The sequence below is a fragment of the Diuraphis noxia genome, unplaced genomic scaffold (genome assembly GCF_037042655.1).
Source record: "Diuraphis noxia isolate RWA-SAM2 unplaced genomic scaffold, SU_Dnox_SAM2 contig0002, whole genome shotgun sequence".
NCBI lineage: Eukaryota > Metazoa > Arthropoda > Insecta > Hemiptera > Aphididae > Diuraphis > Diuraphis noxia.
This window is the reverse complement of record NW_028301712.1, coordinates 49,594,859-49,666,947: the sequence shown is the minus strand read 5'-3', so window position 1 is coordinate 49,666,947 and position 72,089 is coordinate 49,594,859. Positions and strand designations below refer to the sequence as shown.

The window sequence follows — 72,089 nt, the reverse complement described above, 5'->3', positions numbered from 1 at the left end:
AATTCGCTAATACGAACGATTTAAGTACTTAAATTTCGGGAAACAGTTTTTTTAATTTCAAAAATATTTTTGAAATTACAATGTACAAGGAAAATATATGTAAATATCAAACCTAGCTCAACTATTCATGTTTTCAGTGTACAAAATACCGATAAAAAATTAATTAAAAATTTATAATATTTTTTTTTATACTACAATCTCAGGCAGACATTCATCGACACTTGTTGATGGTCATATCCACACAAATTTTGAATGTTTCACAATTTTCAGGTAGAATTTTATCAGAACGGGCTTCAAAACTACTCTAGATAGTTTAAGTGAGTGTTAATCTACATTTTTGGCTCATAAAGTTCGCTAATATGAACGATTTAAGTACTTAAATTTCGGAAAACAGTTTTTTTAATTTCAAAAATATTAACGAAATTACAATGTACAAAGGAAATACATAGACCCGTCAATGCATGATGATCCTTACATGTTTTCAATTTACATCATACCAACGAATAATTTACATAAAATATATAATATTTTTTTTTATACTACAATCTCAGGCAGACATACATCGACACTTGTTGATGGTCATTTCCACACAAATTTTGAATGTTTCACAATTCTCAGGTAGAATTTTATCAGAACGGTCTTCAAAACTACTCTAGATAGTTTAAGTGAGTATTAATCTACATTTTTGGCTCATAAAGTTCGCTAATATGAACGATTTAAGTACTTAAATTTCGGGAAACAGTTTTTTTAATTTCAAAAATATTTACGAAATTACAATGTACAAAGGAAATATATAGACCCGTCAATGCACGATGATCCTTACATGTTTTCAATTTACATCATACCAACGAATAATTTACATAAAATATATAATATTTTTTTTTAACTACAATCTCAGGCGGACATACATCGACACTTGTTGATGGTCATTTCCACTCAAATTTTGAATGTTTCACAATTTTCAGGTAGAATTTTATCAGAATGGTCTTCAAAACTACTCTAGATAGTTTAAGTGAGTGTTAATCTACATTTTTGGCACATAAAATTCGCTAATATGAACGATTTAAGTACTTATATTTCGGGAAACAGTTTTTTTAATTTCAAAAATATTTTTGAATTTACAATGTACAAGAAAAATATATGGAAATATCAAACCTAACTCAACTTTTTATGTTTTCAGTGTACAAAATACCGATAAAAAAGTTAATTAAAAATATATAATATTTTTTTTTATATTACAATCTCAGGCAGACATACATCGACACTTGTTGATGGTGATTTCCACACAAATTTTGAATGTTTTAAAATTTTCAGGTAGAATTTTATCAGAACGGTCTTCATGACTACTCTAGATAGTTTAAGTGAGTGTTAATCTACATTTTTGGCACATAAAATTCGCTAATATGAACTATTTAAGTACTTAAATTTCAGGAAACAGTTTTTTTAATTTCAAAAATATTTTTGAAATTACAATGTACAAGGAAAATATATGTCAATATCAAACCTAGCTCAACTATTCATGTTTTCAGTGTACAAAATACCGATAAAAATTTAATTAAAAATTTATTATATTTTTATTTATACTACAATCTCAGGCAGACATACATCGACACTTGTTGATGGACATATCCACACAAATTTTGAATGTTTCACAATTTTCAGGTAGAATTTTATCACAACGGTCTTCAAAACTACTGTAGATAGTTTAAGTGAGTGATAATCTACATTCTTGGCACATAAAATTCGCTAATATGAACGATTTAAGTACTTAAATTTCGGGAAACAGTTTTTTTTAATTTCAAAAATATTTTTTAAATTACAATGTACAAAGAAAATATATAGACCCGTCAATACACGATGAACATTACATGTTTTCAATTTACATCATACGATTGAATAATTTACTTAAAATATATAATATTTTTTTTTATACTACAATCTCAGGCAGTCATACATCGACACTTGTTGATGGTCATATCCACACAAACTTTGAATGTTTCACAATTTTCAGGTAGAATTTTATAAGAACGGTCTTCAAAACTACTCTAGATAGTTTAAGTGAGTGTTAATCTACATTTTTAGCACATAAAATTCGCTAATATGAACGATTGAAGTACTTAAATTTCGGGAAACAGTTTTTTTAATTTTAAAAATATTTTTGAATTTACAATGTACAAGGAAAATATATGTCAATATCAAACCTAACTCAACTATTTATGTTTTCAGTGTACAAAATACCGATAAAAAAGTTAATTAAAAATATATAATATTTTTTTTTATATTACAATCTCAGGCAGACATACATCGACACTTGTTGGTGGTCATATCCACACAAATTTTGAATGTTTCAAAATTTTCAGGTAGAATTTTATCAGAACGGTCTTCATAACTACTCTAGATAGTTTAAGTGAGTGTTAATCTACATTTTTGGCACATAAAATTCGCTAATATGAACTATTTAAGTACTTAAATTTCAGGAAACAGTTTTTTTAATTTCAAAAATATTTTTGAAATTACAATGTACAAGGAAAATATATGTCAATATCAAACCTAGCTCAACTATTCATGTTTTCAGTGTACAAAATACTGATAAAAATTTAATTAAAAATTTATAATATTTTTATTTATACTACAATCTCAGGCAGACATTCATCGACACTTGTTGATGGACATATCCACACAAATTTTGAATGTTTCACAATTTTCAGGTAGAATTTTATCACAACGGTCTTCAAAACTACTGTAGATAGTTTAAGTGAGTGTTAATCTACATTCTTGGCACATAAAATTCGCTAATATGAACGATTTAAGTACTTAAATTTCGGGAAACAGTTTTTTAATTTCAAAAATATTTTCGAAATTACAATGTACAAAGGAAATATATAGACCCGTCAATGCACGATGATCCTTACATGTTTTCAATTTACATCATACCAACGAATAATTTACATAAAATATATAATATTATTTTTTATACTACAATCTCAGGCAGACATACATCGACACTTGTTGATGGTCATTTCCACACAAATTTTGAATGTTTCACAATTCTCAGGTAGAATTTTATCAGAACGGTCTTCAAAACTACTCTAGATAGTTTAAGTGAGTATTAATCTACATTTTTGGCTCATAAAGTTCGCTAATATGAACGATTTAAGTACTTAAATTTCGGGAAACAGTTTTTTTAATTTCAAAAATATTTACGAAATTACAATGTACAAAGGAAATATATAGACCCGTCAATGCACGATGATCCTTACATGTTTTCAATTTACATCATACCAACGAATAATTTACATAAAATATATAATATTTTTTTTTATACTTCATTCTCAGGCAGACATACATCGACACTTGTTGATGGTCATATCAACTCAAATTTTGTATGTTTCACAATTTTCAGGTAGAATTTTATCACAACGGTCTTCAAAACTACTGTAGATAGTTTAAGTGAGTGTTAATCTACATTCTTGGCACATAAAATTCGCTAATATGAACGATTTAAGTACTTAAATTTCGGGAAACAGTTTTTTTAATTTCAAAAATATTTTTTAAATTACAATGTACAAAGAAAATATATAGACCCGTCAATACCCGATGAACCTTACATGTTTTCAATGTACATCATACGATTGAATAATTTACTTAAAATATATAATATTTTTTTGTATACTACAATCTCAGGCAGACATAAATTGACACTTGTCGATGGTGATTTCCACACAAATTTTGATTGTTTCATAATTTTCATGTAGAACATTATCAGAACGGTCTTCAAAACTACTCTAGATAGTTTAAGTGAGTTTTAATCTACTTTTTCGGAACATGAAATTCGCTAATATGAACGATTGAAGTACTTAAATTTCGGGAAACAATTTTTTTTAATTTCAAAAATACTTTCGAAATTACAATGTACAAAGGAAATATATAGACCCGTCAATGCACGATGATCCTTACATGTTTTCAATTTACATCATACCAACTAATAATTTACATAAAATATATAATATTTTTTTTTATACTACAATCTCAGGCAGACATACATCGACACTTATTGATGGTCATATCCACACAAATTTTGAATGTTTCACAATTTTCAGGTAGAATTTTATCAGAACGGTCTTCAAAACTACTGTAGATAGTTTAAGTGAGTGTTAATCTACATTTTTGGCACATAAAATTCGCTAATATGAACGATTTAAGTACTTAAATTTCGGGAAACAGTTTTTTTAATTTCAAAAATATTTTCGAAATTACTACAATGTACAAAGAAAATATATAGACCCGTCAATACACGATGAACCTTAAATGTTTTCAATGTACAACATACCAATGAATAATTTATTTAAAATATTTAATATTTTTTTTTATACTACAATCTCAGGCAGACATAAATCGACATTTTCTACACTATAATGTACAAATATAATATATGTATAAATCAAACATAGCTTAACCTTTCATAATTTTGATGTACAACATACCAATTATTATAGCATAAAATATCCTAGGTTGTCAAACCATCTCCAATGAAGAAACAAGTTAAAATCTTCATATTCCCAATTTACACTATTCATCTTGAGAGACGTTAAATCTTGATTCAAGTTATTCAACTTGTCAGACTTTTCTTATTTTATTGTTGAGTTTTTCTTAATTTTTGAAATCAATAGTATTTCTATTGGGAATTATTGAAACTAAAATTTATTTGATATGAATTCAAAATACTTTTTATTTACAGATTGATCGTATCTAATATTCTATAATATTATTAAGTTATTATTATGCTCATATTTATAGATTTTTCACCATAAAAATATTATATATCATATATTTTTTAAATATTATATATATATATTTTTTAAATATTATATATATATATTTATAGGTTTTATAATAAAATGAATACAAAGTGTTCGTTTGTATGGTTTAATATTAGGAACTATTGAACTGATTTTAAAATTTATTTTTACAATCAGAAAACTACACAAACCAATGAATCTATAGGCTATATTTTTTCTTGATAAGTGGCTCTCAATTTTTTCATTGCAACTTTGAGATTTTTTATAAAAATAATAAATATAACAATAATAAAAATAATAAAATTAAATACATTTTTGTTTATTTTATGGTAGCTATTGGTAATAATTTATGGAGGATAAATAAGAAATTAGCAATTTGTTATTGGGCACCAATTGTATCACCTTTATGAGATACCTGCCGTTTTCCCGAATAACATTTTACCCCAACTTTTTTTCCCGAACACGTTTTTCTATACGGTTATTGTTCCCGAAATAAAAATTTTAAAATGTAGTTATTACCAAAGTATATTAGTATTTACGAAAAAATATTGGTATTCTGCTTTTATCACACTTTACCATCATTACAAGGACATATTATGTATAATTCATATTTTTGTTTGTTAATATAGATTGTTGGTTAATTTATATGTATTACACTACAGTATTAATTTAATTAATTTAATTTTTAATTGTATACGTATTATAATTTATCTTCAACTTGCCGCCGCTTTTATTGTGACTTTAGCGACTCGTGGACGCCGGACTCCGGCCGAGTCGCCGCCGGCGACCTACTTTAGGCAGTCGTCTTTTGCCACCATCTAACGACCTAATTGTATTTGTTATATGTATTATAATTATAATTATAAACTTTAATATCTATTCGAGTAAAAGGTATTAGGGAAAAATACCATTTGGGTAAAACATCATTCGGGAATTTTGATTCGAGAAAAATACCGGTAGTCAATTAATTGAATAGATATTAACTTCCTTAAATAAACGAATAAACAAAAATGCTAATACAATCAAGAAATTGTATGATCACCATCTGCCTTATACGTGTACCTCTATCATAGTTATAATCACAGAATATCATAAATAATCTGCCGTGCTATTAAATGATTACCACCGTTACCGGTATTTTTCCCAAATCAAAATTTACGAATGAATTTTTTCGTTTATTTAAACAAGTTAATATCTATTCAATTAATTATTTATTAAATTTAAATAAGTGAATATAACACAATCAACTTGTTCTAAAGTAACGTATTTTATCTATTATATGATAAAGGTCAAATACAACACAGCTTAAAATAAAATAAATTAATAAGAATAAAAATTTAAAAACAATTTTAAATATCTCTTTAATAAATCTTTTCATTGTTTTACTTTTAGGCGAGTATTATTACTACTTATTACAAACAAATAGTACCATGCTATGAATCTTTAACCTTGCTGCATAACTCAATATAATAAGTAATTATAACTGCTTTGCGAATTAATTATGATGTTAAAACAGCACTCCTAAGCTCTAACACCGAATCATCAATTCATCGTTGAAATTTTGGATTAAAATTTAACTATATAGAATGTAGATATTTATTTTGTAAAACTATCCAAAACGTTCATAATTCGTAAATTTCCGTATTACCATCATGAAGTTTCCAAATTGCGGGAGTGCACATGCAAATTCTTGCAAATTATAACGAGTGTTTTGACACTAGTTTCGAAATTTTCTGACAACAAGTAAGGGCTGCGTGAAGTTGGCACTTACTTGATTCCATCCCTTATAACTTCTTTGTTTTTGACTTGCACATTTCGGGATTGGACTTGCAAATTCTTGCTAATTACTTGCAAAATAATGGCACTTTGAAAAACATGCTTTGAAAAAGTGTAAGGGCCAACTTCACAGACATATAAATTGGTGGTATGAAATTAGTGTTCGTGGCAAATATTGGTAGTATATTTCAGGTAGATAAGTCGCAGAACTTTTTGTCGCGATAACTGTTGTAAGAACGAAATGTACAAAATATGTAGAATAATCATTATAATAAAATATAAATTACCTATATAGTGTATATTTATAATGCGATGTGTTATTGAATACAGCAACATCAATGGTGGTAAAATGGTTTAGTATAAAACACAATATTTGATTGTTAAAAATATAACTTATGGTTATCAGATAAGAAACATTAAAAAAAGGTCATTGGAGGTTTATAACCCTACACGCCTCCCCCGTTTGATCACCCTTGGCTGAAATTAATTGATGAAACATTTTTGTTTGTTAAAACTTTTTAAAAATGAAGACAAATTACCAACTGATATTAAAATATGTTCACACATATTTTTTCTTATTTATAATTTATAATGATTTTAAAACATAATATATAATTGATTATTACTGAAACGAAAAGATATAAATACATTTTATTACTTTTTTTTTTTTTACTACCAACGACTGATAATCACCAATTTATGAATAAAAAGTTCTCCAAAAGACCAATTTCAATTTCAAACAACCAATAATCGACTATAACTCGCCATGGACACATTGCATACACGCAGTAGCGTACTCAAGAGTCAATAAGGGAAAGGAAAGTTTCCTAATTCCACTGCATTAAATCGTTAAATGAATTTATAAGATACTATAGCTAACCGAACTTACCCAGGAAGAAATAAATAAACATAAAATACGGCACTAAATCGATGTATCTAAACTTTAGAACGCATACCTCAGTTCACCGGAAAATTGGAATCGGTGTACTGACGATACTTTCCTAACTAATTTGACCCAGATGGGCGAGATAGTACTTGGTTTATTTTCGACCAAACTACTCTTTTATAACTTTTATAATATCTCTATAATAAGAAGCTTTCTTCGAAATGAGTCGAGTGCTTTTTGGGTCTATTAGCTACAAACCACACATATTATGTACGGACATTACTTTTTTTTTTGTACATTCGAATAACAATTACACATTATATTATTATTTTATTTAAAATAATTTAGTCTCATAGAATGGCTGGTCTGCTAGTCTAATTGATCTTTTCCCTTAGAAATTCCTTCGTACGTCACTGACTGCATAATTGAGGTATTCAATGCGGGCCCTCCCTAAATCAGCTACCGATCGTCTCCGTCTTACTTATATACATATAACATACTAAAATGTAATTTTGGTGTTCCAACTTTGAGTGGTTAGCTGAAATATTTTAGTGCATTGACTGATTATCAAAGTAAAAGTATACCTATGATAAGAGTTTTTACTTGTGTTCTCTCATCATCATTAATTCATAACTCGGTCAAAATTAAAATAACGAGCGAGACAAGCGGGTGTGCCTGACCGCCACCCGACAAAAACCGGTCGCTGCCAAAGACTGTTTTTATTTGGAATAGAATATAGTTATGATTATGATGAGGAGAAAACCCGGTTGACGACACGTGATTCTTCGGTTATATTGCCGTTGGGGGTTGCGCGTACGACGTTTGCGTTTAGGACGAAGTTAAGTCGTCTGCCGAATCGTCGTCGCTCGTACAACAACTCCGGCTGTTGGTTGAGTCCGAAGACAGGTTGTGCCGGTTGAGCGGGTGATAGTGATGATGGTGCTGGTGCTTTTGCTGTGGCCGATGGCCATGGTGCTGATGCACAGACGATGAGGTGCGCCGCCGACGTCTGTGCGGCGGTGGCCGTTGGTTTTGGCGGCCCACGACGTCCGCGCTACCACCACTACCACCACTGCTCAACGTAGGTGTTGCTGGTGGCTGATTTCCGAGGCCGCTAATGACGGACGTGGTCGACGGACCGGCGGCGACACTGACTTGATGGTAGCCCGACTGAATGTCATCCTCGTCACCACCCGCGCCACCGCTCTGCACCGACATGGACCGTGTCCGGCGCCGACCACATCGCAACTGATCACGATCACCGGCTCCGGAGATGGAGTCCAATCGCACACTGTTCGGGTCAGCCTGTTCAAACACGTGATCAGCAAACATAATATCGTAACTAAATTGCCAATGTTATATTATTACTATGCTTATAGTACCTAATGAATTTGTAGGATCGTGCATTCTTTTTAGCTTATTTTTGTAAATTATAGATTTCAACGCTTTCAACGAATTCAATTTTAAACATTTAATTTCACCGTTTTTTCCTTGCACTGTATAAGTTATCGAATTTGTAGATAGATTTTTCATTTTCATTACTTTTTTCGATATTTATTTATAATCCACATTAATTAAAACTTTTATCCAATTTGTGTTCTACGCAGCTCGCCGTACAACACGCGTATGTTCTACCAGTGATACTCGTTTGCACACAGTACACAATTTTTTACCTGCAAACTGACAACTCGTTTGCGTACATTGAAAAACGTGAAAACCCAGAAAATACAAATTTTTACCCGAAAAATGACGACTCGTTTGCGTATAATTATTAAATTAGACTTATATTGTTACTCGCAGTGAACATTTCGATAAAATTCACGTAATCACAAAAGTTTTTGTTACAAATGTTTCAGACATTTATGTAACAAATTCAATTAAATTAACAAAAATAAAAAACATTTTTAACCATGCCTGTTGTGTACAGATAGTCCTAAGCTCCCATAAACGCGAGAAATACAATCTTAAACATTATATTTGTTAATCTCAAACATTATGATAACCGTTAATTGTTTGAACATCATTGGTAATGCTTTTGGTAATCGTTTACCGGTTGCCAGTTTTAACCGAATTTTTAATTTTTCAATCAAATTTTTAAAAATAGTTTACTTCAGTGATTCGTAGTTTGATAGCATAACTATCAGGGGCGCATCCAATATTTTTTTTTTGGGGAGGTGGGCTAAATTAAATCATTTTTAAATATTAATAGTTTAATTTATTTAATATTTATTTTAAGACATGTACAGGAATCTTAAAGCTTATGCACGATCTTTTACTGAGTATTTTTGTTTTTTTATTCCGGTTCTAAGTTACGCCGTTGCGGTGATGTTATACCTGTTTAATGTGAATGATTACGCTTCATTGTATTGAAATCCACTTATTTGAATCAACAAAAAATAATAAGCAATTAACAAAAAATAAATACATAATCTTGCGAAAAACCAAGGAGGACTACTTTAACAGTTGTACAACAATACTAGTTACTAAATTAAATAAGTAATACAATTTAAGTTAAATTTGTTAACGCAACGGTACCTGTGGTAAAACGATAGACCAAATTGTGTCGATAACAATGTAATCTAAGACGTTTCTGGTATCCTACACAGTTTGACAGTTTCGATTAGCGACGTCGCGGCAATAATAATAAACAACAGAGGTCTCTCCTGGGACCTGGAATGACAGGTATAAATATATAATATGTTATACCTAATGCTTCAATTTCGATAGTTGATAATTTTTTTCGGCAATGAAATGGCTGACAAGGCAGCCGACGTTACAACTAGAATTATCCCTCACCCAACTATATCCGATCTACCAACGAAAGACATCAAAACTTCTATCAAACACAAAATACTTTCAAAGTGACAATATTATTGGGATTCCATCCCTCCCTCTCATAAACTTAAAACAATAAAGAAAAATACAAAGAAATGAATCGCACCTTATTATCTCAACAGACGACAGGAAGTTACAATCACGAGATGCATTGATGCATAATCGGACATTCATTTCTAACTCATTCGTTTCTCATTAGTCATCAACCACCCACTTATGACGAATGCCTCACCAACCTTTCAGTTCAACACATTATCATTGATTGCATCAAGTATTGGGACATATAAGAAACAACTTAACGATATCACCTAATATGAATGAAGCACTCGACGAAAACAACATTTCCAAAATTATTTCATTTCTAACCAAATTTTAGCAATGTACAAACCTTTTTCCATAGCCTTTAAGTTCAAATACTCTTTGTAAATTTACCTTGGTTTTTCTACTATTTCTAATATTGTTATAATTTATACTAGGCTAATAACCTGTGATGTTGAAGTCTTACTTTTAATAAAAAAAAAATAATAATAAAAATTTAAAGTAAATATACTTAATAAAATTATCAAAATGTTAGAGTCAAACAATTTTCGGGGAATAGGGCTTAGCCCGTTAGCCCCCCCCCCCTTGGGTGCGCCCTTGATAACTATTCTTATTTCTTATTATAAAATAAGATATTTAATATGCTTTAATTTGGTCGATTTCCACTCAATTTCAATATTTCTTTTTCAAATTACTTTTAAGTTTAAAACAAATAATTAAAATAATGGCTTCACAAATCAAAATACTAAATTCCATTAATTTTTTTTTAACATTATTTTTGAGTTATAATTTTCTTATATATATTATAACTGTAACAAATGGCAATTAAATTTAACAATTTTCCACGATGACAGATGACTTTAAACACTAATCAAAAAATAAGCAATTATAAAATAATATCATTCACCAAAGTATAAATTGTGGCAGTGTAAAGTGATGTAATAACTAAGTAAATCTCTGAGTATATTCTTTATTAAAAAATTGTAAAAATATTAAGGCACAATGTCACCTAATATTTCATAAATGAGCGTCTAGAAACAAATCATCTCCTACTCCATGGAGTAATATTTATTAGTTATAGAATACATTTAAATATTTATTTTTTTATTTTACCATTTTAATATTTTTTACTTAAAAATAATTTAAAATGGAAAACATTTATTTGGATGAGTATGCCATATCATCTAGTGACGAATTACAAATTATTTCCATTCAACTTAGGTAGTTTACTCCCGCTTTTATGCTAATATTTAGATATTTAACTTGATAAATGATAGCCAATATTCGCTTCCAGCATTCCAAAACTAATAGTGGTTATCGGTTTAAATTCTCAAATTATCGGTTTTTACTGGTTTTGGTTAGAAATCGGTTACCGAGTTTAAGCGTAGCAATATATATTATACATATGTATATATATATATGTATTGTATACCTTGTTTAGAGTTATTCTCTTTAAAATATGATATTAAATTCTTAAGTTTTGCATTATTAAAGATTTTTATTATTTTCAGATGTTTATCGTAAAATGAAGCTTACTAAAGGAATTTACTGAATTAAATTAATTTTGATGTAAAATATTAAGACTGCTTATACATTTATAATAACATACATAGGAATCTACCTTTAATCCTAATTTCCAGAAGAATTTAAGTAGCCTCGAAGTCTAGTGAACTTTTAATGCCTTATTTTTAAAAACTTCATTAAATTTTAACAGCCATTGGTTTGATTATTTTACTTCAAAAAGAAAAGCCATAGGTACGACAAAATTAATCAAAAACTTGTAATATATCAAGTTGCTAGAAATTCAGGGCACGGTTTTATTTTGACTAAAACCTTTCTACAAAAATTCAATAAGCGTTACGCAGGTACAAATCACTAGTATTATCTCTATACGAGTAAGATTAGTAAAAAAAATAATTAATTTTGAGTCTCAGACTTGGATTTTTTTAAATTTAAATTTTCATGTTAAAAATGTATATTTCTAACTAAAAGTTACTTATTTATTTTACGTTTCAATATTTAAATTAAAGTCCAGACGTTGAGAATTAATTCTATAGAAAGCAAATAAAAACATAATTCATCGAAATTTGACGGTTGAATGTATACATTTTTCTGTTCCACTATTTTTGGTAATAATTAGAGATATTTTCTTCTCGACGTGGGTCATTTTATCCTACTTGTTATTGCAAATCCTAAATTCATCTAGTGATTAAGCTCTACTGGTAAATAGTAACATGTTATAACATACTATGTTATTAAATATAACTAATAAGTAATATTTCAAATAAAATTGTTGGCTGACTGCTGAGACTAGAGTATATAAGTGTTAAATATATTGGTGTTGAAGGATTGTATGTTAAAGCAAATTGTGCCATGTGTATTAAATCAATTATTTCTTGTAGTATTATATTTTTAGTTAAAGTTCATAAATGACTAAATAAAAATTGTTGAGATATCGTGTACTTATGTTCATTTTTAGGCATCTACCCTTGTTTTTAAGTGTTAGAAATAATTTAAAATAATGGAATAATATGAGACTACTGCCATAGATACACTTTTCATTTTTAAACTAATTAGATTAATTCAATATTTAAATACAATTTTAAAAAGCTGAATGAATAAATAAATGAATTTATCATATTTTTATTTTAGCTATTGCTTATTTGATGAAACTTGATGAATTATGGATAGTATCATGTACACAAAATAGTTTAGTTGCTTGGGTTTGGGTTTTAAAACGAGATGCTGTTATTTTTTATATTCAATTACCTACTTTATTATACGCGAACATTCAAATATGTTTGCTTCAAATGAGCATAGGTGCCTAAACACCCAACAACTATAGTGTATATTATATATATTTGTATTTAGTATTCTATTCTCGTAGAACAAGAAATATAAAATAATAAATGTATCTATAAATAATATAATTTATAGAAAGTTAGAAACTAATTAGTTTTTAATTATTTATAAATAAGATAAATATATTTATTTTTAATCGTGTGATGTCTTTGCTGGAAATAATTGAATTTAATCAGATTCATAGTGATGCAGAGTACTTACAATGATACACCTACTTATTTAAAGATAAAATATTATGATTTTTTTCAAAAAAACTTAAACAGGTAATAAAAAAAAAAATCGGATTAATAAATACTGAGCACCCCGTGTCTTCCCACGTCACCGAAACCCAATTTGCCGATTCTCAATTCGTCGAATATAAATATTATAAAAAAATAAACATTATATTATACTAGGTATATGATAAAAGTCATCATAAATTAAAGTTTTTGTAAATAAAAAAAATACATTACATTAATATACAAGTTATATAATAAAAGTCAATATAAATAAAAATAAAAAATTATAAACAAAAATTATTGTATGTATATAATATAATATTTTATTATATCTATGTAGACCAATAATAACATTTCTTTTGATTCCAATCTAAAATAAAGTACAAAATAACTTATTAACAATCCTACGTGTAAAAATCAACCATTTTATAATATTTACCTATCCTTTGCATTTGCTAATCTTTCCTCAAGATTCCGAAACTTCATTTTACTTAATGGTTTTGGATTACCGTTTTTCTGGGCTACAATGTCGAGTTCAAAATGTTGTTGTTGATTTTTTATCTCGTTTATCAACAAAAATTTATTTGGCTTTGGTCGACTAATAGATCGATTTAAAGCTGCATGGCCAACCTTCTAAGTGGTTAGTTATCCGTGTCTTATCAGTGTTGAAGTGATTCCATATTTTCCAGTCGAACATGCAAGCATCATTATTTAAATATATATCCACAAAATAATCCATAAGTTTCATTAGGTCTAAAACAAAGTAAATAATATAAGATATACTTATCAAATTATAATTAAATTGATTTCGATTACTTTCATTAACTGGTGCTTCAGCATGAATCATTGACCAACGCTCATCTATTTCTTCAGTAAGTACCAGTTCTAACGCACATATTATTCGAACAGTTTTCTTTACTTCGTCATTGTGTGTAATACTGTATACTCGTGCACTAGTCCAACTTTTTGTACTTGACGGCATATGGATTGCCCAAAATGAAAAAGGCATCCTTTTATTTCTGTATTATATCTAAATGAATCTCTAATGGTAACGATTATTCCTATTTCAAAATCAATTTGAAACGTTTTTGGTTTAAAAGCCAAATCATTTCTCAAGGCAGCTTCTTTAGTAATATTTAACATCCTTGTATAAGTATTAGTGCTTTTATTCGGTAAAAGAGCATAAACCTAAATATAAATAAATATTTCAAATTATAATGTTTGATATGAATGAATTATTTCATAATATACAGGGTGATTCAAAATGTATTTTTTCGATTTTTCGATTTTTTTCTCTTACATTGTCACAAACCTAACACTTATCTAGTATTATATTTTATAAATTGTATGGAATAAATCCGATAAACACGATTAAATTGACATGGGCATATTGATCGACGTATAAGCATATTATTATTATATATAATATTATACTATTTTAAATGATAAAATACCATTGGTATCATAATTCCCATTACAAAGCAGTGTAATGTATATAATATTTGCAAGCATAATTTTGGAGCGGATTTAAATGTACCATCCATGAAAATAATTTCACTGTTACAAAGCCGTTTTAAAAATCCTTCTGTTCCAAATATAATTATTTTATTATCATTTCCTTCTGAACCTAATTAGTTTATAAATATTATAAATATATTACTTTAAATTAACTTTTAATATTTATATGGAATAGATTAAAATTTTAAAATAATTACTTAATAAAAAATCTCTCCCATCATTTGCAGAACGCCAATCACCTTCGATCGTTAAATCAGATAATTTTGACGGTAAAGGTGGAATCATTTTAATTTTTTTTCTGTATCCCGAACTTTTTATACTGGTGAATACGGGAATAGCATCTATAACTTCTGAATTTGCAGTACCTTCTATTCCTGAAGTGATGACAGATCTTCTAATTTCATTAAATGCTTCATTAATCAATGTTTAGAAAAAAAACAAACAAAACTCGGAACATAATGCACTTAATAAGTACTATAATATATTTGATATTATATTTTTATAATTTCTACTTAAACATTACTAAATTTGTACTTACTTTCAATTTATTTCGAAAGCCACGATTAGCCAACTCAACTCCGTGTGTTGGGTGATTGTGAGGCTTCGATAATATTACGTCAGTTTTATTTCTCAAAATAGCATGACCGCCGCAATTTTGTATGCATTTATAATATTCGGTTTAGTCTCGTATTCTATCCACTCGATGAATAAAATTATTGACTAATAATAAATCATGATTTTTTTCTGATTTTATTTTAAACCATTCCATTTTAATTTTTAACTGGCTAACTATTAAATTTTAAACTTTACTGCAGTACACACGGCTGGAACGAACTAAATTCACCAATCTGTACTCTTTCTGGATTTTATATGTGGGAAATTATTTAATCATTGAACTTATCGACAACATACTGTGTTATCGCTGTCATTAAATCCATTTTTGATAAAAATTATTGTCACCTGTCGACGAATCGGGAAAATTGAAACTATATTTATAATTTGTCGGCAAAACAAGATGTCGGCAAACTATAGACTGTCGGCGAAATGGGAATGTTTTTAAAATATTTTAAAATTGGTATATTTGTCGGCAAAGTGGGCATGAACGGTCCACCCATGTTGCCGCTGTTATATGATTTGTGAAATTTACGTATTTATTTCAAATTTATTATTTTTTCATTGGCCACTGACCAATGACATCGAAGGACGAAGAAACACTACCTATAATTCGCATTATTATAAGTTAGGATAAAATAATATGTTACTTTAATATAATTAGCAATATACTATATTTTATATTATTATTAAGAATAACAAAAATAAAAAGCAGGCATATAGGTAAGGCTATGCTGGAAAATAGATGTCTACTGTCTAGAGAAGTCACTGTATTAGATGTGTTAAAATTTAATTCAATGATATAAAATTATCTTGTAAGAAAAACGAATTCGAGTGAAGGCTGCCTGTCAGCCGATACTACTAAGTTCTTTTAAACTACTTTTAAAACTATCTACTGGGAATTCTTAATTTTGATTTACCGATTACACCAAATGGATTCACTTTTCTACGAGAAATTACTGAAGGTGACAATATTAGCATAATTTCTGACTGCTCATAGTGTACACTTTCTTCTTTTCTTTCGCCTTCTATCCCAACTATATGGGGTCAGCCACCCTGGTATTCAATTTCCACTTACTACGATCCTTAGCATTCTCCTCACAAACACCAGTCATTCTCATATCGCACTCTATAACTTCAAACCATCACTTTTTCAGTCTTCCTCTTCTTCTTTTTCCATCCACACTCATGTTCTTTATCACTAAAACTGCATCAGTTTTTTCTCTTCTTAAAACATGTCCTAGCCATCTCAACCTATTCTCACGCAATTTGTCAACTATAATACCATAATAGATTTTCTAATAGTGTAACAAACACATACAAATAAAAATCATCATTAAAAAATCAATAAGTACATTCATAACCTCTACTCTCTATCACTCAAAGATAACCCAATCCACCGCCTCAAACGAAAATGGCAACGAGGCCTACTTAATACTGAAAGACAATTATCATTAGTTAGTCAAAAACTCATTGCTAAACTAAATATACACCAGTCATATCATGTTTGAAGTAGTGTCACTGGGCACTCTCTTCTATCACGACATCAAGCCTTGTACAAATCTAAAACCATCAAAATTACTTATTGTATATATTTATTACAGATTGTATATTTTATCTTTTCTAAAATAAAAAAAGGTACTTTCATCTCTCCGCTCAGAAACTAAAATACATATTATATTATTATATAATCTTAGATTTTGAACTAAACTAAATAGTTAGTTTAATATTAACAATTAATTAACCAACCGTTTGAAATTTAGTTTGCACCGAAAAATATTTTGCTCTTTACTTTTCAAAAATTTTGTTTTTAAATGACATCAAATAAAGTAAAAAAATTATCTTTAATTACTTTAATAGATCACCTTGTATATATTATGAAATTGTTTTCATATACTTGATTGTTAGTTGCTTCAGAGGTACGTATATGAAATTACAAGGAGGAATCAGGGTTGATAAATTATATTTCCTCTCAAAGAAACGCTCAAAATACTCTACTGAGTTAAATACAAATAATAAATAATATATCGCACAATACTGTGATAGAATCTAATTTTTCAATAGTAAAACGTATTGCCCACATAATTATATTTATTATTATGATGATTATTATTATTATTACATTTTTTTTCCTTATTCGATCCCAGTTATTGCAAACAGGTTTTATCTATTGATGGCGAAGAAATATTAAATCCCTTTGGGACCAATCAGAGTTTCAAACACAAAGATATATATAATATAATATAATATAATATAATATAATATATATGTATATTGTATATACATATAAAAGATTCATATTAGTTTTTTAATGGCTAAAGAAGATCCTCCAACATGCGCAACATGCGGCGTCCAAATTACCATTAAACACTTACTCACCGAATGCCGCACATACCACAACATCCGATCAAGCCTCAACCTTTCCGAATCACTCTCCGAAATACTTCAAAATCATCCCAAGGCCATAACAGACATCATCCAATTCATCACAACAGCAAACTTCAATCCAAAATCTAGAATTAAGTTCTCTCGTGTACGTTTCTTACTGTAAATATTTAATTTAAGCTATTCATATTTTGTAAGCCCAATGGCCTATGCTGCCGAGGGCTCTTTCCTAATAAAAAAAAAAAAAAAAAAAAAAAGATTCATATTATATATACACTGCCTGAAAATACATTGACGTAAGATACTTATTATTTAAAAAGCTATATACGTTTTTGAAAATATATTATTTTCATAATTTAATGACGTCAATCACTTGAGTGTCATAAGGGCATGCTTAAAAATAACAACGAAAATCTCATCGACATCTCTAAAAACTATACGTCATCCGAAAGACAATGCTATTTTAATTTTAATTTATATATTTTTTTTTTTTTTGTGTATGTGTTACACGATAAGTTGTAAAATAATGGTTCTTTTCTGGTGTGAAAGTGAATCTAGACACTCCAAACAGTTTTTAAACGCGTCAGGGAAAAAAAATAATAAGAAAAACAGGAATTTTTAGACAAAGCCAATCGATTTGGGTTTTTGATGTACGGTGTACTGCATGAAATAATAATCGTAGATACGTGACATTTTTATCAAATGTAGATATTCGTATTCTCTACACACATTAAATTATTCAAAATATTTTGAATTATTTTAAGCTATTTATAGGCCTATGAAATTTTTAGATTTTTTTCTTATTAATCCCGATAAAAAATTTTCTGTTCTATCAAAAAACTTGAAGATGTATACAATGTTTCTCATAATTTGTTGTTTTGAAATTTAAAAAAAAAAAAAATTGAGCGTGAATCTACGGTAATATTTTATAAGCGTCTATAGTTGGAATTTCGACGAAATATGTAGAAATCATGAAAATTCGCAACTCTTTTAGTTTAAAAATTCATAAAAAATTTTAAAAATCTAAAAAATGCATAGATACGATTTCTTATAAGGTTTAAAGTTCAAATTTTAATAAAAATCATAAAAATTATTTTGAATTTTTGTATTTAAAAATGTATAAAATATTTCATTTTCATAGCTAAATATTGGAACTTAAAACAAGGTTTTTCGTTAATAGTTAATATTGTAACCAAAAAATTTGGTAAAATATATAATAACAAGGTAATTTTTTTATACACATATTAAGTTCAAATTTAAAATAAGAAATTTTGGATTATTTTAGTTTTTTTTATATATAAATATCTATTTGAAAAAATGTCACTAGGTTGAAAAGCTCAAAAATTAAATATCAGAGTCCTTATGAGTTGATATAATAGCAGTTAAGGTTATTAAAGATAAAAATGTATGGTTTTATTTGAAAAGCAATTAAAGTTCAAATATTAATAAAATGTATAAATCTCGAAAATTTTCAAATTATTGTATACCTAATAATGTATGAAATGTTAAATTTTTATAGGTAAAAGCTATAAATTTAAAACAAGGTTTTTAATATGAAGTTGATATAGTGAATCCAAAAAAATATAAAAATACAGTTTTTTCCTGTGAATTTTGTTGTTACGTTGTTAATTTACAATCATTATTAATGGGGATGATTTTCAGTGATGTTCTATATTGAGAGCGACTCCTAGTATTAAATTGCGATTGGCGTTGATACTGTTGATAGGTCATAATTAAAAATTCCCAATATTTTTCAAAATATACGTGAAAAAAAAATAAAACAAAAAAATGAGTTTTTGTGTATTGGTATGCATCATTGGTTCTAAAACAACCTGATTTTAAACATATATAATATTTCTACCATTCTCAATTTTAGGTTAATATGTAAATGCATTAATTTGCAAGTACCCAATATAAATTCAATCTACTGTCTATCATATTTCTAATAACATTGTAAATAAAATATAAAATATCTTTAGCCGACAGACCGTCTCCGCTCAGAATCGTTTTTTGTTTAAAATGATAAAGTATCATTGAATACAAATTTAACACCATCCATTATAACAGAGACCCATTAATTCTAAATCTAATTACTGTAGAGTAGAGCTACATTTATTTACCCGCTTTTTTTATTTCCCGCTATATCTTGCAGTTGTAAGTTGTTTTGTATCAAATATTCCCTGATCACTTTTAACAATAATTGTAAAGCATTGTCACCCTACATATTGGGCGTTCTATACATTTCCCGGTCTTCTGATATGCCCGTGGTAACATAAATTACCTACATAACAATATATATACATAGGTAGTCTAGTGCTTATTGTGCTTGAGTGGTTAAGCCATGCTATCACTCGTGTACTTAGGATATATTATAATATAGTATAAACACACGTACGACACGCGTGGTTAGTGCTTTGATTACGTTTTCTCACGTCTCACAACCAAATAAACATTGGTTTTCCTAACTCCTAAGTCATCTGACAATATATATATATATATATATACCTACTGAAAGTCATACGATACTAGTGGATGCGAATGTTCGCATTTGGATCAAGTGATAATATCGAATTATGGATGCGCATGGTTCAAATATTGTAATTTAATATTTTTTAATTTATAAATAATGAAACGATATAAGTACTCGCGTCATATAATTATGATATAATATCATAAACACAATGGGATGGCAAATAATATAATAATATAATATAAATGGCCAAATGGGACGACGACGACGGGTTAAAAAAAAAAATGAGGTATTATCGAGACTATCAAAACGACCGGACGCATTTATTATTAATAATATGGACTTTGCAAGTAATGTATACCTATATAATATACCAAACACAATTTTGTTCACTGACACTGACACACACCGACGTATAATGTTTATATATCTATATATATATATATATATATATATCGATTGGTCGTGGAGAACTTGCGCGGGCTGATAGCCGATAGGCAGACCACGAGCTTGCAGCTTGCAGCTTGCAGATTTTCGTGCCACGAGCTCGTTTTCCTACACTTACGACTTTATACACACACACACACATACATATATATAAATATACCGGGTGATGCATTTAACGCAAGACACTCATTATTTCAATATCTATATGAACGTTTTTGAAAATTATCTTTTACTAATTTTTCTTATCATTATAATTTTTTAAATCGTAACGTTATTAACTACAATAAATACATTTTTAATTACTTATTTCAAAGCAGATAATAATATTTCTAAATACTCAGATATTTAAATCTCTAATTTTGGACGTATAATTTATGATGAGTTGCAACTTATTACAACTTATAAGTATTTAAAGTTTATACGAGGAAAGTGGAATTCTACAACGCCGCTACCCCACAAAATTTAAATTAAGCAAAAAACTTGGAAATTGATTACGATAAAAAAAAAAAAAATGAAAAATAACGTTTTTTTCCGAAAATGTTGTCATGCAAAGACTTAAAAATATGTAACAGAAATTATGTGAAAATTAGTATTTTTTGAAATAAAGAGTGACTTCTATTAAATGGATCACTCCGTATAAACGCTTATAACAAGCGTTCGCCTTCCGCCTCAGCCGTTAGCGCCCTCTCATACCCGTCGCCTCTGCCCTTCTCAACTCCTTCATTCCATCGTTTCCGACGTTTGCGCCGTTCACCAACAGCCGTTCTCGCACATCCTCCACCACCCACAACGCCACATCACCCATCGCCACCACCACTATCACCCATCACCACCTCCACCACTCACACAACCACACGCCGTCGCTTTCTCTTTTGCGCGGTCCCTGTACGCCACCGCTCATCAAACAATCCTACCCAACGTCAGAATTACTACCAACGTCGCCGTCTTTGCGTCGGCACTATACTCTCGGCGGGTACCACGGGTTTACGGTCTTGCGCGTGTGTGCTCTTTTACTACGATTGCTATTACCATTATTATTTATTCGTACTGTTATATTAATAGCATACCATCATTTGCAAAAGCGCGAACACGACGTTTAATCGGTCTGACGCGCCCCGTAAACGCTCGTCGCGCTACCGCAGCCACCGCCACACATGGACACACATAATTATACGTCATGTGTCGAGGGAAAACTTTAACGGTAAACATTCGCACGCACGTGCAGTACACACACATCAGCCGTGGCAGACGCAACGTTTGACTCCTACGACACGATAACAAAATATTTAGTGAGTTTCAAATTTATATCCTAACCGTCGTTATACTATACTATACAATTACATATAATAATAATAATTATGTCATATTTTATTTTATAAGTATATAAATATCTTATACATATTGTACAGGATGTAACAAAAAGACCTGACAAAAAAAAAAATAATAATACGCTAATTAAACGTATGAAAAAAATTGTTAATGATAAATAAATAATTTAAGAAATATACTCGTCAGCAAAATTTCAAAAATCATATTATACATGTAATAGCGCTAGGGTCACTTAATGAAAAAAAATATATTAATTTGAACAAACGTTATTCCAAATACCAAAAGTCAGTTCTATCTGTTACACCTTCTTATAAATATGTATTATGTTACGCGTCGTTTATATTAAAATTATTTTAGTGTTCTACTGTTTTATAAATTGTATTGATCGAAGATTTGATTGGTTTTTTTAATTAACATGTGTATAATTAATAAACGTGTGACATTATTTTGCTTCATTTATCAAAATTCGAATCCTTTATATAATTATAAACGTTTCTCGTCGTCTATACATAATCTTCATTTTAATGAATATTCAAAACACAACACTGTAAACCTTCGAGTTTAATCCGTTAAATTGTTTAATACAACGTTTAATAATCTTTTCAGAGAGCTTATCGATAAATATTAAATACAGAACATTCTTTTAAACATTCCTCCTCCTTTTTATTCACATTTGCCAATTTGACATAATTATTTGTGTTTAAGTTGGCATTGTTTCATCAATAAATACTTACTTAGATACATATTAATAAAAAAAGGTGACGAAAATCATTCATAAAAAGAAAATAAAAATTTGTGTCTAATTAGTAATTATTGCATGTAACTTAATAAAATGTTTGAAATTAATTTTTTTTTAATAATATTAATATGTAATTTATATTTTATGTACATAATCTACAAAATATATAAAAAATATCATTTATAGTAAAAAAGGTGATTTTTAATTTTTAATTATGTATTTTATGGTTTTATAGAAATCTTAAATTGCTCTATTAAAAGGTTGACTTTTTTAAATATCAGATTTTGGCTCTCAATCCAAGTTAATAAATGGGTAACTCGTGGTTTTTCTTCAGAATTAAATAGTTATAAATATTGGATTTAATTTTGGTCTATTTCTTGAAAAGGAGTGATATTTTTTGGTAGATAAATATCCTAAATTCAATACATATAATATTACATTAATTTTAAGTAATTTATTTATTACATAAAATAATCTCAGTAAGTGTTAATATTTTTAGTATATATAATTTTACATTGTTTGAAGTTATTATTAAACAATAGGTATAAAATAATACAATTTTTCTAATGTCATTATTTTTCATTTTGTTTTTGCTTTTGTGAATGACATCATATATATTTTTATTTTTATATTCAGAAAGATAAATCGAGTTAAAATGAGTAATTATTTAGTCTATAACTTATATACAAATTTAGAGATAAAATGAGTTTAGAAAAAAACTTCAGGAATAACTTGCAAAAATTTGGTAGATTTCTCTAATTATTAAAAATTTTAACACTTTCAAGTTAAAACAATCTACTTAACTTTGTACTTGTAATATTAACCAACTATACAGAATTAACTTTTTAATAAGAAGTAGAGCGCGCCACAAATGTTACTCTATGTAAGTGTTAAAAGTTTTTAGAATGACCTCTTTATGTAATATCTAGCTTAAATTCCTAGTCTATAAAATATGAAACTTTTTGAGCATTCTTCAAAAAAAAAACTTATTTTAAATAATATACTATATACATAATAATTATGATGGGCTTAAGTGTTTTTCTGTGTTAACGTAATTGAAAAATGAGAAAACATAATCAAATGAATATAAAACCAATAAAATATAATGGTGAATTCACTTCGTAGAACCTAAACCTAGACATTAACGTTGAGGTATACGAGTATATCATATTTTGAATTTTTATGATCGAGACAGTCGAAGTAAATTTTCTATGAAATCTAATGATCATTCAATTAATAATTTAAAATTAATATAGTTACTTATAGAGTATCTAAATAATCTATATAATATTAAACTTATTTTCAGGGTGATATAACAATTTTATAAGAATGGAGCCACAATATCCGGTTACTACAACATCTACAGCAATGGACGAAACACTGTTCGAATATAAAGGTGGATTAGCAGATGATTTGAAGTTTCTTGCAGCTATCCCAGAAGTGTGTGACGTCACATTTTTAGTTGGTGAAACACGAGAGCCGGTGTGTGCAGTGAAGGCAATACTCGCGGCTCGAAGCCGGTAAGTATTTTATAACGTATTAATAACTACCTAATGGCTAATTGTTTATTAAGACATAACTCCATTAGTGAATATAAATTGTTTACTTGGCTCAAATATTAATCATTATTATAATAATTTATTACAATATTATAATAATTAGTTCATAGTTAAATCGATAATATAAAAGTGTACAGTAAAATTATTAGATAATATTAAATAGGATGGATAAACTTTTAAATGATAAATTAATGTAGGTACAGTTTTAACTAGTAAGTTATATAGAAAACCCATATTATTTACGGCAATCGATCTGCTATGTTATTTCATAAAATATTTGTAATCATATCTTAATTTATAAAATATTGCATTATTTAATTAATTTAATTAAAAATATGTTAAGAAGGTTCGTATTTAGCACCTTGGAAGGCCTATATTATTTTTAATTTGATTTAAATTTTTAAATTTTTGCTTTTTAATCAACGTAAACAATATTTTTTCTCATAGAATCGTGTAGTCACTATATTACATGCCAAGTGTAACATTTTCCATTTCATGAAATGGACACGTAATAATGCTTAATTCATGAATTGTACCAAAATATGCTCATCTCATAAAATGGAGTATAATAAATACGCTGAATAATTCATGAATTATGAAACTGCTTGTATTTTAGAACTGTAAACAAATGTATAAATTATAAAATCTTAAGTGTATTAATATAGAGATATAAATTAAAAATAGAGTGGTTAGAAATTACTCAGAATAATATTTATTAGTGAATATTTGTTAACAATATAATATTATGTTATTACACCCAAGTTGTAATGCTAAGCTCCAGAATTTGGTGGAATTACATCATATTAATATTACGTTATAATCTATTCTATTATACTTATACATGTTATAGTCATATGCATATAAATTTTATTACATGACGAAATAGCACTGCCACTGCAATGCAATTAATAATATGGTTTTAATATTATACTATACAAAGAGTTCAGAATTAATATTAAAAAAATATTATGCTAAGATGATTTTATAAATCATAATAATAATATTTTTTTAAACTTTTTTTACTTATATTTAGATATACATGCAATTTTTATGTATTCGAACTTAATACTTGTTATAATTATAATTATTAATACTTATTCATTTCTGTATTTGTAATAATCTAAAATATTTGAATAACTTAATACACCTGCAATACAATTATTTTTACCTATATATTAAATTGCATATTGACATATTGTACTATTAATTTATAATTAACTGCTCTTTAAATTCATTTAAAACTGTCGTATATATTTAGAATTTATTTTTCTTTCATTATTTGTGGTGTCATTGGTTCGTTATTCAATAAACAAATTCAATTTAGATAAGGTGATTACAAATAAACTTAAAATTATAACCTGGCGCAACGTATATGCAATTAAGGTACATTACTGTGCAAAACTATCACAGATTTCAAATAACCGTCTATTAAATGTTCAAATTATGCTAATTATTATAATTTGAAATTATCCTAAAAAAAATAATCAAACGACACCGAAATTGGCAGGGCACATATTTAATCCTGCAATAATTTTGGGAACTATTAAACCTATTTATTTTTTAAATGACAAACAATATACTTCGACAAACCACCTTCCTACTCTCCAGAATTAATGGTTCGAATTTAAAAATTATTTTTTTGTTGGATTGCCATTTATCGAGGAAGGCTATATACTTCATATAATATTTTTAGAAAATCCACATCACAGCAAGTCAGTTCATACAACTTTTACCCTTAGACACGGTCAATGCCCAAATGTTTCAATTAATAACATACCTATCCCATCACTCAATGCTGTTAAATATTTAGGATTAATCCTTGACCAAAAATTAACTTGGAACAAGCATATAAGAGCTAAGAGATTAATCCTTAACGCTCGATCTAGATCGCTAAAAACAATTTTATCAAAAAATAAATTTACTAACTTAAAAACAAAACTACTTGTATATTAAACTCTTCTTAAGCCAATATGGACATACGGGTTACAACTCAAGCAATCCATGTTTTTTTAAACTCTTATCGTATACGCTGATTGTGCAAATTGTATAGATTGTGTATGTGCATTTGTAAAATAAAAAGAAAATAAAAAGAAAATCCACAGGTCAAGTCGGAACTTAAGAATTTATAAGAATTCTACGAATTTGCTATTTAAATATAAAAATAGAATATAATAATAAAACATACCATAGTTTTAAAATAACTAGTCAACAAAATATTAATACGACGTATTCGTATTTGTATTACTGTTCTTATTTAATTTGTTGTACACGCTCAATTTGATTTAAACAGTACATTATTTGATTTTATAGTAATTTTAATTTAGGTATTGTTTCGCTAGTTCTTTCAACGTTTGTATTATGCCTAAAAAAAAAGACTCAGTTTTCTCGGCAGTCTGCTACAGCAAAACGTCTGCGACTTTTGCTCACAAATGAAACAGCCGATGAAAACATGCTTAGATTGGCTACTCAACGAGTAATCATTGAACAAAACCAATCTAGGGAATCAAAAGTTGAACATTCCCGTCGACTAGCTAAACAAAATATACGGTCAATAATGAATAGAACTCGCAGGCTATGCAATTTCTTAAATTCTACCTTTGCTTATGACTAGGGCTAGGATTTATATGCATTTGCATTTTTTTTTCCTGAAGTCCAAATTGATTGGTTGTCAGATTTGTGGTCCACGATTTGGCTTATTCTCGTTTAAATAGAACCAATTTTTTTTGCATATTTTTTCATGTTTTGAACATGATGCATTTAATTGCATATTCGTAGATTTTTGAGAATTTGATTTTTTTTAACTTAAATTTTTAAATTTGTATAAGTTATTGTTAATTTTAAATGGTACCTTACGAAACCGATAGTTTTTAGTTTATCCGTTGAATTGTCGTAAATATATAGCATAAATATTACTTATCTTATCTTTGTCGGATAATATCCATTTGTTACCTTATCGTTGGTCGGACGACTGGTAGAATTACTTAAACATTGTTATACGGTGATACAGCAAATTGTATTAGTACGTCGTGTGTTGCTTAAATGTGCGGACGTTTGTACTTAATAATTTGAGTGGTTTTAATAACAGCGTCCGCGTCCAGTATGCCGAAAGTTCAATGTGAAAGTGCCAAGTTACGTCTAGTTAAACTAATATTTAATGTAATAATATGAACTAATAGTAATAAGTAATAATAATAAATTATGAACTATAATACAAATTTGTTTTTGCATATTTTTGCATATTTCGGTAAATAAAATGCATATTTTACAATTTGTTATTGCATATAAATCCTAGCCCTATTTATGACTGTGACCACGACTATTCTGTGCTAAATTATAATATAATATAATTATAACAATATGGCAAGCAAAGAAATGGAAGACTGATTCTCAAGGACTATGTTGTACTAGTGGAAAAACAGTTGTATCAAAAATTCCCGAACCAACATTACTTCGATTATCACCGGAAAGTTTTGAACATGACTAGTCGGGTATTAAACGACGAGTTAAACACAAATTTTGTGTCATATAGAGTTGGTATTTTTATCGGGCAACAAAGTTCACGGGAATCAGCTAGTTTTGAGATATTTTGATAGTTATGAAGATTTTACTAATTATAATGCCTAAATTATATGAGTATAATAACAATAAGGTTGTGTTTTTTTTTTTTTTTAATTATTAAATAAGTTTGTCCAGTCCTGTCTCTTGGAGAAACACGAATATGTCTGGTGATTGCAGAACAGGTCCCAGTATATCGTACAAATCGCTAGATAGATTATTGCGATTTCATGCATCGAGGTATGCAAGACATTCCGTGAGAGGTGAGAATGTGTGTAATTGTAAGTTCAACCCCGCACGGCATACACGAGGGAGGCTCATCTCGGGACATTAGGTAGCCATGTGTTATTCTGGTGTGGCCTATTCTTAGCATATTGATGATGATTTCCTTTTTTCTATCAGGATGATAGTTAGGCCAGTTAAGAACAGTTGATTTAATTTCATTAAGTTTTGTTTTGATTATTAATTATAATCAACAAAATCAATTGTATAATATAAAAAATAATTTAATTTAAATTAAAAAAAGATCGTTCCTATTTTAAAATAAAAGTTATATTTTAAATATACAATAAACACACTAAATAAGAAGTAAATTTAAAATAATAACGTAATAAACATCAATTCATTGGTGTGTTTGTGAAAAAACTGTTGGTTTTGGAACTAAAAAGTTATTAGCCTTATTTTAAATATGAACATTTTTTCTAGTGTTAATTGCATATTTTATTCAATGTCAAAATTAGAACTTCGTCAAATGTGCTATTTAAATATAACATGCAATTTTTTTGATTCCCACTTTTTTAGCGTTAACACATTAACTAAAATATGATTTTGAAAATAGATTTTTTTTATGGTGCGATACTTTTTGGTCCAAGTCCTTCTAAGTCTTCGCTTCTATGGATTGCCTTAGATAATACACATTCAGGATTCATTTCCGGATCATCTTGAATGGATAGGTTTCGCAATTTCCTGGATAACTTTTGAAATATTTCTAAAAGAGTATTTTTATAGTATCATCTGTAGTGAACTTCCAATCTATGAAAATACTAGAATATGACACTTTTGGATAACATATTTTACGCATACGAATATTATTATAAAATAATAAAAAATAATTCGTTATTTATGACCTGGAATCTAAATCATGTTATAATGAAGATCAATAGTTTTTGAATTGGAATTTGATAAACATTAAATATATATTACAGATATTATATTAAAAATAAAATGATTTCTTTCGTGAAAATAAATATACAGGGGACATGTAATAAATTTAAGGTATACTCATGAACATCTAATGAGCAAAAAAGAACAACCTATATGCACCTCATTCAACACCGTGACTACTGTCAAACACCTTCTAACAGAATGCCTCCTCACAAAAGATGCCAGAGAAAAACTCATGCTCCCCAACAACCTATGTGAAATACTAGCACCAAACACGGAAAGAACATCTTCACTCCTAGAACTTCTCAAAGAAACGAACCTTCTACAAAAAATATAACTATATATTTATTGATATCATATTATTTATCTTATATACTTTTCTTCTTTATACTCTAGTATCATTATGTAAATATAATTAAACTGTAACATGTATATCTTAAACGCCAATAACCCTGGTAGTTGAGGCGTATTTCTAAATAAAAAAAAAAATAAAAAAAAAAAAATTAAGGTATTTTAATTATTTAGTGATCACTAAATGTTAGTAGATAACTAAGAAATTGTAAAATAACGAGGGACATATTTTTAAAAACAAATAAATATTAGCCTGATAAAAATTTAAATGTAATTTCAAAAATCTATTGAAGTGTACACTAGCTTATTAACTGGCTGTGCTATTACACGGTTTAGTAACTACAGTTTTGAAGGAATTAAGTGACAAACTGACAAACTATTACATCGAGGATAAATATTATTTCTCGCTTTGTTTATAATGATTAAAGTAACATTTATATATTTTGTACATAAATTTACATATATTGATCATATTATACCACATCTCAAAATAATCTGATATTTTTATTAATATATACCAACATAAAAAAAAGAGTGTAATGTGCAAATAATGAAGTAAACAAATACAAAAAATTGATGATCAGTGATAAACACTATATAGATATATTGGTTATTTACATTTGCTGTATTTTTTATTTGGTATATATTGTAACTTTTTAATGGTTTTTTTTATGTGCATAGAGTGTTTTATAAAATGTTATACGATACCAACGGAAAACAACTACAACACCAACAACACTCAATCGGAGGTAATTCATCAAAACGCAGTGGAGGTTTAATAAAGCAATTATCTAGTGCTGCTAGTGGGAGTCAAAACTCTCATCAACAAAATCGGTTGAGAATGTTATTAAAACGTAGTTCAGAACCATTGATTCAACACAATCATCAACAGCAGTATCAATCACGGGTGAATATACTTGCTATTTTTCATGAAACGTTTTTGTTATGTTTAGTTAATAAACAAGAAAACAAATATTAACCTCATAACATTTTATAGATCTACAGTATTAATCGATCTATAGTTTCATCTTTGGGGAGCTAAAGGAACATAGATGTTTATATTTATAAATATAACCATAACAAATGTTTATAGTTAAAAAACCGATTACTTTATGGTTGATTTAGATTTTACTTTATAAAAATCACAAGGATTAACATAATATGTATAAATAATGAGTTTTTAATTTTTTAAAAAATGATTGATTATGCTAATGGTTGGCATAATAGCCACAATTATCAATTTTTTTATTTTCATTATCAATTTCTAATTTTAGGGTTAGCAATAATAATAATAAAACCTTTAGTACATATTATTTAACAAACTTAACTTCTAAAGGATCATTATATTTTTACACTTGCACATTACTGAAACAGTAAAACATTTAGTATAGTATTTAAATACGTCATAAAACTAATTGAAATATTCTAATGGAAGAATTGAGACTACGTAAGTAAACACTGTAGCAAAAAATATTTTATAATGGTTTGATCTAAGAATATATTATTTTATACTACACTATTCTCATCTTATATACAATATAAGGACCATTCTATCACTGTTTCATAAATATATAAATAGTTCTTGATTTCCCAAATACAATACATTATCACGAGATACTAAAAAATATAAAATGTGAACTACGATATAATTATGTTGAGTAAATATTGTATTGTAGTTATTATAAATTTATCTCCATTAAATATCGTACGTTGACAGTATATAGTATTATATAATAATATTATGATGGGTTGAATGTGTTTTTGATAGCTGTATTATAATAGAGATAAGTGTTCTATATTATATTATTTATTTTATGTCTTATGTGTTGCTGTTGACAAACAAACCTGTGCCAAAATATAGCAACAGCAAAAATCACCACCGAATAGGAATAGCATCAAGAACAATAGCAAAATGGTGGCTGCCGGATCCAACGCATCAACGTCTTGGTCGAAGTATAAACGAGGAAGTGCCGTTGGAACTGCGGCGACATCGATAAGTAATGCTGCAAATGTAATGTCAACGACGGTGATAATAATCGAAGAATTTGACGCCGACGTGTTCCGGCAACTGGTAGAATATGTTCACACTGGTTGTGTGACATTGCAACCACGAACATTACTAGGTAGGTTGATATAAATAATAATAATAATAGACATCTTTGTGCATATCTATTATATAATATTTTATTTTGTTTATAAGTTATATGCAACTCTTAATTCAAAAGAAAAAAAACATAGTCTTCTAAAAAGAGTCAACAATTTATTATATGGGTTTCTGATTGTTAAAGATTTATAAAACGAAAAGGTTTCGAAATGGCCGGAGTTTTTCAGAATTACTTAGTATTAATTTTTAATGCTCCTATAATAAAACTAATAAACGACATTGAAAGTTATAATAATACCTTTAAAAATATATCAGTACAATACTACTTTATTGTTAACGTGTATCAACTATCAACCCCATAAAAAGTCTGTTGAATTTGTGTGTGTTTATTTAATGACAAGTAATAAGTGACAATGAATATTTTTCTGAAGCACTTAAGTTCGTATTATAATTCATATCGATTAACCCGTATTAAGTTAATTATAATTGTAATAAAGTTGAAAGGTACAATAGAGTTCGTTATATCCGCGTGTATGCGCCATCATTGATTTTATAAAATCAATGTCATAACTGGCTTACACACTAACACATTATAGCAGTCTGCTTGTGTGAACTTAAACTTTAATGATATGATTAAAACTATAACATTAATAAAGAGTTTGTTCTTAATGTCATTACTTATAAAATTGACGTAGGAATAAAACGATTTTGGAGACAGTCGGTACATATTCCGTATACAATCATCGTCGACTGTCATAATAATTTCAATTCTACATCAAATACGCTTATTTCGTAATAATATACGTATAAATACTGTTTGAGAGGATTTCAAAATGATTTCATAATGTATAACAAAGGCCCGAGTTCAAATGCTCTAAGAACCTCAGAGATATGCACTAAACAGTATACATTTATGCTCTTATTTTGTAGGAATATACCCTATAAAATAAAAAATATGCAAAAAAAAACTTTGTATTTCGGATCTATTGACTATACTTGTAACTTACTTAATTATTTATTGGACTGTTAAGAAAAAATATGCAAATGTATATAAATCCGGCTCCTAATTATTACTTACATTTTTTTACCGTTTATTTTTTTAAAAAGACAGTTATTTGTGCCTCCTCTTTTCTCGTAGACTATAATTTATGCTCACGCGTTAGGGTCTAAGTGTCGATTGACCATCAACCTAATTGTTCAATAATTTATCGCCGTTTCCACTGCAAAAGTGTTGTTTTATCAGGCGTGTTGAATGCGGCCGACTGTTACGGATTGGACGAGCTGCGAGCCGCCTGTACGGGTTTCGCCGACACGGGCGGCGGCATCACTGTGGATACAGCTTGTGCGCTGTTGGCGTCCGCCGAACGTTACATCCACTACAAGTGCACCAAATCGTTGGTGCAAAAAGTACGAATGGGATGGGTGAAGGGGGTTGAGAGGGTAAACCACTATTGGCAATTTCGTGTGTGCTATGTACCACATAACCGATAACAAATAACATACTGTTATGGGGGTTGTTGTTGATATTATTTCTGAAAACAGTTGAAAACTTTCTTGAAAATCTAACTAGGCCTACGATATTATTGTAGGGTGGGTAAATTTCAAAATTCAAAAAGTGAGAACAAAATTAATGAAAAGTTTCTAAGTTTCTGTATTTTTCATTTTTTGTTGATTCCCACATATACAAACAAACAATTATTATTTGTAAACACTACTAAACAGATAAAGTAAATTAAACATTTATTTGGTACTAATGTTATTATTTCCAAAGGTTATAAATGTAAAATTCAAAATTGCATTAAACGCGTCTTATGCATAAATTAAAATTTTGACTTATTCTAACTTGGTCAGTTTTGTAAATAAAAAAAAACTTTTGATACAAAAAATATTTAAAAAATAGTTATCTATACGAATATGTAGAAAAAAAATAGTGTTTCCATTAAAAAAAAAAATTAAGTTGTATAGCGCATGCGCACACTAATAATAGTGTTAAACATTTGAAATTTATCTGAAAATATGTATTTATGTACTCCCTAGTCCCTATCACCACCCTAAAACCCAATTGCAATACAAGGACATCCACCTGATATATTTAGTGTTACCTTAAATCGTGATCACATTGTGAATTACCATGCCTTAGGGAATTATCATGCTCATTGCTCACTCCTTTTTTTTTACTTTTGTAAGACATCTGGCAACCATATAGCTTTTACAATATCGATACAATACACGATTTCGTCAGATGATGAAAATTGCCAGCCATTGTAACGATAAAAAACATACACGCTAATTGCCGGTGGTGATTTACCTTCAGGATGTGTCTAATAGCTACATTAATATACATATGACATAAATTATACTTATTATGCATTTATATGACGACGACACATATTACCTCCATCCACCCAACCCACCTGTAATACATGTACATAATATGTACCTAAATATCATCCTGTGTGCGCGTGTAAAATGTTCGTTTGATGTTGTGAAACGTAATTATTATCACCATCATCATCATAATCATCATCATAATCATCATCATCATCATCTTTTGTTACCCATGTATATTACACAATATTATATATTGGTTTTAATTGAGCGTTGATTTTTTTGCCGTTATACATTATATTTGTTTTTTGTACTATTCCCTTTAGTTGTATTATTGAGTGTGCTGTGCGTGTATCTATGACCTGTGTGCGTTGAAACTAAAAAATTACCGCGACGTGTGGTACAATATTTTTTTTGGTTTTGTGTTCTTGTTATAAAATACAATAATATACAACATATCATATTATTATTTGTTGACAAAATTTTTTTTCACTCCCTATCTGGTCGCTTAATTTGTACAATGTACGTACGTATGGTATGCGTCATTATTTATCATTGCAAATACAATCATCACTATCATAATTGTTATTAACTAGGTATATGGGAGTGGACGACATCGCTTTCCAGGCAGTTCACGCTGTATCAAAAGAGAGGCCGCTGCCTCCCACCCGCGCATAGCATAAGCCTAAGGATGCCCATTTCAAAATTCTGCCAAAAAAACTCACTTGTTCCCTCCACCACCGTTAAAAAAAACCTACAGTAGCACCACCACAACCAATGACCTATGTTTCCGCGGGTTAACAAATAAAAATAAAATAAAAAATATATTTATATATTTATTAGGTACCGTCAAAGAAGTAGATTAAGGTTAATAAATCACGATATTTCCGATCAAATTATAGACTGATGTATACGATATTGAATAGGGAATAACATTAATAAACAATAACCATTTTTTTTTTCAAGCAATGAAGCATTTTGCAATATTTTCTAGGTAGCGATGACGATAATTCCGTCAATTCTCAGCCATCATTGATAATAATTTTCATTAAATTTACTTGTTAATTTAGAAACCGCAAACAAATCTGCATAGTAAAATCAATATTTTCTAATTTTCTAATCAGTGCCTATACTAACAATAAACATACTTTCGGATTCTGGAATATGTCGACGATCGTACTACAATGTTCAGTCAAAAATAGGTTTCTACAAAATCCCCTATGGCCTAGGTATATTATTGTTTGTTGATGTCTTAGACATTGATTATATCGTAAAATAAAATAATAATAATAAAATAAAATAATACGTAATGTATTTTTACGTTTATTACCTTAATTATATCATTGCAAGTAGCATTATAACGATATTATTTAATTACAAAATTGTTTGTCGGAATATTACAATAATATTATAAAACAGTATAATATACTCCATTATTAAAGGTGGACATAATAATTAAAAAATGTTTTATAAGGTAAAAAGTAAATCTACTTTTTGAATTATCACATGGATCACATAGAGAGTGTCTTTTTGTACCTACCAATATTTTTATGTAATATTATTTTATCAGGAAACATTGTATCTTAATATTATTAACTTAAATTTTATTTAAAACTGTGTATAGTGTTACAGATATGTTTCACATTTAATAAAATAGTAGATCAACTTTCTTCAACTTGAGTTGAGTTAGTATTTTTTTCATGTTAACAACCTTAACCTTACTATTTGAATGTATTATTTGTTAACCATTATTTAATTTAACAATCATAATACTGTGTTTACTTAATTTAAATTGACTTAAGTTAATAACTATTTTCATCAACTAGTCCACATGTGTCCGTTATTCACACACTGTGGTACACTCTTTTTGTGGATGTATAATAATTGAATGTACCTATTATAGTGTTGTTGTGTACTTGTGTGTATAAAAATCTGACTCGTTATTTTCTTAAAGACGTTAATTTTTTTTTTCATTTGTTTATTTAAAACAGTGACGTAAACCAGTGGTGCAAGGTTTCAATCAATTTTCGAGTAAAATTGAATATTTTTTTTACATAAATTCGACGATTTAATCACTATATTATATATTATATATAATACATATTATGTATATTGTATATGTATTATATGTTTATATATAATAAATAGTCCTTTAACTATAAAACGCATTTTTTTTATTTGCATTTACTATCATTGAACACATAATAAATACTCTTATAATTTATGCATGTATAAAAATAAAGCTGATGATATCATATGTAATTACGGTATTGGCTATAGAAAAATAATTTACTAGGTACAATATGTATATTGAATATTATTGACATATCGTATTGTATATTTATATACAAATAGAATTTCTACACAATTCAAAACTAAAAATATACAATATACTTTTTTTTCGGTACAAAATGTTTCTAAACAATAAAAATAAAACGTTTTTATTCCGGAAATAAAATATAAATATAACAATATACTGCTAAAGTGCTTACATAAAATTATTATTTATCTTTTTAACAACGTCTTGTTATTTCTATATAAACTGTTTGGTAATAACCGGTAGGTGTTAAGGTGTATAATAATATTCTCAGTTTATAGGCCATAGTCGAGAACAAAAGAAAACTTTATTTCTTTACTTTACACATTGAAGCGGTGTAAAATGGATAATAGACTTTAATGGTGAAACTTGCGTCCTTATTGGCACCCGCACCACCCGGGTTGAAATAAAAATTTAAAAAAAAATGTTAACTGCCAAGATAATTCAAATTATATATTTTCCTAATATAAAAGCTTATAACTGCGAACGGATGTAAAATTAAAAGTGACTATATGAGTAGAAGTCATTTTCATCATCATTTTGAATTCTAGTAGAACTATACCTACATAATATTTGCGTAATAGTCTTAAATTGTAAAATTAAAACGTCATTAATGGGCTCAGATTTTATATTCATTTAATAAAATATAATGTAATATATTATGTAAAAAAAAAACAACTGTGTAATCAAATAGGTATTAAAAATTTGGTTTAAAATAAATTAAATCGAAGAATTTTTTTAATCCCTACTAAAACATCAAACATGAGAATTAAAACAGAAAATAACATAAAAAAATGTTTAATGGAATATTTAAAAAGCAGACAGGCTATAAGTTAATATTGGACATCCGTCTCTCTTCCCTCACCGTGTGATATGTACCTATCGGCTATTACTAATTTTTATTAATTCTTTTACATTAATTTCATAAATTATTGATTTCAAAAAATTATATTTTGTTATAGCTCATCCCCATCAAAATTGTTTATATGTAGGTTATTAGTTCGTAGAAGTAGGTATCTAACATAGCAATAATATCACAAATACCTAACTTAACAGTTTAATAATAAACCTAAAATCATAGATGTTTTTAAAATATACCTAATTACCTAGTAAATTTAGTGAATAGTTGTAGAATTTTGTAAATAAACAATAAATTCGTTTCAATTTAACCAATTAAGCAATTGAAAAAACTCAAAAAACTATTGGTGTGTCATTTTTTCCTCAAATTTTTGTTACTTTTCAATCATATACTGAAAAATTAAAATTTAATCTGAGCCCTTCTTAACTCTCATTATTCTTGTGACTTAGTTGGTACATTTGAGAAATTATAGAATTTGTTTGGCCAGCATTTAATTTAATTATCCATGTAGATGAGTATTGAGTATAATAAGAATTTTCCATATTTTTAACCTTGCATATTGAAATTTTGTTTTATAACGAATATAATATGAAAAAAAGTAAAGTCAATGCTAATCAGTAAACAATGAATAAAAAATATAGTGTTTTATTTTATATTATTTTATAGAATTGATATACCTACCAATGACTTTATGTTTGGTAATTTGTATATTTATTAGGTGTGTGTATGTGTGTGTATGTATGTATATGTTTCAATGTGTGAATTGTACGTGTATTTTTTTATGACAGTAAAATTACATTATTGTATTAAACTAATATTGTGATGATGGATTTTCGTACTTTTTTTGGACTTATGGCGTTGATTTGTAGGAAATGTATTAGTCGTTTTTATTTTATACCTACTGCAAGTCTGTAAATAAATAATAATTATAATTATACATTAATTACTACACAAGTTACATATCTATATTTATATGAAATAATTTAATTAAAAGAATTTTAACGAAATCATGTGATTACCAAAGGTGCTCGAGTTCGTAGACGAGAATGGTGGACGCGTGCTTACACTTGGATCGTTCACATTATTGCCACAACACGTGGTCCGACTTATACTGTCACGGGACGAGTTACGAGCGGATGAGCTGACAAAATTTCAGGTAAATGTACTCCTATACGTATTAATGTACTTGAACCAGTTGAACGAGACAAAACCTGTACAGTCTGTAATCTGAAGGTTAAAATAATAAACGATGAGAGGTTTTATTTAAAAATATAATACAAAAAAAAAAAAACAATATCCGAGAACACAGATATTTTAAATATTTCATTCAAAATTGTTTAAAATGTAGAATGTAGTTAATTTAATGAGTGATAAGTCTATAGTGATTTACTACACTGTCTATTAGGTATAAAGTATGTTAGATATGCGCTATTAATTATTATAATATTACGTACACAAATTACAATTTCGGGGGTGCTGCAGGCTGCGCTGATGTGGGCAAAGAAATATGCCGCTGATGCTGCAGACAACAACAATGCCAATTCCGAAGATGCAGATTGGCGTTCTCTGTTCCGGGAACACTTCGCGCCCATCATCCAGTATCACAAGATCGCAGCAAGTGTAATTTTAGAAGAAATAATGCCGTTGGGTGTGGTTCCTGACCGAGACTTGTTGTCGGCGCTTGCTTATCAGGTATTTTCTTGATCGATATTTATATATTTTATATTATTATCGAAATTTCGAAAAAAAAACCGACGAAATTGTAGCATAGTGAATATAAAATATTGAAGTAACGCATTTTATTTTTATCCATTAACATTTAAAAGTTTAGAATATAAATATAAGAGAAGTGAAGTAGGTAGTGACAGCAGTGAAATGGAAATCGTGAGAATTTACACTTATCCACTCATTTAAACTTAAAATGTTTATATGTGTATGAAAACAATTTAAACGATGAACAAATATTAATGTAATATAGCCAATGTTGATTCCCAGAACATTCGAAAAAAATTATAATATATATTCCATTTTGGAATATTAAATTAAAACGATACGTTATTATAATAGTATTTAACATTAGTATAAATTATTACATTCTTAAGCGAACGGTAATTTTTTTTACAAAACACTTAAGGTTCTGTCGTTCGGTCAAGCTTGGTTCAAAAATCGACAATTTTATATCACTTGAATCAAGCATAGTTCTTAATAAGTACAGTATTAGCATTGAACCAGTGAAATCAAAATGTATACTGAATTTGATAGAAACAAATTATGAATTACTGTAATTTTTGTTTAATATTCTTCTTCATTACTCTAATATATTATAATCACATAATATTAAGCAATTCCTTTTGATTTTTAAATTGACTATAAGTTTGATTTAAAATTCTCAAAAACCAATTAGATCTTGTAACTTCAACATACAGTACACTTCATAGAGCATATAGTTCTAAAAAAATATATACAAAATAAAATAATAATTCTATGACGAAAAAAAATTATTATGTAATACCTATTGTATAAATTTATTGTTTAAAGCGCAGCTACAGTACTATGGCTATAATTATACATCTTAAAACGTTTAAAAATATAACAATATTATGATTGAGAATTTGATACACTAAAAATCTATAAATTCTAAAAATGCTTTACATTGGTGGTATATGTTATAAGGGCGTGATGTCTTCAACAATAGTGTTGATGTTTCTTCTGAGGGGGAAGAGCAGTTTGTACGTGGTTTGATCTCTTATCGAGGACAATAGTGTTAATAATCTTCAATTACTTTTAACGCTTCCTTCGTGAGGGTGTTTGATCTACTGGATGAGTTCGATCGAGATTGTATTTCCATTTTCTCTATTATTTTTTTTTTCATTTTCAATATTGGGAGTATGAGATATTAAGTTGATTGGAAATCGGGAGGTTTTGAATATGATGAGTCAGATAAAGGTATTTTTGTGTTAGTCGTTTTGTTTTAGATTTGATATTATGTCTGGATATTAAAGATGTAGTAGAAGCAGTTTCTAAGGACCAGTTTATTATTGTATGCTCCTGTTTTTGTCCGGCTATGGGTCGGATGTAGGAGGAGAGGAGCATTATCTGTGGGTGCGGGTTGTATTTCGATGTCATTGTTAGCGTTGATTACATTTGAGCTGATGATAGATTCACTTGAAGAATTGGTTTCGGAGTTTTTTTTTTTACAATTATTGAATGTATAACCAACAGCTTTACATGGGAAAAAATTTAAAATATATTCCGTAAGGAAAATTCTAAATTTATTGTCGTTTAAGTTGATTAGTCTTCCGTGTTAAAGCCAGGCCTCAAGGTGGTTAATTTGCGAGGTAGGGTTAATAATATTGTAAGTTTTAATGCATCTAATATTGCTTGGTTGGGAATAGACGGACATGCATTATATATAACCATACGTTTAGCCGGATTAACTAGTTTACATATACTTTGGTCATAAATATTTATTGATTGGGTATGTTGCATTAAATTATCCAGAGCTTGTTTACTATAAAGGACAGTACAGAAACAATGATTATAAATTCTCGATATGAAAATAATGCTGATAGGTTTGACTATTTTGCCAATGACGATTATGTAATCTATTTGAGATGTTTTTTTGAAAGAATTAAACACTATCGCTTACTCTCTGCTTGAAATGTTTTCCATGGCGGTGGCCGTAGTGAATCCATGCTGGTATTTATAAATATAGAGGTAGGTTTGATTGGATGCTCGATCAACGATGAAGTTATTAGTACGGGTTAATTGAAATGCGATATCGGCTGAGATAGATGCGATGTAGATGTAGTGGGAGGGGGTATGCAAGTGCGTATTCTTAGAAGGCGAGTCCAGATACAGAAGAAATGATTGACTGTTTGATAATCGATTTTTTCTATCAAAAACTCTGCCGTAGTTTTTGCGTTGGATTTTTTAGTTTGAGATGTATTATTCAGAGTTTATTAAAGACTGTTTTATTTTTTTATATAGACATTGTTCTTTGTCTATAAGTTATGAAAGAGGCCTTAGGTTTATTAAGTGTAGACATTTTTGGAGATTGCCCGGAAGGGTTTTATTCATGTTGACTCTGAATGGAATACGTGCGTGTTATGTAATGTGACTAAATGGATAATAAATTACATTACCTGGTAATCGTCATCCGTAGAAAAGGTACGAATGACATACGGATGATATTCAATTGCATACATTTAACTTTTTTTGCAACTCGCTTGCGTACAAATTTAATCATGTACAACTCAATTACGCGATCGAATTTCTAATACCTGTGATAAATGACCCAAAACGTAGGACTCCTTTGCGTACATAACCTATAGCAAAAGTCTACTAAAAGTTAAAACCAAAAAATAACTTATTTTTCTTGCGTGTACAGGCTAGGACCGTCTGTACACAACAGACATGGTTAAAAATGTTTTTTATTTTTGTTAATTTAATTGAATTTGTTACATAAATGTCTGAAACATTTGTAACAAAAACTTTTGTGATTACGTGAATTTTATCGAAATGTTCACTGCGAGTAACAATATAAGTCTAATTTAATAATTATACGCAAACGAGTCGTCATTTTTCGGGTAAAAATTTGTATTTTCTGGGTTTTCACGTTTTTCAATGTACGCAAACGAGTTGTCAGTTTGCAGGTAAAAAATTGTGTACTGTGTGCAAACGAGTATCACTGGTAGAACATACGCGTGTTGTACGGCGAGCTGCGTAGAACACAAATTGGATAAAAGTTTTAATTAATGTGGATTATAAATAAATATCGAAAAAAGTAATGAAAATGAAAAATCTATCTACAAATTCGATAACTTATACAGTGCAAGGAAAAAACGGTGAAATTAAATGTTTAAAATTGAATTCGTTGAAAGCGTTGAAATCTATAATTTACAAAAATAAGCTAAAAAGAATGCACGATCCTACAAATTCATTAGGTACTATAAGCATAGTAATAATATAACATTGGCAATTTAGTTACGATATTATGTTTGCTGATCACGTGTTTGAACAGGCTGACCCGAACAGTGTGCGATTGGACTCCATCTCCGGAGCCGGTGATCGTGATCAGTTGCGATGTGGTCGGCGCCGGACACGGTCCATGTCGGTGCAGAGCGGTGGCGCGGGTGGTGACGAGGATGACATTCAGTCGGGCTACCATCAAGTCAGTGTCGCCGCCGGTCCGTCGACCACGTCCGTCATTAGCGGCCTCGGAAATCAGCCACCAGCAACACCTACGTTGAGCAGTGGTGGTAGTGGTGGTAGCGCGGACGTCGTGGGCCGCCAAAACCAACGGCCACCGCCGCACAGACGTCGGCGGCGCACCTCATCGTCTGTGCATCAGCACCATGGCCATCGGCCACAGCAAAAGCACCAGCACCATCATCACTATCACCCGCTCAACCGGCACAACCTGTCTTCGGACTCAACCAACAGCCGGAGTTGTTGTACGAGCGACGACGATTCGGCAGACGACTTAACTTCGTCCTAAACGCAAACGTCGTACGCGCAACCCCCAACGGCAATATAACCGAAGAATCACGTGTCGTCAACCGGGTTTTCTCCTCATCATAATCATAACTATATTCTATTCCAAATAAAAACAGTCTTTGGCAGCGACCGGTTTTTGTCGGGTGGCGGTCAGGCACACCCGCTTGTCTTCCCACCCAGTCAATTATCTGTAGATCCAGCCGTTGAGAACTGCCACGCCCCTGCGGACAAGTCGGTCGCCGAAGCCTGTTCTTATTTAGAATGGACTATATTATATTAAAACAAATTATATAAATATTATAAACATTTTTAACTATATTAAAATATTGCACTATATCGCCTCCCCCCTCCACAACCGTCTCCCTTTTACTAACGCATAAAACATACACCAAAATGTACTTTTAGCAATTCCGATTTAGCATTATTAGCTTAAATGTTAGAGTAAATTAACCTATTTTCAAACCACAATATAAGCATATTATCAGCTGTATTCTCGCTCGTTATTTTAATTTTGACCAAGTTATGAATTAATGATGATGAGAGAACACAAGTAAAGACTCTTATCATAGGTATACTTTTACTTTGATAATCAGTCAATGCACTAAAATATTTCAGCTAACCACTCAAAGTTGGAACACCAAAAAGTACATTTTAGTATGTTATATGTATATAAGTAAGACGGAGACGATCGGTAGCTGATTGAATACCTCAATTATGTAGTCAGTGGCGTACGAAGGAATTTCTAAGGGAAAAGATCAATTAGACTAGCAGACCAGCCATTCTATGAGACTAAATTATTTTAAATAAAATAATAATATAATGTGTAATTGTTATTCGAATGTACAAAAAAAAAAGTAATGTCCGTACATAATATGTGTGGTGTGTAGCTAATAGACCCAAAAAGCACTCGACTCATTTCGAAGAAAGCTTCGTATTATAGAGATATTATAAAAGTTATAAAAGAGTAGTTTGGTCGAAAATAAACCAAGTACTATCTCGCCCATCTGGGTCAAATTAGTTAGGAAAGTATCGTCAGTACACCGATTCCAATTTTCCGGTGAACTGAGGTATGCGTTCTAAAGTTTAGATACATCGATTTAGTGCCGTATTTTATGTTTATTTATTTCTCCCTGGGTAAGTTCGGTTAGCTATAGTATCGTATAAATTCATTTAACGATTTAATGCAGTGGAATTAGGAAACTTTCCTTTCCCTTATTGACTCTTGAGTACGCTACTGCGTGTATGCAATGTGTCCATGGCGAGTTATAGTCGATTATTGGTTGTTTGAAATTGAAATTGGTCTTTTGGAGAACTTTTTATTCATAAATCGGTGATTATCAGTCGTTGGTAGTAAAAAAAAAAAGTAATAAAATGTATTTATATCTTTTCGTTTCAGTAATAATCAATTATATATTATGTTTTAAAATCATTATAAATTATAAATAAGAAAAAATATGTGTGAACATATTTTAATATCAGTTGGTAATTTGTCTTCATTTTTAAAAAGTTTTAATAAACAAAAATGTTTCATCAATTAATTTCAGCCAAGGGTGATCAAACGGGGGAGGCGTGTAGGGTTATAAACCTCCAATGACCTTTTTTTAATGTTTCTTATCTGATAACCATAAGTTATATTTTTAACAATCAAATATTGTGTTTTATGCTAAACCATTTTACCACCATTGATGTTGCTGTATTCAATAACACATCGCATTATAAATATATACTATATAGGTAATTTATATTATATTATAATGATTATTCTACATATTTTGTACATTTCGTTCTTACAACAGTTATCGCGACAAAAAGTTCTGCAACTTATCTTCCTGTAATATACAACCAATATTTACCACGAACACTAATTTCATACCACCAATTTATGTAAGCTCATTTTAATGACAAAAGCAAGTTATAATTTGTTTCGTTAAATATGTTAGTAATGCATTTGCTAGTGAAACTTTAAGCAATTCTTTTAAGTTTATGTAACGGTAATAGAATATGATCAATATCTGCAGTAATAAATTATAATTTTTAACATAATTGCTCTTACTCTCCATTATCTCTATCGTGTTCACGATTTCAACACATAAATGCGTAATGTTGAATTAGAACCTAGATTCAAATTACGAGTATTAAAATTATGGAAGTAACATAATTGCAAATTTTAAACAAAATTGTATTTTTATTTATATTTGTAAAAGAAAAAAATTGACTCAAAAACCTTTAAAATTTCAAAACTAACCCTTATATAGGTATTTAAAGTTAAATAGTATTTATTTACCTTACATTTATATCATGTTCTATGAAAAAGACAACAATTTCATATATTGTGCTACTTAGTATTTATCGTATCATATGAGGTACACATAATAAGTAGTTCATATTAAGTAAATATAGACTAGGTACCTTTGTAGTTATTAGTTGAAGAAACATAAGTAATTTATAAGAAATATATAAATATATACAATGCAAAAAAAATGTTTGGTTTAATAATTATGAAAATGTAATACCTAGAAAATATAGCTACAAATTATAAATTATAACTGTCTACAAACATTAAAACTGCCATTATAGAGTTTGTAGTTAATTGAAATTGGTTTATTTAACGAGCAACAGTGTATTACTGATTGCGTAATAATTATAAATATTATATTGTTTTATGTCTTAAGCCTTGTAATATAGGTACATTTTGTACCATCATTAGTCGTAGTCAACTATAACCCATTTTCTAGGAAAATACTTATAAAAAAGTATCGATTTATTTTGTTTATAGCAAAATTATGAAAATAAAATTTGTTTAACAAGATACCATATAGACTGTCGTTAACCTGGGAACCGTTTCCTGAAAAAATAAACATAACTTTTCTAAAAATAAATAAAAACAAAATTCAAATACACTATAGTGTATTTATTCAAAAGTAGACATCTCCAAGATGGCTGTGTTTTAAACTTTTTTCGCTTCATTAAATGATGAAGAAAATTAAAATCTAGGTACATTAAAAAAATGAACTACATCCATCTGCATCCCTTCTACCCTAAGTCAAACACCGATTGCAACGATCAAAATCACAGTGACATTTTTAAATATCAGAATGCTTTATTATTATAGAGATAATTTAAGTACCTAGTCTCTGTATTTAGAAATCATTTTCTATTCGTGTTTTTTATAGAAAACTTATCTACCAACCTATTTCAGAACCACAGATACATTTAATTAAAACATTTATACCTCAAACTTCAAGTGTTAATTTATTGAAAGATACCGGTGTTTAAACTTTTCACTTAAACAGTGAAAACTATTAGTTAGTTTACTTCATTTATGAGGGCGAGTATAATAACTAAAATTCACAAGGTATAACTGTATATTAGTAATACAATTACATTTGTTATAGAAGTGACAACTTGTAAGTTAGTAATTACACTGAAATTGCTTGGGTAAAATGAAATTAACAAGTTGTTTTACTGTAATTTGGTTACAATAAGTTATTATGTACAAAGTGTACATTTTCAAAATAATTATTTTGAGTGATTCACAAATAAAGTTATTAAAAAGTAGACAAGAACAATACCAAAAATTGAAACAAATCGATTGTCAAGAGCTATTGTTGACAATTCACAAAACCTAGAGATTATCGCCTATTGGTATTCGTATTCCACATTTATATTGGAATAATCACTTTGCAAACGAATCTTTGTATAAGAAATTTAGGTCCGTTAATTGGAAAAGCTAAAAAATTGTTGTGAAAGTTATATAATATGAATAGTGATACACAAGAAAGACTGCAATCTACAAAAACAAGATGCTTTAAACTGAACATCTATTCAAGATATGATCATTATTAATTAACAAATGATTAATGATGTAATGAATTATAAATTAAAGGTGTATTCTTGATGTTGCTCATACAAGTTTAAAAAATATTATATAAAAAATTCAATTTAAATTAATTAATCAAAATAAATGAACATAATATTATGATCAAAGATCCACACTGCTTCATTAATGTATTTAAAAAATAATGTATAAAACCTAACTTTATTAATTTGAATCAAAAAATTAAACTGGAAGAACTCAATATGCTTAATTTTAACTTATATCGTGTATCAAGCTGACACTATACATTCAATTTAACATATCCTAACCAAAATGTTTAAATACAAAAAAACATAATTATAATATCTCAGTTTTAGTAATTGTAAATAAATGGGAAATTATTAGATTTAATTCGATGGAACAATAAGTTGGATGGGAATCTATAGAAAATGTTAAGTCCAATTCGTTTTAAATTAAAATTTATGGTTTTATTATTTTTCTTTATACTTATTAAAAACATACGAGAACCATATAAAACGTCAATTTTAACTAATTTATTATTATATCAATATTTTGTTATATTTTAAAATCAATGTTTACTATATTTTTTGTGGTAAAGAAGTCATTGTAAATTTAAATTTGGAATTCTCAAAGTATGATCTGGAAAATTAGTTCTCTCCCTCATTTTTAAACATCGATACATAATTCAAATTATTTACAGTTTTTAAGCTAATTCAGAATATGAACAATATTGACACTAAATATGACAACAATTTACCGATTTCTTTGATGCGATAGAATACTGAAATTTATTTTAATTCAACAAAAAGCAAAGACGGTTTATATAGTTGTTTTATTTTATACATCGGTGAATTTATTATATTGATGTAATATATAATATCTAATCAATCATCTATACCATCTATGGGGATTGGTAATCGTTTTAGATGACGGAGATAGCGCTAACAATCATTACATTTCAATAAGTAAAAGGAAGATGGTCAAAAAAAATAATGCAACTATTTAAATTTTATAATCACTATTCAAAATATTTTTAAATAACTATTTAGTTTTATTAGTTTTTATTTTTTTTTTTTTTACTATATAATATCTATTTTTTTTATTACCTTTTATTACCTAGTTCAAAGCTTTTCCTCGTCGGTACAGCAGTGCTGCACTGTGTATACTTATATGGCACGGGATTCGAAAGAGTCGGTATTCGGTCTTTATGTAAGTATATTTTTATTTTATTTTATGACTTGAATTTACATTTTAGACTTTAAAAACTATTTGTTATTGATCTTTTGATAATCTGATATATGCACAATGTCCCGGTATAAGTTTTCAAATATAGATTTTGCATAAAATATACTAAAAACTTTTTTATATAAATACCTACAGAGAATATGTCATACTTATTAACACTTTCTATGCATCATAATATTTTCAAAACATTTAAATTATTTTTGAGTAATTTAAAATCTGAAGAAAATTTTGTATAATTACACGTAAATTAAAAAATTCTCATATAACGATTTTTTTATTTAGTTATGATTTTAAAAATACTATTAACCGTAGCTTGAAATTTTTTTCAAATATTTGTTTCATAATTTTTTATTTAATTATGAAGTTTCTTCCTATAAAGTACTTTGAATTTAAAATTTAAACTTTTTAAAATTTTTAATTCTAAGTATATAAATGTCAACCAAATTTTATTCATGGAGACAAAAAGCTTGAAAATTAAAAACAGATTCCGTGTACATTTTTATTGTAGAAGTTGATAATTATCATGATCCCTAGTCATGTTTTTTTTTTTTTTTGTAGTATTTAAAGTTAAAATTTTAACAATAATTATCATTCACCGTGACTTTAGACACTTTATGTTGTTATGTACAGTTTAACGTTGATCACTTGAATGATTTATATTCTTGTTATTAATATTTTAGGTTTAATTTTATAGTATATTATTTCAACTGCTATCGATCATACCTAATGTATAATAAATACATCTAATAAAGTAATACACGTGTAAGTATATAGTATGATCATGTCGACTTTTGCCAAAAACACAGAAAATACTTTAATGTAATAATATATTATACAATATCAATATTTTATTCAAATATATTAATGCCATTCACTTGTAACTCAGTAGTCAATATACTGACTAATGTAGTTATCTCCTGTCAATTAAATAAAGGAGGTATATGTCTGCGTCGTATATTGATAAAATTGTTTATAATTCTTCATTCAATTATCATTGAATTTCGTTCATGTTTTAACATAGATTTAATAAATTCAATATTTTTATACTAAAGAATAAGCCTTTAAAAAAATATTTATTGTAAATCGTTATATGCACAGCTAGAAAGCATTAGAGTATAAAAGCTTAAACTTAATTTAAATGATTTGGAAATTGCATAATGTATTGAAACTAATAATAAACAAATACATTATGAGAAAACTTGTATTATATTAATATTTTTTTTTTTTTTTTTTATTAAAATAGAAAAAATATACAATCTGTATAACATAATACAATAAGTAATTTAGATAAAATGTTTACCAGTCTGGGCGGCTTGAGGGAAGGGAGACTCCATTGACACTACTTCCAATATGAACTTATATTAATATTTACATGGTTTTTATAGAAAATATTTTAATTAATATCTATTCAAAATGAACTAAGAAAATCTAAAATCTAAAATATTCTTGAATATGGCTTAAAGTCAAAAATATTCTACATATCTACCTTACATAATTATGATTATTATACTAAATATTGATATTATCAACATTGTGCTCAGAAGTATGGAAAATGTTTTAGTTAGAGTTGTACAAACTAGTTGGTAGAACTATTACGGTAAATTTAACGTATTCACTGTATACTTTTATGCTATGAAGAATCACATTAATTCACTATAAAATATTTAATTCATTTATTCAAAATCAAATATAGTTATACATCTAATATCTAAACTTCATCTTAATCGATAATTAAATAATTAAACTAAGAAAAATAATATTAAAATAACACATTATAGATATTGTTATGATTATAATATTTAAAATTTAAAATTATAAAATTTTTTAGTTATAATTGTTATATCGCATGTGATCATTCAAATAATCAATATCTATAAACATGAACCTCTTTGGTAAGAAAAGTTTTATTATTATATTATATGTCCTTGGATTTATCTTATTAACGAAATATAATACAATCTATGGCGATTGTCAAAGCCGATTCGACGTAGTCGATTAAAGATTCTAAAATTTTAATTCACAAAGAAGGAATGAACAAAAATACTCTACATCACGTACTGTTTTATTTTTCATAAATAATAATATTTTCAGACATCAGATCAGTATTTTATGCGTTCTTACGTCAACGTCGGAGTACACACTTCGCGAATTCCACTAAAGCCCGAAAGAGTTGATGTTTGTTTGAGGTAAGTTTGTTTCATATTCATTAGGGGTTTAAATTTATTTTTTTTACTTAAAATAAATATTTAATGTTACGAAAAATATGAGTCAAGTATCGTTGATGCATATTTAATTTCTGAGCACGATATTAAATAATATAACGTTCCGCATCGTTTTTTAGTTGACAGGGCGATGAATAATTATAACCTAGATATTTGTTTGAAATAGACATTTTGATTTAATTAATCAGTTACGTTAATTTATAACTCGTTATCGACGACTGACGTATCGAAAATAGTTAAAGTATGCCAATAAAAAAAAATAATGGAGGAACATGTTTACGCTTTTACAATAGTGATTTTTGCATCAATAAATAATTAATGATCATCAATGAGCATTCATGTATCAATTTAATTTTTCTCATATTTTCTTTCTATAGTATAATTACATAAACCTTTAAAAAAATATTCAAAATGAATAAGATACAGTGAACTGTTCAATTAAAGTTAAAAATTAGTTGATATATTTCAAAAATTGTAATGTACCTATAAAAATTAAAAATAGACAAATATTATTATAAGATTTTAATTAAAATATGCATGTGCTTTTTATATTTAAACACCATCATAATCGATAATCAAATAGGTATATACATTTGAAAAGTTTTAATAATGCATTTTTAAAATAATATTTTTATAAACGATTTACTTAATTTTATTAAAAAGTCTGACATTTTTTACTTGGCGATGATTCTTAACTCTATGAAATAATAAAAACTAATCAAGATACTAGAGATTTACAAACTTATATAGACCCCTTACAAAATTGGTTATCTGTTTTTAAATAGATATCGAAAAATGAAAATTTATGCGGTATTGTTTAATTAACAACCCAATTAATTTTAATTCTTCCATATCAAATTCTAAACTTGAACTTGTTATGGATTTCAATGATCTTGGTATTATATTCGATTCTAAACTAAATTTTTCTATTCACACTGAAATGACTAAAAATAAAGCAACGCGTGTTCTTGGTTATATTAAACGATTATATGTAAAGAATTTTTTGATCCTTTTACTTTAAAAATTTTATTCTTCTTTAGTTAGTTAAAACCTTGAATATTGCCCACTTACTTGGATAAACAATACGCCTAAACAAAATTAAATTATTGAATCTGTATAGAATAACTTTTTAATATTTAAAATTATTTAAATCTTATTCCACTTAGATATAGGCGCTTACAGTAGCTCTCAAAATTTCTCTATAAATTAATTTCTGGCTTGATTGATTGTCTTGATCTACATTATTTAATCAATTTTCAAATTAATTCTTATTTCTGAAAACTATACTTAATACTATATTGGTAGGTATCTAAATAAATAGTGTAGTACATACGAGTGTAACACACAAGTTCTAATTTACCTTAAAATTTTACGGTATATTACGTAATTGTAATACATATAATAATATTGTGTTCTAAAATACAATATATCCACATTTAATAAATAATAAATTGAAATAAAATAAATATCTCAACCAATAAACAATTATTACCAATTCTTCAATTATTATAATAAAAATTAACCGGTAGGTGTACCCGTGTTCTAGTAGATAACTAACTTGTCGTGGCTATTGAAGAAATATTGAATTCGTATTAAACTAATAATAAGGTCTTAAATAAAATATTTAAACATAAATTAACACATAATAACTAGTTCGTCAAGATAAAAATAAAACTTACGCAGGTTATTATTGTAGGCATATACAATATTATCTGTAATGACTAAAAATACGTAAGTCATAAAATATAGTTAAACATTTTATTGAAATTTCAGATATGGTATTCGTCAGTGAAAACCTCCCAATTTAATAACATATTCAACTGTATAGTCTATGTGAAATGTGTTAACAATGTTTCGAAGATGAAGTTTTATGGCAGGTATTGATTCAGATATGGGGTAAGTAATTTTCCATTTTTCAGTAGGTTTATTTTTATATTGTTATTTTATCAGAGGATACATTGCTCTCAATCTTCAAATTAATTGTTTCGTAATCATTGGTATAACACTATTCCGGTTATCAATTAAATCATGATAAAAATTAGGACATTTTTCAGATATAATAATTTTTAAATTTCTTTTTAATAATCTCCTCAATTATGTTTAAATATTTTCATCAATTTACAGGTACGATGACCTGTGGGTACTATAGGGACCGGGAGTGAGAAGGGATAGAGAGGGATAGTGGATAGAAATGGGGAGAAAGAGAACGGGAAAGACAGATGAAAGAGAGAGAGAAAGAGAGAGAGAGAGAGAGATCAATAGGGTAAGAGAGAGGGTGTGAGAGGGGTAGGGAGATGGAGAACGAGAGAGATAGATATAGCACGGGAGAGGTTGCGAGAGAGAGAGAAACTGTAAGAGAGAGAGAGTGAGAGAGAGTGAATGAAAGGGGGATATGGTGAGTGTTAATAGGGTGGAGAAGGAGAGATAGATAAATGTGGTGATGGAGTGGGAGAGAGTGAGTTTGGGAGTAAGAAGTTTAAGTTAGGTTAGGTATAAGAGGGTTAGGTTTGGTTAGGTAACTGAAGGGGGAATGGTTAGGTTAGTTATGTTAACAATACCGCATACGTAGGAAAGGATCTTGAAATGTAAAGGTTACTTGACCCTTTGGCTGAAACTACCAAGTTAATAGGTTTACAACCTTCGACTTATGGGATAGAATAAAAAGAGAAGGTTAGTTAGGCCGGTTAAGAAGAGGTCAGCGCAATATTTCTCTCTGACTCATAGGCAATGTAGCAAATTTTTTGTTCACAATATAATCATAATCATTTCTAAAGTTAGAGTAAAATGAATGGTTTGAATATTATCTAGAACATATCATAGGCTTTTACTATATTTTTGTTATTAAGAGTGTTATGAGTATTTTAAAATAGATATCCATAACTCGCTTAAAAATTGGGTTAGATGCTCTAGATATTAATCATCTTGAAATTTTAAAAGAAATTTCACTCTGATTTTAGAAATTATTATGATTTTATATTGAACTTAAAGTTTTCTATGTTGTGAATGGGTCAGAGAGAGAAATAGAAATGCAGTGACATCATCTTAAGTGTTATCAAGTTTAATAAGTTCTTGATTCTTTACATTATTAGAGTCTTGTACTTGTCGAAGTTAAAAGTATGATTTTGGCCATTATATTATATTTTATTAAAATATCACATCAATCAAATGAATATTTTATTTAAATCTTTAAAACAACAAACTTTATTTATATTTTCAAATGCACAATGTTATTATACATATTATAGTTTTATTTTTCTAAAAAACAAAACAAATAAAAATTGAAAACTTTAAAATAAATCACATAATATGTATTTTAAATTCTTTTAATAAAAACACATTAAAAAACCGCACAATTACACAATATTTTAATCATGTAATCCTAGAAATGTTTGTGAAGTATAAATACTAATCTATAATGATTATGAAAGGTATTGTAATACGCAATAAAATAAAGTATTGGAGTTTTCAATTGATTATAATTCCTAATAAAAAAAAAATACATTATTATAAACTATCATTCTCAAAATATTTATTTGAGGACTTCAAATTTAAAATAAAGTACTTAAATACTATTATTTAAGTACATTACAAGACTAGACTATAAATGTGATTAAAATAATAGACTTGAATCTATGCATATTGAAAGTAAATGTAATACGTAATAACTAATAACTGTAGAACGAGGACTTTTATGTACTTAAAATTCATCAAATATATTATGTTGAATATGCTTTAAAACAAATTACTTTCATTTATTACACTAAAAATTATTTTATTTAATTTTTTATATATTTATCATATGTTTATAATATTATATAATATTATATATGTTTTTAATAAAAATTAAACAGCCAATGCAAATTTCATTCTTCATTCATATTTAATATATTTTAAACAATTATACCTTAATTCGTGAAAAAATTTACCTAAGTGTTTGATTTTCGATAAACTATAAAAATATGCACTAAAACGTTTATAATTTGATCACTTTGAAATTTGCTGAATACTTACAAAGCAATAAGCATACAATAAAGCTTACAAAAAAAAAATTTACAAAATCCATAAAAATTCCTTACTTCAGTAGACATTTTATAATATGGATCCGTAATATTGATTTGTCCAGATTAAAGAAAAACAACTTTTGAATGTGGTTAAGAATTATAAGAATAACGTTATGAAATTGATAACAATTTCTATCACTAGTTTTTTTTAAATTAATCCAAATCTTTAATATTGGAAAAAAATAAGATCTGGTGATAGGTGATTTTTTTGAGAAATATACAATCATTTTTTAATGTGTAATTTTAATTTAGTATTGGGAACCATATTAGATTTAGTCGTTTATTTTGTTGACTAGACTAATTGACTTTTTGAATTTAAGATTTTAAAATTTTTTTAAAGAATTATTAACTAAAGTTGTCAAGTAGGTATTTATTATTTTATAACCTATTCGATACTTTAAGTGGCATACGTATTGTAATTATTATCCAAACAAATTGAAAAATATACTGTAATTTGATGAAAATAGACGTACAAGTACTGATTTAATGCAATTGATTATATTATGGTTTATATTGTTTACGAAATAAATTTAGGTCTTGGTGTGGTACGGTGGTTGGCCGAAGTCACTTACTTGTTCTGAGTTATCGACCAGCTAACACACGGACTGGCGTCGCTAGTTCTCGGATGGGCGATCATCTGGGTTCTTAGAGACGAATCCTCGTCCTGTTTACATGTGTTTCAAACCAAACAGTAAAACCAGGTTATGTAGTTGATGCTTTAAAAAAATAATTTGCATCTGGCCACACAATAATCGTATACTAATGTAAAAACACCAAAAATAACATATCTATCTAGAGTATAATGGATGGGTACACAAAAAGTGTAATTCGGGACTGGTGTGGCGCGGTGGTTGGCCGTAGTGTTTATCGTTGTCAAGCATCGCCTGGCGTCACTAGCTCCTGGATGGGTGACCACCTGGGTTCTTAATGACGAATCCTTTCCCCGCATACACACGTGTGTCTAAACAACTCATAACTACCTAGATCTAGAACACGCTAATGGCCATAGTAGCCGATGCTAATGTTGAAAAAAGTATATAATATAATTATAAAAAAATTACGAATCCAATTATACATTGTTTAAGTCTATAAAATATTATAGATCACAATAAAACTTTTAAGAATAATAATTAACAATAAGTATGTACTTTAATAATTTAATTTTCTAAAGGACAATTTATTTTGTTCACATAAAAAATACAGACACTGCGACTTAAAGATTAGATATCACACACCAAAATGTTATGCGCAATAATAAATAATACATTTTTTTGTAATTATTACAGTGCAAAATATTAAAAATCGTCATAATTCAACTTCTGTTATTGAGGGGGAGGTCGTTTTTTAAGGGTATACCTACCATATAAAAATAAATAAAATTATAATAAAGGCACGTGGCATTTTTTGGGCCGAAAAAGAAAAATAACTTTAATTTTAGTGTTGAAATTTAGATATAATAAGCCATTTATATACTTATATTTAAAAGTTGTTTTGCTTTAATGAGTATGTCTCATAAAAATCTAGTAGGATGAAAAAAGTTTTAAAAAGTCCAATATCTTAATATCGGAAAAAATGGCGTACCATGGCCTGACCATTACATAGGTTTTGGAACACTAGTATTATCTATGAAGTAAAAAGTGTTCCTAAGAGGTCAATAATCATGAGATAAACTTGATAAGCAAACACTTAAATCGGGAACCAACTAAGGATCTTTTTATTCAAAGTGTCCTAGTTAACCATCCGTTTGTCACGCGTTACCCAAATACTATTTATTTTTCTACAATGATTCAAATTGATATTTATTAAACCCAGTGGCGTAGTCAGCCTTCCCTGAGGGATATTGGGTGTATAGTACTGTATACACTTTTCCCTCTCCAAACCCTAACCCTGGCTACGGCACTGCCTTCCCCGCGTGATAAGCAGATGGTTAAGTATAAGTCAAAAGTAGGTTAGGTTAGGTACCTATATAAACTATGGTGAGTTGAAGCACAGGTGATGATAGAAGAATATCATCACTGGTCATAACCTTTCCAATGATTTTTTCCTGCTAACTATCAAGGTATACGACATTGTAAACATAACAATGAAAGAAAATATTTAAAAATTACTGAGGAAACGTAAAATAATTTTATTAATTAACTTTTTTTTTAAATTAGTATTAATTATATAAAAATTTTTTAATTAAAGTTAATATTACCATAATTTTTATCATGAATTTAAATCCATATTTGTGTTATACCCGTATTACCAATATCCAACTAATATTGTCAATCATATTAAGTAATGAATTCTCTAATCATAAAATATTCATTAATTTTAATATACACAATACTATTTTATATGTAATTTCAAATTGACTGCACTCCATGGCTGCGAGCCTTATTTCCTTTTTATTATAATTTTTGCATCTTGGGTTTTGCAACGTTTGCCACATTGCCCTTATGATTTCAATTTTAATTAAATAAATACCAGTTGGATTATTAGAGCATTTAATCACAACAATAAGTTTTTAGTTTATTAGTTTGGAAATTATGGACTGCAGTCTTCAGTGTGTATTCCCACTATAATTTTTTCTACAATTTTAATTTTTTTTATTTTACTCTCCAAAACAATTTTGCCTGCGGGTGCCAATAACCCTCTTTCAATTTTTTTTTTAATTTTTAACTTGTTGATTTTTGTGTACACAATTTTAAACATTAATAACCATTAGCTACTTAAGTATTCTATCATGATTTTTATATTACGAATAGTATTTACTGATTTAATTATATTTGGACTACATACTGCAATCTTCATTAGGTATTTTTAATGTATAATGTTTTTAAATTTTTCTTTCTACTTCCCGAAACACTTTTGCCTGCGGGCGCCAAAACCATCTTTCACATTTTTTTTTTTTAATTTTTAATCCCTTGAATTTTGAGTACACGATATTATTATTGAATCATGATTTTAAATTATAAATAGTATATTTTACTGATTTAATTATATTGGGACTACATACTGCAGTCTTCATTATGTATTTTTAATATATAATTTTTTAATTTTTTTTTTTGCCTCTTGAAAAACATTTGCATGCGGGTGCCAATATCCTCTTTCACATTTTTTTTTTTTTAATTTTAATATAATTGAAATTTGTGTACACAATTATTATTTAACCCTATGATTTTTATATTCTAAACAGTCATATTGCATTTAATTATATATTGGGACTACATTATACTGTAGTCTTCATTGTGTTTTTTTAATTTTTTTTTTTTGCCTCTTGAAATACATTTGCCTGCGGGTGCCAATACCCTCTTTCACATTTTTTTTCTAAATTTTAAAGTATTTGAAATTTGTGTACACAATTATTATTTAACCCTATGATTTTTATATTCTAAACAGTCATATTGCATTTAATTAGGTATACGAGTATATTGGGACTACATAATGCAGTCTTCATTATGTATTTTTGATGTATAATTTTTTGATATTTTTTTTTTTGCTTCTCGAAATACAATTGCCTGCGGGTGCCAATATTCTCTTTCACATTTTTTTTTTTAATATTTAATTATTTGATTTTTGTGTACACAATTTTAAAATTTTATAACTATTCAGTAATCTCTTTAACGTTAATTACAGATATATAGGTATTACTGCAGTCTTTTGCAGTGTGTATTACTAGTTTATAATTTTTAAATTTTTATTTTACACCCAAAACAATTTTTCCTGCGGTTACCAATATCCTCTTTCAATTTTTTTTTTAAATTTTTATTTTGTTGATTTTTGTTTACACAATTATATAAAAAATTAATAACCGTTATAGAACCTTCATTATTTTATATTACGAATAGTATTTACTGATTTAATTATATTGGGACTACATACTGCAGTCTTCATTATGAATTTTTAATATTTAATTTTTTTTAATTTTTTTTTTTTTTTTTGCTTTTTGAAATACATTTGCCTGTGGGTGCCAATACTCTCTTTCACATTTTTTTTCTAAATTTTAAAGTATTTGAAATTTGTGTACACAATTATTATTTAACCCTATGATTTTTATATTCTACACAGTCATATTGTATTTAATTATACGAGTATATTGGGACTACATAATGCAGTCTTCATTGTGTATTTTTAATGTATAATTTTTTTAATTTTTTTTTTTTTTTTGCTTCTGGAAATACATTTGCCTGCGGGCGCCAATACCCTCTTTCTCAATTTTTTCTTTTAAATATTTAATTACTTGATTTTTGTGTACACAATATTAAAATATAATAACTATTCAGTAATCTCTATGCCGTTAACTAGAGATATAGGTATTACTGCAGTCTTTTGCAGTGTGTATTATTAGCTTATAGTTTTTAAATTTTTATCTTACACCCAAAACAATTTTGCCTGCGGGTGCCAATACCCTCTTTCAATTTTTTTTTTAAAATTATTAACTTGTTGATTTTTGTTTACACAATCATAAAACATTAATAACCGTTATAGAACCTTCATTATTCTATCATGATTTTTATATTACGAATAGTATTTACTGATTTAATTATATTGGGAGTACATCCTGCAGTCTTCATTATGTATTTTTAATGTATAATCTTTTTAAATTTTTCTTTTTACTTCCCAAAACAATTTTGCCTGCGGGCGCCAATAACCCTCTTTCAATTTTTTTTTTAATTTTTAACTTGTTGATTTTTGTGTACACAATTTTAAACATTAATAACCATTAGCTACTTAAGTATTCTATCATGATTTTTATATTATGAATTGCATTTACTCATTCAATTATATTGAGATTACATATTGTTGTCTTCTGTGTGTATTCTTACTGTATAATTTTTTTAAATTTTTCTTTCTACTTCCCGAAACACTTTTGCCTGCGGGTGCCAAAACCATCTTTCACATTTTTTTTTAAAATTTTTAATCCCTTGAATTTTGAGTAGACAATATTATTATTCAATCATGATTTTAAATTATAAATAGTATATTTTACTCATTTAATTATATTGAGATTACATATTGTTGTCTTCAGTGTGTATTCTTACTGTATAATTTTTTTAAATTTTTCTTTTTACTTCCCGAAACACTTTTGCCTGCGGCAAATTAAATATACTGTGACAACGTTAGTATACTTCGCCATTGACTTAGTGTTGACTTAGTATTCACCACTTCGTTAAAAGCTCAAGCACAAGGCATATTTTTATTTGCCTTTTATATTAAAAAATGAATTTTGTAAATAAAAAAGAATCTTTAGAATAAATAGTGAGCATAAGAACTGGGTACTCGTCCACCGTTGCCATGAACTGAAGAATTTTGACACGGATAGTAGATACTAATATATTAGTATATATATATATATATATATATATATATATCCGTGGTTATCGAGTCGATGACTCTATATGCATCAAGAGGTTATAATAGTATAATATTATGTAGGCAACGCCCTTCCAGGAAGGGCTATCCTTTATAAGTATAATACACAACAGTGAGCCCTTGTTATTTTGTTTCCGATATGTTTTAGCTAGTTTAGGTAAGGTATTTGTGATTATTTAGAAATCGATTGTAGTCTAATGTTTTGTAGCCTTCGTGTTATTAAGTAATTTTTACATGGGAATTGCGTAATACATATTATTTGTAATATATGTATTACGTGCATTTTATCATTATGGTAATATCAATAATATTATAAATGTATTGAGAAATATATATTCAACCATAAGACGCATTAAAGTCCATATGTTTTACATTTTTTTTACTGATATGGCGATATCGTATGTGTGTGGAAACGCATATGATGTCATTAGGTAGATAAAACATAAAGAACTAAACATTTTATCAAGAATCAACATGCATAAAAAAAAAACAAAAAACACTGTGATATCTTGCAAAACAAGGTATTTAATATGTAGGTACCTACTATACCTATATTGCTAACCTTAGATATATATTATAGTTTATGGTAATAAAAGTATATAGCATTTCGTGATTATCCGTGTATCTGGCCAGTGGCGTATATAAGAATTATTTTCACTATGGGCCAATTTACCCCCACCATAGCTACAACTAAAATTTTTTTTGGGAACTGGTGGTTTTAATTATGACATAAATGATACAAATATATGAATTTAAAATTTAAATGCATAAATATATATTTATTATTAAATAAGATACATAATAAATTAAGCATTTTTCTACAGTAGGTAGACTTAATATTTTTTTGTCAATATTATGTAAAATTCATTTTTCTATTTTTTTTAATAAAAATATTAACGATATTCTCAACATTTAGAGGTATGTTACGATGAATCGTCTTCAATGCAAGGCCCGACAATCTAACGTTTCCATGTTGATTTCTTAAAAATGTTTTAAGTCGACCTAGTGTTGAAAAACTCCTTTCAACAGATGCAGTAGTAACAGGTATGGTACATAATATTTTCAACAGGACATATATTGGTGGAAATTCAACTTTGGAACATTTTTTTAAAGCTTCAATAGCATTTTTTGGAATGCTGTTAGATGAATTTAAACAAAAAAGCCTACACCAAAAAGCGCCGCTGCCGCGCCGCCGTCTCAATTTTTCTGGCAACGACTGTATAATAAAATTTCACTATGGGCCCGGGTCTAGTCCCCCCCCTATATACGCCACTGTATCTGGCCATTACTTCTCTTGCCATAACTGGCCAGAGTTTAAAAATCCAAATTGCTTATTATTTATCTTAATATTTTAAAATTATCTTTCCCTATTTCATACTATTTTAGAACATTATATCTATCATTTGAAATCCTCGTAAATTAAGCTCTGCATCACTTTAAAATAAAGGGCACCTAATCTAAATTTTTGTTAGTTATTTACGCTATTATCGTAAAAAATTTTGGAGTCAAATTTTTTTTTGTAAAAATAATAATTTATATTATTAGATATAATATTACTGTCATAACTAGTGTACAATTTAAGTAATACAGACATGTATTGATGATTTTTCTTTTTATATATTAGATTTGAATATTTAATACAAGGTTATGAATTATAATTAAAATTTTTTTTATAAGCATTTAATGTTAAAATTTTGACGATATCCATCAAAATCATGAAAACTTGCTAATTATATTTTGTAGTTAAAAATGCGTGAGTAATGTCCATCTATTATATCTTAGGACTGATAATTCAAAATCAGGATTTTCCGTAAGTATTTCATTGTGTAACCAAACAAACTAAAAATTTCATAATTATAGCCTTTTTTAAGTGCCGGATCACACTATGCGTTTTGTCGGTTGCCGATAAAATGTATCCCGATTAACCGCAAGCGAGAAGACCGACCACACTACGCGTTTTATCGGCTGCCGATTTTAATTAAACTTTAAAAAAATTATAATTTATATTAAAAAACCGCAACCGATGATCCGCATGTGTGGTCGGCTCAATATTAACTAAAGTGTTTTGGGGTATTTTCCGAAACGCATCGGCAAAGTCAACCGCAACATGTTGCGGCCGGTTCCTGACGATTTTAAATCAGTTCGCCGAATCGGTCAGTCTGGTCCTGATAATGCGGTTTAATGTTAATTATGGATGTCGCAGTCGTTTACCGATCGGTTGCGTTTTATCGGCAACCGACAAAACGCATAGTGTGATCCGGCACTAAGTTCAAATCTGGGTAAAATTAGATATTTATATTTTAAATGAAGAATAACAATAATTTCAGTCATTTTTTTTTTTAATTTAAAAATATTATTATAATACTTCTAAAGAATAAAGATAGTAAAGATAAGTAAATATTATAGTATAATAGTAAAGATCCTCAATGGATCGTAAAGCCGGGAAAAAAAAAATTATAATACTTCTCATCCCAGAAACGTTTATCGTATACAATGATTTTATTTCTTTGAATTCAAATTGAACACATCCATAATAGGCATAATAGTGACCGGCACCACACGTCTTAATTTTCAGAAAAAGCCAAAAAGGAACCCACTTGTTCCATCTTTTTAAAATTATATTTTTTTAAATTTGTCTCTTAGGTAATTTTTAATCAAAATAGGTACTCAATTTTTTCTATACACGATTTTATATTGATGATATAATATAAACTATAACATCGTGCATTATTATAGCTTTAAAATAGGTACCCATATTTCTGATAAAATCTGTACGCGTTCTGGGTACCTATACTATTATATAAAATGTAAACTCATAAAAATATCATGGCGGAGACTAAAATTTTTAACATCAATATGAGCGTCGATCTCACACAAAAGAACTGTTCGTCTTTAAGATGCTAATTGGATATTTGGGGGTGGGGGGAGGGCTAAGCCGCTAAGCTTATATTATGATATTTTAAATCGTGCCTGTGATCTGTAGTTAATTTTCTACAGTATCAGTTATCGAATATGATACTCGGAATATCTTAATATCTTATACAATACAATTTATTACAAATTAGCAACTAGGTACATATGAATTTTGAAATTATTGATTTATTCAAGAACTCATCTACCTGGTACCTACAATAAATTATGACGTGATTTGGCGGCATTATTGCACTTGGCGCGCATACGCCCAGCCATCGCGGCGTCTACTATTGGTGGTCGTGTTGGTGCGGCCGAGTTCTCACCCTTTCCATAATACGACATACGCTGATATCGCAATATGTCAATACTAGAGTATTCTCAATACGACGATACCATATTATATTCACCGGCCACAGTGGCCAGTGGCCGCTATACGATTCGAAGGTTTCGATACCATCTCGAGGCCCATGGTAGGCATGTCGGCGGCGTAGGCTCCACCGCACCGATAACATAACACCCTCCCACCACAATATTATAAGCTGACCTTGATCGGCTGATAATCCGTCGTGTGGCGCTATCGCAATTCGCAATACCTATTACCTACTCAGTACTCACACTTCTCAGTTGTTCAATGTTTTTTCTGTTGAACCCTGGAGTGGTCGTCGTGTTCGAAAGTCAGCCATTTGAGCGATTACCGATCACATTGCCTTAACCACGACGAGGCTACGATCAGTATTTGCCTATCCTCATCGCGGCTCCAATTCTTCACCGACATCAGTTCATCCGTGGTAAAACAACATTGTTTGATCATGCAATCATCAGTTCAGTCGTGTTCCAGGTTTCCGACACCGAGGACTAGTAAGTTGTCGTCAATAATGTTTATCAGTGTTATCACCTTGATGCAATTCCTACCCAGCAGTAGTACACTAGTGTATTTATTATTTAAGGAACGTTCACTAAAAAAATGAATTCACTCACGTTCACGTTCAAGTATTTTTCAAACGAACACGTATAGGTACACGTTCACGTTCATGTATTTTTCAAACGAACACGTAGGTACACGTTCACGGTCTTTGAAAAAACGAACGCGTTCATTATAGATTGTCCATCTAATTTTTTGTTTAGAAATAGTTTACTACCTAGCAATTTATATTAAAATCCATAAACATGTATATTATAGGACTTAACCCAAAAATAAAAACACAATTATTTAGACTTTAGAGTAGGTAAATACATTTTCTAAAATATCTAAATTATATACCTACATATATTTATCAAAATAATTATTAAATTGAGTGTCTTAAAAATTGTTAAAATTCATTAAATATAAAAACGTTAACATTTTATTTGAAAAAAAGAGTGGTGTTCGTGTATTGTTCACTAGTTATGAACGTGCGTTTATGAACAATGTTTTCTCCGAACACTGATTTTAGGTTTACTTTACTCGACTTTAATATTGATTGAATAGATTGGATATCTTACTGTCGTTCCTTCTAATAATGTTTTATGTCTGCACTAACCCTATTAACTCAGACTTATGTATTTGTCCCACTCACCTTCATTCAATAAATTCCAACAGGTTGGATAAAAATTGTTTATTAAACTTATCCCAATAGATTGATTGATCTGTAATTGTGACTTGTGTTGAGTTTTATTTCTCTCGTGTTGTAGATAAGTTCTTAAGAATAATTAATACCATAATATCAACTATGAACTGGTACGTTGATATTTTACTAATGGCATTAATCTTGGCATTCCCTTTACTATAATTTTATGTAATTCAATATTAGATTCCTATTATGTAACCCAACCTACTGTATTTTATCCATGTTGGTTTACATTACACTGACCAGGTACCTATTCCTGACTTAATCTGTCAACAAATGCAAATTATGAAAAAACAATGATATCAATAGAATTTACCGAGGAATTTACCTATTATTATAATTTAATCTCATTATCCCTAGTTAGATTAAATTTATTTATAGAACCTAAACCATTACATTATAAGATAAATTTATAAATTTCTTGTTTAGATACCTATACTTTCCCAACTGCAAGGTTCAATTTATAATTACATTTTTACAGATAGCAGTTTACAATTGCGATAAGTTATACGTTGGTAAATATTGTATAAGTAGGTACTGTAATTACAGCAGTTTTTGATCATTCAACAAAGTAACTAAACCTTGATAATAATTAGAAATAAAGCAAAACATATTATTATGTGGTTATGTGTCAAAAGAAAAATTGACAAAAAGCATTGACTTACCTATTTATATTAATTTATCCATAAACATTTTTATAATTGTATGTTTTTTTAAAGCTAGTTGTAAAACTTTAATTGTATATTAAATGTTGTGATTTAATATATTAGATGTTAGTAAATAGTATCTATCATATCTATTTATATATGAAATGAATAATATGCGTTTAGTTACTCAGTAATAAAAATACATATTTATAATGTACATTGAATTTTTCAATGCTGTAACAGTTGTTATACCTACTATCTTGTTCATTTTTTTTTTTTTTTACAGATTGTTTATTTTGTTTTTGAAACACTTCAGTCGTTGTGAAGGTCAATTTGTACACTTTTATATGTTGAAATTACGTCTTGTATCAACACATTTCCTAAAGCAACCATAAACGCCTCAAAATGTGCAATGATTGGGATATGATTATTTAAATCATATATTAGTATAAATTTGAATTTTAAAACTGTGTCAAGCTGTTTAAATTACTACAGTGGTTTGAAGTATATAGTTTGTTATTACAGTAATTTGTATAGTTGTACACTAATTTATTGTGGTAACAAAAATTCTTATTTTCAGGGGTTCACCCAGAGTTTGAATTGCGTGAAAATGAAACTAACCTTGTGTTGTAGTGACACACATATGCTTAGTAAGCAGGTAAAATATTTTCATTGTTGATATTTAATATTATAGAAAATCTAATAAGTGATAACAAATTTATTCAATTATTCTATTTTTTCGTTATGTACTAAACACTATTTGCAACCTTGGGCAATCTTTATACTCGGTGACTAGTACTTTTATATGATGAATGGTTAATTTGTTTTTAATAACACATGTGGTTTCAAAGCTTAAATAACTTGTTTTAACCTTTTTAAAGCGAGTATAATTAATTGATTATACAAATTCAATCATTTTTTATTTTGGTATAACATGCCATTAAGGATAGGTCCATTTAATAAGAACAATTTTAATTACTTATTGTAATTACATATAGTTATTTTGACCAATTACAGTATATAGTATTATTAGTATAATATTCTAAAGCTTGACACTCAAATTGACAGTGAATATAGAAAAGGTTATAAAACACTTATAACATTTAATAAAAAATTCATACAAATTTATTGAATTTTACAAATTATAATTTAATTATTTAAAAATAGGAGTTAAAAATAAAGGGTTCTGAGTTGGGTATAAACAATTACCTAAACTGTATACATTGAATCATAGCCTAATTTTGAATATATTGTTACGTTTTATTAAATTTAAATATTTAAATACAGATTGAAAAAAAATTTGCGATGCTATTAGAAGAATATAATTCAGAAAAATTAATTTTGATTGGTATGCCGTTGGAAAAATTGCCGTTGAATTGTGACGGGTTACCACTTATTGTAGAAAATATAAAAGATTATATAATTAACAAAGGTATTTAATAGATTAATAGTTGTTACTGATTACAAATTAAATTTAAATTGTAATATTTGATTGTTTAATTTTAGAAAATCTGTTATTTTTAGGATTATATGAAGAATTTCTATTTGATGAAGCATATTCTCTTAATGTGCGTAAACCCAATATTATAAATGCTTATGAATTAGTAAGTGGTTCAAGGAAAAATTGTAAAACAATCCTAGATATTGATGCAGTAGATGTTGCATCAGTGTTGATTATGTGGCTTTACTACTTACCAAAACCGTTGATATCCTCAATACAATTTTCAATGATTTGTGGTAATTTATAAAAAACAGTTTCATTAGGAAGTACTCATTTAATATGTTACATATATCATATTCATTAGCTTAACAAAAATCCCAATATTATCTTGTGTGTTTTACTGAAGTATTTTTATTAATTTACATTTGTTTTATAGTTTGACGTTATACCTAAACATGTCCTCAAGTATACTACACTACATATTGTTATTTTCAGTAGATTAGGATATTTTTCTCCGGATACATTTTTAAAACAGATGTTTTATTACATTTTTTATTTACATTATCATATTTCTTTTTAAATATAGTAAAATAAATGTTCTAATATTTTAATATACAGTGTGATCACGATAAGTGGAAACACTCAATAACTATGTGCAGGCTTCATATATTTCAATTCTGCTTTTTCGGCTAACTAATAAACATTATTATACACATTTTCAAACAATTAGACTATTTTTTTGACACTTAACTTTGCGCATGCGCACAATAACTTTTTTTTTTTAAATGGCATGATCCATTTTTGACCACAAATTATTTATTTTGGTATTTTTTTATGAATTTTAGTGGTTGAATTTCTTTTCTAAGTCAAAAAATGACCGAGTTACAGCAATTTGATTTTACGTTATTACAATAGGTAAACAGGTATTTCATAAATTGGATTAGTTATTTTTATTTTTTTATTATTAACTAATTATTTTATAATCTGTTATACCCGTGCAAATAACGTAAAATCAAATTGCTGTAACTCGGTCATTTTTTGACTTAGAAAAGAAATTCAACCACTAAAATTCATAAAAAAATACCAAAATAAATAATTTGTGGTCAAAAATGGATCATGCCATTTAAAAAAAAAAAGTTATTGTGCGCATGCGCAAATTTAAGTGTCAAAAAAATAGTCTAATTATTTGAAAATGTGTATAATAATGTTTATTAGTTAGCCGAAAAAGCAGAATTGAAATATATGAAGCCTGCACATAGTTATTGAGTGTTTCCACTTATCGTGATCACACTGTAGATATAAACAGGGCCGACTTTAGATACAATCGACATGTGTGACGGCACAAGGGCGCCAAAATCAAGGGGGCGTACAGTTGCCTATTTTTATATTTAAACACAGGGTGAAAGGCGCCGAAATGATACTTGCATTGGGCGCTGAAAAAGCTAGAGCCCGCCCTGGATATAAATTATAATATATTTAGTTTAATAATAATTCTCTTGTTGATACAATAAAAAATAGTATTATAATAAAAAAATCAGTAATTGTTGAAATGAATTCGATAACATTTCATACTTAAATACTTTTTCTTAAATATAGGGGTGAAAATGTCCTACTTTGCTATAAATAGTAGTAGGCTAAAAAATTGTCCACATCCAAATTATTGGTAGATATGAGTGTATTCACCTCAAACATATTTTTCAACAATAAAAAATGAACTGTCTAACATACTAAACAAGTGCTTACTATTGTTTTAATAATAACCTAAATATAATACTATAAGATTATTCAATTTTTCTATGCCAATAGATCTCAATGTCAATAAAAAATACAGTGAAATTATTATGTCCATGGACAATATATGCAAACTAACTTTACAAGGAGTAATGAATATTGTGGATTCTTATGAGAAGCAACACAAGTCACACAAGGAGAAACTAGTAATTCTTTTTACAATGCTTTTGACAAAACATATGGATCTAACTTGTCAAAATAATTCTTCACAATTTTTAGACAATTTAAAGATTGTTTTGATGTAAGTTTTGCATAACATTGTTATTAATAGATAAAAAAAAAAAATATTTAAATTTCTAATAAAATAAGTAATATGGCATCGTGGCTGCTTGTTATGAAGTATGGAACACAAACTTGAGTGCCACCCAAAATATTAAAAAAAAAATTATTTGTTAAGTATAGTAGAACCTCTCGATCTATCTCCCGATTATTAATTTTTCTTAATTAACTGTCTGGAGCCATGTTTCCATAATACTTAAGCATTGTGGGTAGGTACATTATACATTATATAAATCCGAGACTCTAGAAATATCTGCTAGATAGGCGGTATATATATTATTATTATTATTATTATTTTATTATTATCTTTACAGACAATAATAATTATACAGAATAAAAATTATGTGTATTATATGCAACATTACATATTTTTATAATATAAAAGTACAGTGTACATAATAATGTAGTAGATAAATTTATTATAGGTTAAAAAAAATAATTATAAAACAATGTGTATGTTTGTTTGTTTAAAAAAAATTTCACTTTCTCGTGTATCTATTGTTTTTTGATCATCTGTTAAGGATCTAGTTCCAAAACTGATAGATAATTGAAATTTTACACTATTCAAATGAAATCATAGTATAATATTACCTCATTGTACAGTTTGATTAATATTGTCAAAAATAATTTTATATTTGTTTAGGTTGGTGGTACCTTAGGCTTACAAAATTCTAATAGTGATCATAAAAAAAGAGTAATACTAAATAAAGAATTGATCTCTTATTGATGATAACTATGACATTTTGTAGGTCTCTTAATCCAAAAAAAAAAAAAGAATAATTTGGTTAATTTAAAATGGTTGTTTCACACAACTGATTATGATAATTGATATACAGTCCAGCTATTTTAACTTGAAATTGTCAATACCTAAAACTTTTTAGCCAGTTCCTTCAACTTTGAGCTAACCAAATTCAACTATTTTATATAATCATGGTTTTGACTAGTAAATATCATAATATACAAATATGCTTCTGACCAAAAAATTATGCCCAAGTTCTATTTTTATTGTAAGACTTTATTGGCCATCATATCTTATTGTTGCTATTGTCATCCATGTACAATAAAAATTAACATTATTATTCTAATGGCAACCAATAGATAAAGGTCAAATATGTATTACTGTATAGTGTATGTATACAGTTTTGGTGGAACTTGCATGTCTATTATATGAATACTTGGATGAATTAATATTTTTTAAATGATCTTTTTGGTTTATTAAAAAAAATATCAAGATGGTAGAGGAGAGATAATATACTTTGTATATCATCTCAGAAAAACACTAACTTCCACTGATAAAGTATATCTAATTAACTTAATTCTAATTGTTATAAATAAAAATGCATTTCTCAGACGTATTAAGACATATTTTATTAATTTATTAATTAGTAATATTATTTCATATAAAAAAAATTAATAACTGTAATTTAATTTTTGTATAGGGTAGCAGAAGTAAATTATGATGAATCGGAATATGTTAGTTTCAATAAAAAATCTTTAAAAATAAAATCTTACACAAATCAAGATGAAAATGAGTTTAATAAATATAATCTTTGTAGCAAGAATAATTTGTTTAGGTAAGTCATGTTAAGTTATTTCACACCTAATATAAACATTATTTTAAATATAGTATTTCAATCAAATGGGGAAATGAGGTAAAGAGTAGCTTGGGAAATTAGGTTTATTTAAAAATTCAAGTTGACATGTACAGGGGGCTGAATAGCATTTTGTGTTGATGCTGGTAGCAGGTCGTTCAGTGATCATGGATTACACATAAAAGCTGGCATGGATGATGTTGATGCAACACTGAATTGTTCATCTTTGATAAAATCAAGTAGCTGTGACCTGACTGAATTATTTTCTGAAGAGGACATTCATTATAATAACCCATTTATCCATAGTTTGTCATATGATAAGGTACAATTAAGATTTCTGATATCTACTAAAATAATACTATTATAATTAAATAAATCATGATATTTTTGTTTTATAGAACAATCTATATCCTAAATCAGTTGATAAATTTCCGGATAGTAATTCTTATGGTAGTTCCATTTGTGTTACTAATGAGGTAATTAAAAATTAAGCAAGTGATACAGTTTTTTGATTTGATTATTTCTATTGTAGTTATTAAGTTCCCAAATTGATGACATGAGAAGTATAGAAAGGACCATGCAGATTCATTCCAAAACTACCATGAAACAAACAAAAAATAAATCTATTAAAAATCATGTAGAAAGGGTTTTAAAGTCAGGATTTTTATCAAATGAAGAAAGTTTGCTGTTGAAAAACACGTTAGAACTTATGAAGATATTATCAAAAATTAAAAGGTTTGTACTTAAATATAATAATATAAAAAAATTTTTAATATTTTAATTCTTATTTTTCTAGTGTTCAAAATCAAATTAACATTCATAGGAGAAATAGAGAAGATGAATTTGGTAGTGAAAATGAAAAAACCAACAAACGTTTTTCAGAATTACATTTTTTAAATAATCGCCTTGAGCTATTAGCTAATCAGAAAAATAATTGTAAGTTTTTATTTTACTCAAAAATAAACTTATTAGATTGCATATCATTACATAATATGATTTATTTGACAAGCAATAATTTTTTTTAGATTTAACCAAAACTGGATTATCATATGGTAGATCATACAACCGTACAGTTTTAAATCTTAAAAATGCCCAAAAAGAAGCTTTTAAGGTATTATTGTTTAGATTTTTAACTGTTATATAAATATACATTTGTTGTTCTAGTAATATATCTAACAGCTTAATAAAAAATGTTATCCTTATTTTATATTTTAGTTATACGAAAATAAGAAAAATAACATGAAAAATCCAAGCGAAAACTTTGATAAATTAATTTCTGATATTTACAATATTCAAATAGTTCTTGATTATTTGGAAAACAATTGTGGTGGTAAGGAATTGCCATGGAGGTCAAGCAACGGATGTCCAGGTCACAAGAAAATGAAAAAAAAACAGGTTAATTCTATATCTATATAGTTATTTATGATTAGGTAATCACTTGTTAGAAAATAACGTTATTTCATTATTTTGAATTTTTAGTTGAACTGTGTAACTGTTGTGTCTGATTTACAAACTATTGGTGAGCATGAAGTTATGGAAACGGTAGCCCAACCATTACTTAAATCAGTGGGAAAGTAACGTGGTCTACTAAGCTCAAGTCTGTTAAGAAGTGTTGTTAAATTTTTTTTTGTATATAAATACAAATTCTTAGTAAGAATAAAATTTCAAAACCATTTTATGATTACTATAAAATACTATTTTGATAATCCTAACTAAAATTTCTAATATCATTTGAGACTTAATTATAACTGGTGCCTTTAATAATTTAACTGATTTTCTACTAATTAAGAATTATGAATATATTATATACATTAATGCATATATTTTGCATTGAATAATTACTATTTTCAATCATATACTTTTTGTATAATTTATAGTCCGTACATTTTTCTTTATTTTTGCCAAAAAATAAAATTTTTATTCAATATATGAGAATTCTTATACCAAGAATTATTTTACGAATATACATTTTAAGAAAGAAAAATGGTCGAAGTGTCAAGAAATTAAGAATAGTATTTATTGGTCTTATACAATTGTATTTATGATTAATAGATTAGGTTTTGAAGAATGCTCTTCTTTGAACTATTAAATTGGCTGCTAAAGTGTTCATAACAAATATCAAGAAAAATAATCAATTTTAAATTTTTCATTCAATTCAAAATTAAGAAACAAAATATATAAAACACGTAAATTTGAAGCAGGGCTAGTTTATAAGTTGAACAGGGATTATACTCCGCGCCACGAGAAAAGGAACCCGTTTTGCGCATGCAGACTGACAACAGCTAGCATACGAGCATACTAGGCTCTGTTTCTCCCGACTTTGTCCTCTACAGTTCGCGCTGTGGCCATGCATACATAGGCGAATTTGATTGTGTTTTGGTCGGGACACGGATTACTTCTCTCGTGGCACAGAGTATATACAGTTAATTAGTTCATAAATTATA

The 72,089-nt window shown here is 28.0% G+C and overlaps 2 protein-coding genes, 1 long non-coding RNA gene and 1 pseudogene across 6 annotated transcripts; 3 read left to right on the top strand and 1 right to left on the bottom strand.

Annotated features, from left to right (window-relative positions):
• Positions 1 to 13,712: 13,712 nt before the first annotated feature.
• On the bottom strand, positions 13,713 to 15,702 carry LOC149058608 (uncharacterized; annotated as a pseudogene).
• Positions 15,703 to 21,772: 6,070 nt separating this feature from the next.
• On the top strand, positions 21,773 to 45,551 carry LOC107165361 (serine-enriched protein-like). The gene is made up of 8 exons (XM_089219928.1): positions 21,773 to 22,136; positions 24,222 to 24,435; positions 30,226 to 30,451; positions 31,406 to 31,667; positions 32,892 to 33,055; positions 38,177 to 38,308; positions 38,635 to 38,844; positions 42,176 to 45,551. The coding sequence occupies exons 2-8, from the start codon at positions 24,245 to 24,247 to the stop codon at positions 42,650 to 42,652; spliced, it is 1,662 nt and encodes a 553-aa protein (XP_089076054.1). The 5' UTR covers positions 21,773 to 22,136; positions 24,222 to 24,244; the 3' UTR covers positions 42,653 to 45,551.
• A 4,284-nt stretch (positions 45,552 to 49,835) lies between these two features.
• Positions 49,836 to 60,819, top strand: LOC149058607 (uncharacterized). Its single transcript, XR_016190573.1, has 3 exons — positions 49,836 to 49,920; positions 51,730 to 51,852; positions 60,292 to 60,819. It is a non-coding gene; the product is annotated as an uncharacterized LOC149058607 (long non-coding RNA).
• A 1,852-nt stretch (positions 60,820 to 62,671) lies between these two features.
• On the top strand, positions 62,672 to 71,337 carry LOC107165363 (uncharacterized). 4 transcript variants are annotated; one of them, XM_015513557.2, is made up of 14 exons: positions 62,672 to 63,146; positions 64,829 to 65,046; positions 65,123 to 65,200; positions 65,830 to 65,974; positions 66,049 to 66,279; positions 67,790 to 68,015; positions 69,493 to 69,627; positions 69,799 to 69,967; positions 70,044 to 70,121; positions 70,178 to 70,380; positions 70,442 to 70,581; positions 70,671 to 70,756; positions 70,861 to 71,040; positions 71,125 to 71,337. In XM_015513557.2, the coding sequence occupies exons 3-14, from the start codon at positions 65,153 to 65,155 to the stop codon at positions 71,221 to 71,223; spliced, it is 1,740 nt and encodes a 579-aa protein (XP_015369043.1). In that variant the 5' UTR covers positions 62,672 to 63,146; positions 64,829 to 65,046; positions 65,123 to 65,152; the 3' UTR covers positions 71,224 to 71,337. The 4 variants fall into 4 exon arrangements, with proteins under 4 accessions (XP_015369043.1, XP_015369041.1, XP_015369044.1 ...); XM_015513555.2 differs by having other exon boundaries at positions 62,673 to 63,146; positions 69,796 to 69,967; XM_015513558.2 differs by having other exon boundaries at positions 62,676 to 63,146; positions 66,067 to 66,279; positions 69,796 to 69,967.
• The last annotated feature ends 752 nt before the right edge of the window (positions 71,338 to 72,089 follow it).

What these genes read in the sequence shown, in the direction of transcription:
- LOC107165361 (XM_089219928.1), top strand. Translation starts at nt 24,245, where the DNA reads ATGGAGCCACAATATCCGGTTACTACAACATCTACAGCAATGGACGAA. An exon ending in CCAAATCGTTGGTGCAAAAA is followed by an intron (nt 33,056 to 38,176) that starts GTACGAATGGGA and finishes TGATTACCAAAG; the next exon opens with GTGCTCGAGTTCGTAGACGA. An exon ending in TGTCGGCGCTTGCTTATCAG is followed by an intron (nt 38,845 to 42,175) that starts GTATTTTCTTGA and finishes GTGTTTGAACAG; the next exon opens with GCTGACCCGAACAGTGTGCG.
- LOC107165363 (XM_015513555.2), top strand. Translation starts at nt 65,153, where the DNA reads ATGAAACTAACCTTGTGTTGTAGTGACACACATATGCTTAGTAAGCAG. An exon ending in AGATTATATAATTAACAAAG is followed by an intron (nt 65,975 to 66,048) that starts GTATTTAATAGA and finishes GTTTAATTTTAG; the next exon opens with AAAATCTGTTATTTTTAGGA. An exon ending in AATTTAAAGATTGTTTTGAT is followed by an intron (nt 68,016 to 69,492) that starts GTAAGTTTTGCA and finishes ATTTTTGTATAG; the next exon opens with GGTAGCAGAAGTAAATTATG.